The sequence below is a fragment of the Lactuca sativa genome, chromosome 5 (assembly GCF_002870075.4).
Source record: "Lactuca sativa cultivar Salinas chromosome 5, Lsat_Salinas_v11, whole genome shotgun sequence".
Classification (NCBI taxonomy): domain Eukaryota; kingdom Viridiplantae; phylum Streptophyta; class Magnoliopsida; order Asterales; family Asteraceae; genus Lactuca; species Lactuca sativa.
Window position 1 is genome coordinate 156360323 of NC_056627.2, and position 72089 is coordinate 156432411.

At 38.8% G+C, this 72089-nt stretch overlaps 1 protein-coding gene across 1 annotated transcript; it reads right to left on the bottom strand.

Moving 5' to 3' along the window:
- Positions 1-33635: 33635 nt before the first annotated feature.
- Positions 33636-58191, bottom strand: LOC128134244 (uncharacterized). The gene is made up of 5 exons (XM_052771757.1): positions 57712-58191; positions 39690-39986; positions 35165-35536; positions 33872-34601; positions 33636-33760 (listed from the first exon to the last, which is right to left on the bottom strand). Exons 1-5 carry the CDS (start codon positions 58189-58191, stop codon positions 33636-33638), a joined length of 2004 nt encoding a protein of 667 aa, XP_052627717.1.
- Between the last annotated feature and the right edge of the window lie 13898 nt (positions 58192-72089).

Sequence of the window (72089 nt, forward strand, 5' to 3'; positions counted from 1 at the left end):
CCACAAACCCCTCTGGCTGAGCCATGTAAACATCCTCAGCCAACTTCCCATTAAGGAAAGCGGTCTTGACATCCATTTGCCAAATCTCATAATCATGAAATGTGACAATCGCTAGCATCACTCTAATAGATTTTATCTTCGCAACTGGTGAGAAGGTCTCATCATAGTCAACTCCAGGAGTTTGAGTAAAGCCCTTCGCGACCAATCACGCTTTATATGTGTGTACGTTTCCATCAACGTCGGTCTTCTTCTTGAAGATCCATTTGCACCCAACAGTCTTACGTCCGAGAACATTATCAACCAAATTCCAAACTTGGTTATCATACATGGATTGGGTCTCGCTATCCATTGCCTCTTTCTATTTCACAGATTCCGGGACTGACATGGCTTCCTTATAGCTATTAGGTTCATCAAGATTTATTAGTGTACCATCACTAATATACCTGTCCCCTTCGGTAGTAATATGAAAACCATAAAACTGGGGTTGAACTCTAACCCTTTCGGAACGTCTAAGAGGTAAGGACTCGTCAATTGGCTCAACCGGAGTTTCCTCCTCGGGTTGAGTGCCAGCGGTAGAGGTTCCTTCATCTATAGACTCTTGGATCTCTTCAAGCTCGATTTGCCTCCCACTGTCTCCTTGGCTTACGAGTTCTTGCTCTCGGAAAAGTCCTCTCCTCGCAACGAAGACAACATTGTCCTTCGGTCTATAGAAGAGATATCCAAAGGATTTCTGCGGGTAGCCGATGAAAATACATCGCTCACTTCGAGGTTCGAGCTTGTCGTGAGTATCTCGTTGTAACAACCAGATATTTCAACTCTTTGTAATGACCTAGAAAGTCAAGTATTGTAACCACCTTGGAGTTTATAAAATTAACTTTGATAATAAAATGCCCAAAAAGTATCTATTTAAATTCCTACTATGTTTAATATCAATAAACCGGGATCGTGCGTAAAACGGATGCCCAAATCCGGCTTCGTTTATTTAAATTAAGATTTTTCCAAGTTCGGCTTAGCAGCAGACAGCTAAAAACTCGAATCGGAAATCGAGCGACTTTTGGCCGGAATGACCTAAACGAGAATCGAAGGTCTCGGCAATGGTATTTCAGCGGTAAAAAGTCTGGCAAAAACCAACATCAGATGAAGAAGTTATGAATTTTTAAAGAAATTCCTTAATCACGTCATTTTAATAAATAAATAATAAAAATAATTTCATAATTTTCCAACGGAGTCTAAACAAAAGTTGTAGATCTTAGTCTCACCTACGCGTGGATATAAAGACCATCGAAAACGGAGTTCGTATGAGGAAGATATGAATTTTTGAAGTTTATTAAATAAATTATAATTATATTTAAAACAAAAATGCTAGTAATATCCGAAGAGGAGTCAGCGTCCTCATCCAAGGTACGCGCCGCGTAACCCCGTACGCCCCGCATACCCGAGGGCCTTGGCCTCGGACCGTCCACGTTGCCCCTCTATGAACCTACCGACCTGTCCCATCCGAGCTCCGGGGCAGTCGAGGACTCGCTCATGCGTGACGCACGGGTACGCGCTACGTACGCCCGTACGCCCCGCATACCGAGGCCTCTCAGCCCCTATAAAAGGGGTGCGAGGGTTTCTGAAAAACTTGCTCATTTCTTCTCATTTCCCTTGCGTTTTGCCTCGTTTTCCGTGCCCGTTCAAACCCGAAGCCCTGGTCATTTTTACTCAAGTCCCGAGAGTCGATTTTACTCCCGAGATTCCCGAGAATCCCAAGAAAGATCCGCTTCCCGAGACGAAACTCTGTCCGGTTTTCCATCTCGCTATCTTCAAACTTCCAAGTGAGTTCATACCCCTTCAAACACACTTTAAATATACTTTAAATGCTTTTATACTCTTTTAGGGGGGGGGGGGAATACAAGTAAACATACAGTTATTATCGTGTATTTCATAATATTTCACTTACTTATTTTTATCAAATGAATCACTTGTGATTTAGTACTGCTATGTGAAAACTCTTGTCATACTTTACATGCATTAGAATTATACAAAGTATTTAGTAATTCCAAACTATCCTTCATTACTAAACCGTTTTATACATTCAAAAAACTTATGATTTATGCTTTGTCAAACATTGTGAAAAAGGATAAACTTTGCACACAAAACTATTACTTTAATACAGACTTAGTTGAGAATCCATGAGATACGTACATCTTCAACTACTGCCTTTTATTAGAAGGTATCGCTACAAGTCCTGTCTATAACCAGAGTCACCCGTTCGGAGAACGTGTCAAATGTGTATAGATCTATACGGGAAGTCATGATCCCGCGCCCTGACTGTTAAGCTACAGTCCTTCCTTTGGGGTGACAATTTGTCATAACGCTACGACGCCTGAAGAACGTCGCTACATGCATATTATGTTTAGTATGGTTATAAAACTCATCGGATATACAATTATTATAGTACTTCTGATTGATGAACGAGTAGCTATTAAAACTATTCGTTATCTAACAAACTGAAATCTTCTGATGGGTTTATTATATAAATCGATGTTTAAAATAGCCTAAAGCATGTGGATTATTTTCAACTTTTTCTTTGTCTTGGACATTAAACAAAACTATTACTTTAGGAAAATAAGGATTTTCCTGTATACAAACCAAACAACTATTAGGAAAATAAGGGATTTTCCTGGTTCAACTAGCTACATTTTTCAACACAAATACTCTTATGCATTTCATACTTTTATTAGAAAATAAGGGATTTTCCTGGAAAATATACACTCATTTTTGGAATGGCATTCAATGTTTCTAAATCACTTATGAACTCACCAACTTAATTGTTGACACTTTTTCTTTGAAATAACTTGTATTCTCAGGGAACCGTTAAGCAGGTTTGGAACTCAACTTTTGGGGATTAACGTGCTGGCGTTAATTATTTCTTTTGAAAGATGTTTATGCATTTATCTTTTGAGCATGTAATGAATACAATGATGTAAACATTTTTAAAACCTTTATATATGTATGGTGGTGTGTACTTTCCTTTCTATGAACTGTTATGATACTTAATATGACGGCCTCCGCCCCCGAACGTTTCCGCCGTTCTGGTTTGGGGGTGTGATAGATTGGTATCAGAGCATCGTTTATAGTGAATTAAGTATATCAAAACCATTTTTGGTATACAACTATAAACTCAACTGGGCAAAAGCACTCTGAGAAGAGTCATACTTTTGAAATTAAATTTATGTAGTTTTTGTAAAATAAGCATGCATTCATTTCGTACTAATAACAGTTTCACATCGGACCATTTTAGAAGTATTATAAATAAGTTGGGCATTACAGGTACACCTCGGGACATGTAATCGAAACTGGGAAGAGTATAGCCTGATCAACTATATCTGTCCGAGAGTCGACTAACATGTGCCAAGGAGTGTCTGCAGTGGACAACAATTTTAAAACTTACCGCAAGCACATCATTACATAATACTAAGGGAGTTTTTGTGTTGTCATCAACCATTAAACTTAAGGGTAAATTTCATGTACTCTAGCTTATAGTAAATTCTTAACCCTATTCTCGTACAGACTCAATGGCTGGATTCCACCACCCCAATGACCCCTACTTCCCCAACCAAGGTAATGGAGGATGGATCGAGGTAGATCCCGAAGAAGACGAAGAGCCAATAGAATTGGAGGAGGGAGATGACTCTGGTACGGATTCGGAGCCAGAAGTTATCAATCCACCGATCCCATAATCTCCCGTCCACGTGAGGAACTTCCAAGGACCCACTCCTGTGTGGGGAAGTCACGTCCACCATTGGAGCCGACAACAAAGCTTACGCCCTCCCTACGACATGTGCCGAGACTTCTATGATGTCAGAGGCGGGGGATCAGCAGACCGAGCACTTCCAGTCATGGTTGGCAAACTAGCCAACCAGTGCTACCAATCTGGGGTTCAAGCCAACCGGATCCGCGAGGTCAATGTGGAAGTGCAAGTGCACACTTCCGACATCCGCCGTTTGGACAAGTTGCAAGGGTATGGCCTAGACCGCATTAATGCCATCCAAGAACAAATGAATGCAGCAATCGCAGCAATAGCGGAGATAAGGGAACGACAAGCCGCATTTGATAGGCGCCTCATGGAGTCAAAGCAGTCCGACACTTCGGATAAAAGTATTATTTTCTTTGAAATTTTCTGTAATCGGAGACCTTTAGAAAGGTCAAAAACTTTTGCCTATGACTCAGATGTAACACAACTATATGTTTAATATATATAGGGCATATCTCTTTCTTGTTTTAATTATGTGTAGTCCGTTCAATCCATCAGTACATCTATTCAAACGATATTTGTAAATCAAGCTCAAAGCTCTGTGTTGGCCAAACCAAATACTTAAACGATTAAGGAGAGTTAAATCATTATAATTCAACTCTGAACTACCAAAACTTATAAATCTTCCATTTTCTTTTTGGCAGCGCGATGCCTCCTCGCCCAAACCTAAGGCCCAGACCGGGCACGAAACAACCTCCACCGCCAACTTATGACCCAGCCATGGTCCAGGATGCTATCACAGCAGCAGTAACTGCAGCCCTCTCACAAATTAACTCCAACGGAAATGGAGGGGCAGGAAGCAGCATGAATCATTCCAATCATGGCACTGGTCGTGGTCAAGTAAGAGAATGTACTTACAAGGAGTTCTCTAATGCTAAGCCAAGATCTTTTAATGGAATTGGGGGAGTCATTGCACTAATGCAATGGTTTGAAAAGACCAAAACGGTCTTCGAGATCTGCTCATGCCAAGAAACAAGCAAAGTCAAGTTTGTTGCTTGCACCATCAATGACCGAGCCCTCACCTGGTGGAAAAGCCATGTCAATTCTGTGACTCTTATTGTCGCCAACGCCATGAGTTGGGAAGATCTGAAGGTTCTACTGCTGGAAGAATACTGCCCAAGGGGCAAGATACAAAAACTTGAGCAAGAGCTTTGGAATCTGAAGATCACTGGGTCTGATCTAGTCGCCTACATAGCTAGGTTCAACGACCTCGCTGCTTTGTGCCCTACCATGGTCAACCCAGAATCAAAGAAGGTCGAAAGGTACATTTGGGGGTTGTCACCCCAGATTCAAGGGCATGTCCTAGCTTCCAACCCTATTACCTACAACATCGCTAAACGCCTGGCTCAGCGACTTATCGATCACGGAGTAAAACAGGGTACCATTGCAGCTACCGCCAATCCATCTAAAGAGGCACAGGGCCTGGGAAGGCCTTGGAACAAAAGAAGGGGGCAAACCATACAGGAGAACCCCAAGAAACAACAAGTGGTAGCGACCCACACTATTACTGTACCTACCACCACTGCTCGCATGAGTTCATACAATGGAAAACTTCCGAAATGTAACTAGTGCAACTCCCACCACCACGGTCTCTGCCGTAACCTTCAATGCACCAGGTGCAATAGGAAGGGTCATACAGTCCGCTACTGCAAAGAGCCAACCCAACAATCCGCCCCCACTACTAATATCGGAGTAAGACGCGCCTGCTTTGAGTGCGGAGACACGGGGCACTACCGCAGGGACTGCCCGAAGGCAAACAACAGGAATTCTGGCGGAAAGGGCCGAGTCTTCACAATGGGGCAAGATGAAGCCGTTGCGGACCCTACTGTTGTTACGGGTACGTTTCTTCTCGATAACTCGTATGCATGCATTTTGTTTGATAGTGGAGTGGAAAGGAGTTTTGTGAGTCACGACTTTAAAGGCATGCTAAAACCAATACCACAATCATTAAGTGAACCGTTCATAGTAGAAATGGCCAACGGGAAAACCGAAGGCACTAAGGAGATATATTTAAACTGCACCCTAACTCTAAACGATAATCCCTTTCCAATCAATCTCACGCCAGTCTCGATTAAGAGTTTCGATGTCATCATTGGCATGGATTGGCTGAGTTCTCATCATGCGGACATTTTATGTTATGATAAGGCCGTTCGCCTTAATCTGCCAACCGGCGAAACTTTCATTGTCTTGGGCGACAAACCCAGTACCACTCTTCGTATCATCTCAAGTATCCAAGCACAGAAGTGCCTACGCAAGGAGTGTCACGCGTTTCTGGTACATGTTGTAGATATGAAACGCGAAGTCCAGGGCGTCAAGGATGTGCCCGACGTATGCGATTTTCCCGACGTTTTTGCCGAAGACCTCCCAGGAATACCACCCGCAAGACAAGTCGAGTTCAGAATCGATCTGGTTCCCAGAGCTACCCCAGTAGCGAAAGCACCCTATCGATTAGCCCCGGTAGAGATACAGGAGCTATCCAGCCAACTGAATGAACTACTTGGAAAAGGATTCATCAGGCCGAGCTTCTCGCCATGGGGAGCACCTGTGTTGTTTGTGAAGAAGAAGGATGGATCGTTCAGGATGTGCATCGACTATCGAGAACTCAACAAACTTACCATCAAGAACTGATACCCCCTACCCCGAATCGACGACTTATTCGATCAACTCCAAGGAGCCAACTACTTCTCCAAGATTGATCTGAGGTCAGGATATCACCAGCTGCGAGTCCTAGAGAGTGATGTTCCCAAGACGGCCTTCCGGACGAGATACGGACATTACGAGTTTGTAGTGATGCCGTTCGGTATAACCAATGCCCCAGCCGTATTCATGGATCTAATGAATCGGGTATGTCGTCCATTCTTGGATAAATTTGTGATAGTATTCATAGACGACATACTCATTTATTCAAAGAATAAAGAAGAACATAGTCAGCACCTGAGACAAGTCTTAGAGACGTTACGGACTGAGAGACTTTATGCAAAATTCTTAAAATGTGAGTTTTGGATTAGAAAGGTGGACTTCCTCGGTCACGTGGTCAGCAAGGAATGAATCCACGTGGACCCCTCAAAAATCAAGGCTATCGAAAACTGGTCTGCACCAACTACACCAACATAAATTCGCCAATTTCTAGGTCTTGCTGGTTATTATCGAAGGTTCATCCAGAATTTCTCCAGCATCGCAAAGCCTCTTACCGCTTTAACCCAGAAAGGTGTTACCTACAACTGGGGAGAAAAGCAAGATGTTGCATTTCAAACCTTGAAACAAGCCCTTTGCAGTGCACCTATCCTTTCTCTTCTAGAAGGGACCGAAGATTTTGTGGTGTATTGCGACGCTTTGAAGCAAGGGCTGGGCTGTGTGCTAATGCAGAGGGGAATGGTTATTGCATATGCCTCACGACAACTGAAAACGCATGAGGTCAATTACACCACTCATGACTTAGAACTTGGAGCGGTGGTCTTCGCTCTTAAAATCTGGAGGCACTACCTATACGGTACCAAGTGCACTATCTTTACATACCACAAGATCCTCCAACACATCTTCGACCAGAAAGAGTTAAACATGAGACAACGACGTTGGGTCGAATTGCTCAACGACTACGAATGTGAGATTCGCTATCATCCGGGAAAGGGGAACGTCGTGGCCGATGCCCTTAGTCGAAAGGAGTACTCTGGCCGAAGAGTAAAGTCATTAGCCATGTCAATCCATTCGCACCGGTCAACGCAAGTCAAGGAAGCTCAAATAGAGGCCTTGAAACCCGAAGACGTGACAGGTGAGGCCCTTAGGGGAATAGACAAGAACTTAGAAATCAAGAGTGACGGAGCACGCTACCTCATGAACCGGATCTGGACACACAAGTTTGGTGGATTCAGAGAGGTAATTATGAGCGAGGCACACAAGACTCCATACTCCGTACACCCAGGGTTAGACAAGATGTATCTAGATCTCAAGCAACTCTACTGGTGACCAAACATGAAAGCGGAGATTGCTACTTATGTGAGCAAGTGTTTGACTTGCGCTAAAATAAAAATAGAACACCAGAAACCTTCAGGCCTACTCCAACAACCAGAAATACCTGAGTGGAAATGGGAGCAGATTTCCATGGACTTCATAACCAAACTGCCCAAAACTCAGAGTGGCCAAGATACTATTTGGGTAATCGTCGACAGATTAACCAAGTCAGCCCATTTCTTACCGATCAAGGAAACTGATAGGATGGAAAAACTATGAAGAACCTACATCCGGGAGATCGTACGACTTCATGGCATACCTATGTCCATCATCTCAGATAGAGACAGCAGATTCACTTCTAGATTCTGGCAATCACTGCAAAAATCCATGGGAACAAGGTTGGATATGAGTACGGCATACCACCCACAAACTGACGGACAGAGTGAGAGGACGATCCAAACCTTGGAAGACATGTTGCGAGCATGTGTAATCGACTTTGGTAAGGCATGGGATGTTCACTTACCTTTGGTCCAGTTCTCTTATAACAATAGTTTTCATACTAGTATCAAGACTACTGCATTTGAAGCCCTTTACGGCCGTAAGTGCAGATCACCCGTGTGCTGGACGGAAGTGGGCGACACGCAATTAGCAAAGGGGCTAGTCCCTAATAGCACCCTCACTGGTCCGGAGATCATCAGAGAAATGACTGAAAAGATCGTGCAAATACGAGAACGACTGAAGTCCTCAAGAGATAGGCAAAAGAGCTATGCCGACAAAAGACGTAAGCCGTTGGAATTCCATATTGGCGACCGTGTACTACTAAAGATCTCACCCTGGAAGGGCATGATACGTTTTGGAAAGCGTGGAAAGCTAAATCCTAGGTACATTGGACCCTTCGAAATCATTTCAAGAATTGGTCCAGTGGCCTACAAACTCCGACTTGCAATCGAGCTTAACAAAGTCCATATAGTATTCCACGTATCAAACCTGAAAAAGTGTTTGTCCGACGAAACACTTGTAATTCCACTCTATGAAATCGAACAAAATGAAAATCTTAACTTTGTGGAAGAACCCGTCGAGATCATGGATAGAGAAGTTAAACGAACTAAACAGAGTCGCATTCCAATAGTTAAGGTTCGACGGAATGCTAAGAGAGGACCCGAGTTCACATGGGAACGGGAAGACCAAATGCAACAGAAGTATCCGCATCTCTTCCCCAGCCCCTGAGACCTCTCCTTTGTATTAAAATTTCGGGACGAAATTCCCTCTAACGGGGGATGATGTAACAACCCGATATTTCAACTCTTTGTAATGACCTAAAAAGTCAAGTATTGTAACCACCTTGGAGTTTATAAAATTAACTTTGATAATAAAATGCCCAAAAAGTATCTATTTAAATTCCTACTATGTTTAATATCAATAAACCGGGATCGTGCGTAAAACGGATGCCCAAATCCGGCTTCGTTTATTTAAATTAATATTTTTCTAACTTCGGCTTAGCAGCAGACAGCTAAAAACTCGAATCGGAAATCGAGCGACTTTTGGCCGGAATGACCTAAACGAGAATCGAAGGTCTCGGCAATGGTATTTCAGCGGTAAAAAGTCTGGCAAAAACCGACGTCAGATGAAGAAGTTATGAATTTTTAAAGAAATTCCTTAATCACGTCATTTTAATAAATAAATAATAAAAATAATTTCATAATTTGCCAACGGAGTCTAAACGAAAGTTGTAGATCTTAGTCTCACCTACGCGTGGATATAAAGACCATCGAAAACGGAGTTTGTATGAGGAAGATATGAATTTTTGAAGTTTATTAAATAAATTATAATTATATTTAAAACAAAAATGCTAGTAATATCCGAAGAGGAGTCGGCGTCCTCATCCGAGGTATGCGCCGCGTAACCCCGTACGCCCCGCATACCCGAGGGCCTTGGCCTCGGACCGTCCATGTCGCCCCTCTACGAACCTACCGACCCGTCCCATCCGAGCTCCGGGGCAGTCGAGGACTCGCTCATGTGTGACGCACGGGTACGTGCTGCGTACGCCCGTACGCCCCGCGTACCGAGGCCTCTCAGCCCCTATAAAAGAGGTGCGAGGGTTTCCGAAAAACTTGCTCATTTCTTCTCATTTCCCTTGCGTTTTGCGTCGTTTTCCGTGCCCGTTCAAACCCGAAGCCTTGGTCATTTTTACTCAAGTCTCGAGAGTCGATTTTACTCCCGAGATTCCCGAGAATCCCGAGAAAGATCCGCTTCCCGAGACGAAACTCTGTCCGGTTTTCCATCTCGCTATCTTCAAACTTCCAAGTGAGTTCATACCCCATCAAACACACTTTAAATATACTTTAAATGCTTTTATACTCTTTTAAGGGGGGGGGGGGGGAATTCAAGTAAACATACAGTTATTATCGTGTATTTCATAATATTTCACTTACTTATTTTTATCAAATGAATCACTTGTGATTTAGTACTGCTATGTGAAAACTCTTGTCATACTTTACATGCATTAGAATTATACAAAGTATTTAGTAATTCCAAAGTATCCTTCATTACTAAACCGTTTTATACATTCTAAAAACTTATGATTTATGCTTTGTCAAACATTGTGAAAAAGGATAAACTTTGCACACAAAACTATTACTTTAATACAGACTTAGTTGAGAATCCATGAGATACGTACATCTTCAACTACTGCCTTTTATTAGAAGGTATCGCTACAAGTCCTGTCTATAACCAGAGTCACCCGTTCGGAGAACGTGTCAAATGTGTATAGATCTATACGGGAAGTCATGATCCCGCGCCCTGACTGTTAAGCTACAATCCTTCCTTTGCGGTGACAGTTTGTCATAACGCTACGACGCCTGAAGAACGTCGCTACAGGCATATTATGTTTAGTATGGTTATAAAACTCATCGGATATACAATTATTATAGCACTTCTGATTGATGAACGAGTAGCTATTAAAACTATTCTTTATCTAACAAACTGAAATCTTCTAATGGGTTTATTATATAAATCTTTGTTTAAAATAGCCTAAAGCATGTGGATTATTTTCAACTTTTTCTTTGTCTTGGACATTAAACAAAACTATTACTTTAGGAAAATAAGGGATTTTCCTGTATACAAACCAAACAACTATTAGGAAAATAAGGGATTTTCCTGGTTCAACTAGCTACATTTTTCAACACAAATACTCTCATGCATTTCATACTTTTATTAGAAAATAAGGGATTTTCCTGGAAAATATACACTCATTTTTGGAATGGCATTAAATGTTTCTAAATCAATTATGAACTCACCAACTTAATTGTTGACACTTTTTCTTTGAAATAACTTGTATTCTCAGGGAACCGTTAAGCAGGTTTGGAACTCAACTTTTGGGGATTAACGCGCTGGCGTTAATTATTTCTTTTGAAAGATGTTTATGCATTTATCTTTTGAGCATGTAATGAATACAATGATGTAAACATTTTTAAAACCTTTATATATGTATGGTGGTGTGTACTTTCCTTTCTATGAACTGTTATGATACTTAATATGACGTCCTCCACCCCCGAACGTTTCCGCCGTTCTGGTTTGGGGGTGTGACACTCGTCTTATGAAAGCCTCGCAACCCCAAACCTTGATATGTTTCAACGAGGGAGCTTTCCCTGTCCACATCTCGTGAGGTGTTTTGGCAACCTTCTTAGTAGGGACTCGGTTAAGGATATGGGCGGCAGTCTCTAAGGCATACCCCCAAAAAGAGATAGGTAGTGAAGCACGACTCATCATAGAGCGAACCATATCCAATAAAGTTCGATTACGCCTTTCTGCCACACCATTCAACTGCGGTGTCCTAGGAGGCGTCAATTGTGAAACTATTCCACACTCCTTGAGATAATCGTGGAATTCAAGACTTAGGTACTCTCCTCCTCGATCGGATCGAAGCATCTTGATTTTCCTGCCCAATTAATTCTCCACTTCATTCTTGAACTCTTTGAACTTTTCAAAAGTTTCTGACTTTTGCTTGATTAAGTAGATATACCCATATCTACTATAGTCATCGGTAAAAGTCACATAGAAGCGGTTTCCATCCTTCGTGGTTGATCTAAAAGGTCCACATACATCGGTATGTATTAGGTCCAATAGACCCTCACCCCTTTCACACGTACTTGTGAAGGGTGACTTAGTCATCTTTCCAAGCAAACAATATTCGCATGTGTCATCTTCCCTAAGGTCGAATGACTCCAACACTCCATCCTTTTGGAGTTGGGCTATGCGTTTCTTGTTGACATGTCCAACACGACAATGCCACAAGGATGCTTTATCCATACTATCGGAAGAATCTATGTTCAAAACATCATTTCCTAAGTTATCTACAATCATAAAAATTTCATAAATTCCATTGCATGGTATAGCTTCAAAATAAAAGACACCATTTAGATAAGTTAAAATAGAACCATTCTCATTATTAAAAGAAAATCTAAAACATTGTCTAAACAAACCATGAAATGAAATGATGTTTCTAGCCATTTCTGGCGAATAGCAACAATTGTTCAAATCTAAACTTAAACCATTCGTAAGCACTAATGAATACACTCCAATCTTGGTCACAGGCGACGATCTTCTGTTCCCCATGATTAGATTTATTCTTCCAGCCTCCACATCCCTATTTCTTCTTAGTCCCTACACACAAATGTGGTAACCACAAACGGTATCAAGAACCCAAGAAATGGCATGAGATGGATCGTTAGATTTAATTGTGTATATACCTGCGAAAGACGGCATGATCTTTCCTTCCTTGATGGTTTGCAGGTACTTTGGGCAGCTTCTCTTCCAATGTCCTATCTTGTGGCAGTGGTGGCACTTTGCCTCCTTTGGGTTAGGGCAGGGCTCAGCAGGATCAACCTTGGTCCCACTAGAAGAGGCACCATCTCGGGCTTTAACCTTACGATAGTTCTTAGACGAAGCCTTCCTCTTCTTTCCCTTTCCTTGTCCAATGGCCAAGACAGGAGCAGCGGGTGGATTGGGAGTTGGTGCAGCAGACTTGTCCTTGAAGTTGCTCTTAGCGACCCTCAAGAGACCTTAGAGTTTGCTTAGGGTGACCTCCTCTTTGTTCATGTGGTAGGTCATCCTAAATTGATTGTAGCTTGGAGGCAAAGAGTGAAGCACCATGTCGATCGTCAAGTCTTCCCCAAAGTCAACATTCAACTTGCGAAGACGGTCGACATACCTTTGCATCTTTTGCAGGTGCACGGTAAGAGACTCTCCATGACCCATCTTAGCGGAAATCATGTTAGTGAAAATCTCATAACGCTCTTGTCTCGCGTTTTGGTGGTATCTCTCTAATAAGTCTTGATGCATCTCGTACGGGTACATGTCCTCATAGGACTTTTGGAATTCGGAGTTCATAGTGGCTGTCATGATGCAATGTACCTTCGTTGCATCACGCTCATGAGTTTCAAAAGCGGTCATCTCAGCCGGAGTAGCGATTTCAGGGTTGATTTTCTCGAGCTTCTCATCGAGGACATACTCCTTATCCTCATAGCGAGCAATGGTGTGAATGTATCTTATCCATTTGCTAAAGTTCGTCCCATCAAAAGTGACCTTTTGACAAAGGCTCATCAATGGGAAAGAACTAGCAGCAGTGATGTTTGCGTTCGACATCTATAATTAGAAAGGACAAAGATAGATTAGAATATGAATCCCTAATTATCACCCAATAAGAAAAATTAGGGCTAGGATCCAACAACAATATTTACATATTAGAAAAGGGATGTCGTAATCCAACATGCAAATAATATGAAGGTAAGTGAATGACGATTCACTAATTCTCCACCACAAAAACATAACTTTAAGTCCTAAATGTATTGAGAATTCCTAGGTTCGGATGAGATTCATTGAAACTATTCAATGGCATGTTTAAATCTCGATATGCCCCTCTTGTTTGTGACTGGGATACCGAGGATCACAAAATGGGTGTGAATTACCATGCAAATTCAGATAGTGCCTTCATTGTAACGATCATCAATTCGATGTGCCGGTAAAACACACATGGTCCATCGAACTATGATAAACAATGAATCACCCTTTGCCACCTTTGCTTAGAACCAATTAGTGTGCCGGTAAACCACACACGCTCCACTAACTTCTTGGCAAAGGTGCAAAGTAATTCACTTTTCCTAAAGCAACTAAGATCGGGAAATTTAAATAATATGTAGTTACTTTATATTTCTTATTATACTTTTAATGAGAGGATGAGGTTGCCCTATCCTACCCATTCGGCTAACGACCCTCCACCGATCAAGCAAGCGGTGGGTGTGAATGTACTCCCATTAAGCGCCATTTTATAGGCCGCAACCTTATACCCATCTTATAGATCGGCTTCATGAATGAGGCCTACTGACGGTAAGACTAGCATTTTAGTTATACATACATACACACATATAGATATATATATATATATATATATATATATATATATATATATATATATATATATATATATATATATAAATCTTGTAATTTATATATATATATATATATATATATATATATATATATATATATATATATACATACACACTAGTATAGGGTTGTATTTTAAACTTTTACAATCTAGGGTTTGAAATTTAAATTGTCTAAATTAAAACTTTTAATCACAAAACATAAATTTCAAAACTTGAGGACAAGTTTTAAAACATTTAAAACATGGAGGATCAAATAACAAATAATTTTAATTAACAACTAATTCCATAATTATCCATATTTGATTTATTCAAGATTTCTTGCAAAGATAATTACCAATTTAATCAAAATAATTAATTAATTATCATATAAGGAAATTAAATATTTTATTAGTTGATAAATATCTTTAATTAGATCAAGATTATAGTCATATATATCAAAAAATCGGATTAGGGTTGATCTAATATGATTAAGGTAAGTTTCCATAAGATAATCATCAAAAAATCCCGAATCTGGCGTTTCCTGACGCTTGGATTCGCCGAGTGCACCAAGGGACTCGCCGAGTCAAGCCAACTCGCCGAGTCCACAATGGGTCTCACCGAGTCCATGACTCAGAAACATAAAAATCGAATTTTGCAGTTAAGAATCAAACAAACAAGCAACAATTTAATAGAAACCAAGCTAGGCTCTGATTCCACTGATGAGTTTTAGCCATAAGAACTTTCCTATGTGCGCATGCAAAACCCTAATGCTTGGATCTAGCCTTTCTAATTAAACATGCTTTGAATCCAAGACTTCTAATGACTAATTAGGTATAAGAACAATACAAAATCAGATCTAAAAGTTTACCTTTGAATCTCTTGTTTGATCTTGTTGTCTTGGAGCTCTAGAGTCACAATTGTCACTCCTCTAATGGCTTAAAAACACCAACTAGCAAGGAGGATGATTTGAGAGAGAGGAGAGGGGAGGAAATCGGCCAGGGTTCCCTTGCTTTAGCAGAGATACCGATTTCCCTTCCCCATGGGGTCTATTTATACTTGTAGACTCCTTAAGGGTTTCACCTTAAACCCTAGTTGGATAATCTTTCCTTAAAGCAATCCATATCCTTACCATAATAAATCATCCTATCAAGTTGCTATGGTGAAGGCAACCCAAAAGGACCATGCACAACCGGGCAAATACTTGCCTAATATAGTTGCAGCCTTAGACACTATTCCAACAACAAACCCATGGATCATTAAAAATGAAGAGTCATGACAATTATGGGCATTCATGTGTAAACCCTAGTTGTGACAACACTATAAAACGAGCCCTATAGCTAGCAAAATCGGACTACTAGAGAGTTCTAAGAGGGCATAACCGATTTTGGGTGCAAGTGTAATCTCTCAAGTTATTCCAAGTCTTGTAGTGATGTGTAAAGCATTTGAGGCACAACATTTGGGGTGCTAGGTTCACAAAGTCTTCAAGGAATCCGAGCAACAAGAAAGGTATGTACGTCTACTAGGTTTTTTTTTTTTTTTTGTATTACATATTCCCCATGCCATACTAGTTAGGAAGTAAACCTTGAAAAATCAAATTTGCATGTATATTAGAGAAAACATAGATTCAAGCTTTATAGGATTGCGTGTACACCATAGGAGTGTTAGAATGCTCAAAACCCATCAATTAGGTGATAGAGACATTGAGTGCACCATGTTGATTCGTATGGTTACTCACACCTTGTTTGTGATCCTCAGTATCCCAGTCACAAACTTGAAGGGCATATCGAGATTTAAACATGCCATTGAAAAATTCAATGAATCTCAAAAGAATCTAGAAGTTTTCAAATACATTTAAAACTTAATTTCCTTTCGTTTTTCATGGTGGAAATTAGTGAATCGTCATTCACTTACCTTCAAATTATTTACATTTAGATTACGACATCCCTTTTCTAAGTTGTGAATAATGTTGTTGGATCCTAGCCCTAATTTTTCATTTAGGTATTTAATTTCGGATTCATTTCTAATCAAACTTTGTTCCTTTCTATTTTCAGATGTCTGCTAACATCAACAACAACGCTTTTGGGTCATTCTCGCAGTTGAACTTTGCACAAAAGTGACATTCGATGGTTCGAATTTCAATGAGTGGATGAGATACATTCGTATGATCACTCACTACGAGGACAAAAAATATGTCCTTGATGAAAAGCTTGAAAAGATCCACCTAGACACTGCTACTGTTGAAGAGTTGGCCGCCTTTGAGGCCCATGAGCGTGATGCTATGAAAGTCCATTGCATCATGTTGGCCACTATGAACCTAGAACTCTAAAAGTCCTACGAGGACATGTATCCTTACGAGATGCATCAAGATTTTCTGGAACGGTACCACTAGAGCGCGAGACAAGAGCGTTATGAGATCATCACAAATATGATCACCACTAAGATGGGGAGTGGAGAATCACTAACCTCTCATTTGCAGAAGATGCAGAGGTATGTTAATCGTCTTCTCAAATTAAATGTTAAATGTGATGAGGATTTGGCTATCGACATCATCCTCCACTCCTTGCCTTCCTGCTACAACCAGTTCAGAAAGACCTACCATATGAATAAGGAAGAGGTCTCCTTGAGTAAACTTCAAGGACTGCTGAGAGCAACCTCAAGGACAAATCTGTTGCATTGGTCCCTACTGTGGCTGCTTCTGTGTTGGTAATTGGTCAAGGAAAGGGTAAGCAGGGGAAGGCTCCTTCAAAGAGCTACTAAAAGGGAAAGCCCCGTGATGGTTCATCCTTTAGTGGGACCAAAGCAGGTTCTGCTAAACCCTCCTCTGACCCTAAGGAAGCAGAGTGTTTCTATTGCCACGAGAAGGGCCCTTGGAAACAAAGCTGCCCTAAATATCTGCAGGACATTAAGGATGGGAAGATAAAGCCCACTTTCGCAGGTATGTATTCTATTAAATCTAACGACTCATCACTTGCTACTTCATGGGTTCTTGATACGGCATGTGGTTTCCACATTTGTTCTGATTTGCAGGGCCTAAGAAGAAGTAGGGAGGTGGAGCATGGGAAGATAAACTTGATTATGGCAAACAGAAGATCGTTGCATGTCACCAGAGTCGGAGTTTATTCTTTAGTGTTGAGTAATGGGTTAGGATTATATTTAAATAATTGTTGGTATTCGCCAAATATGGAAAAGAACATTATTTCTTTTCATGGATTATATAGACAGGGTTTCAGATATTCATTTGATAATAGTAATGGTTCTATTAATGTTTATTTGAATGGTGTTTTTTATTTCAATGCATTTCCTTGTAATGGAATATATGAATCTATGTTGGTTGTAGACAACTTAGCAAATGATGTGTTGAATATTGATTTGTCTAATAGTCTAGACAAAGCATGCTTGTGGCATTGTCGCGTTGTCCATGTCAACAAGAAACGCATAGCCCAACTCCAAAAGGATCGAGTGTTGGAGTCATTCGACCTGAGGGATGATGACGTGTGTGAGTCTTGTTTGCTTGGAAAGATGACCAAGTCACCTTGTATTGTCAGTTGTGATAGGGTGAGGTTTTATTGTATCTCATACACATCGATGTGGGTGGGCCCTTTAGATCCACCACAAGGGATGCTTGTCGCTTCTATGTGACTTTTACACACAATTATAGCAGATATGGATATATCTACTTAATCATGCGTAAGTCATAAACCTTTGAAAAGTTCAAAGATTTTAAGAATGAACTGGAGAATCAGTTGGGTAGGAAAATGAAGATGCTTCGGTCAGACCGAGGAGGAGAGTACCTAAGTCTTGAGTTTCACGACTATCTAAAGGAATGTGGAATTGTTTCGCAATTGACGCCTCCGAGAACGCCACAATTGAATGGTGTGGCTGAGAGACGTAATCGGACCTTGATGGACATGGTTCGTTCTATGATGAGTCGGGCTTCGTTACCAATAGCTTTCTGGGGGTATCCCTTAGAGAATGCCGCCCATATCCTTAACCTAGTTCCCACCAAGAAGCTTGCCAAAACACCTCACGAGATATGGACAGGGAAAACTCCCTCGTTGGCACATATCAAGGTTTGGGGTTGCGAGGCTTTCGTAATATGAGAGACTCACGAGATATGTATATGGTAAGCAAGTAATGAACAACCATTTCATTTAGAAAGAAAGTGTTTACAATGTGTGTGTTCACAAAACATAGAAGTCATAAACAAATAACAAAACAAGACTTGAAGTTGTAATGCTCCATCTTCTAAATTCCCAACACGAGCACCGGTCTAATAGTCTCCTAAGAATACAAGTTATTTAAAAGAGTTGATCAACAATTAAGCTGGTGAGTTCATAAGATTTTAGTGATGTGAGTAAGCTGTAAAAATGTGGTTAAAAATGTATATGCACAAGTGATGTAAGCTGTAAGTTCTGTTTTGAAAAGTTTGTCTGTTCCTCTAGAAAATCCTATATTTCCTACTTTAATGGAAGTTAAGTAAAATGACACTACAAGCCTTTCTATGCGTACTAAGTGGGTACAAGTTATATATACTTGGAGTAAATAAACAATCGATTGTGCGCATCTGCCCTCAACTCATAACCCAACGGGGAACAGTAAGTAAGGCGGATAACACACATTCCATTAGTTGTTAGATCGTTGTCATATATAACCTTGGTGTATTCACTTGTTACTCATGGAGTTATTTGTAATGGTTCCTTTATATCTAATGGAGAGTTATTTTAAGAAAACCTATATTTCTTATAGTAAAATATTGACTATAGTGATTACTTTTATAATAGCCTTGTTTATACTGCTATATATAATCTGATATGGGGTAGACAGTTAATTGGAGGAATCTGCCCTAAGCCCACCTCCAACGGGAACATGACATCGGGGGAAAACACACATTTAGCTATCTATTGGATATTAGTTTTATATATAAACATGGCGTATAAACTAAGGTGTTATAGAGTTAACTGACTTAAAGTCTTTAAAACTGTGTTGGCTTAATAAAATGGATTAAGCCTTTAACTGGGAAATCGCTAGTTTTGTATACCAAAAGTACTGACTTTGAAAAGTAAGTTTCGTACTAGAATAACTGTGCGTTGACTTTCTGTCCTATGACTTGATACATACCTGGTACTCTTATGATGACTTAATGTATACTAAGCATATATATATATATATATATATATATATATATATATATATATATATATATATATATATATATAGATTCGGGTAGATAATAGATTGGGTGACCTCGGTGTAAGCCCACATCCAACGGGAACAGGAATTACAGCGAAGAGCACACATCCTATTAGCTGTCGGAATCTACTAAGCATATATGTAACCTATAGTGTATACGTTATGTCACACCCTAAAACCGAGAACGGCGGAAACGTTCTGGGGCGGAGGACGTCATGTAAAGTATCACAACACAGAATAATAGCAAACAAGCAAACAACATCATCCATTGCATTAAATATATAATTTTAATACAAGCGTGTTCTGTACAGTTATAGACACCAAAAATGTAAATCAAAATAAAGAGATGAGTCCTGAATGCGCTCCATCTTCTCAAAAGCTGGCCTCAGTACCTGTCTACTGATGACCTGAGAATACAAGTTATTTTGAAAGACTTTATCAGCATTAAGCTGGTGAATTCATAAGTATTTTAGTGTCGGTATTTGTATCAAAACGTTTAAACATAGTTTTAAACAATAGTTTGTAAACATTGTTGATAACAGTATGTAAATGTTTGTACGTGTTTGTAAAAGTTTGAATCTCTCAGAAAAACCTATATTTTCTATTAAAAGAAGCCTTCTACCAAGGCGTAACTATTTTGTACGTTCGTTTATCGTAAAAGTGTGTAATTTTCCCAAGTATAACAATCATTATCAAAATATAGTTTGTACATTATTGTTTAAGTGAAAAGATCACTAAATAATTGTAAAGGGTAAATTAATGTAGTACTGTAGTGTTGTATTATAGGAACCACTACCGTACTAACTACCTTAAACCGGATCTGTATCAAGGTATCATGTGATTAATTGTACCATACTATCGACTGACTAACAACGAAAAATGTAGGTCGTAAAAATGGTATGCTGTTTGGCACCCGCAGACCTGCAGGTCCGGCTGTAGCTAGCAGCAAGGTGTAGGATAATCAATCCAGTATAGATCTATATTCAAATTCATGATCTCCCTCGAAGAGACTCTGGTTACATATCGGGCCATGACATTTAAGGCATGCTCCGATACAGTGGATCACATTTATGTAAATGTATGTTTCTATATGTAATGTATTGTTTCTGTTCTAGTATCGTTGTATATGTTCTCTTTCTAGTATAGTTGTATATGTTCTCCTTCTAGTATAGTTGTATATGTTCTCATAGTAATATCATGTATATGTTCTGTAGAAATAAGTATTGACTTATAAATGAACTGACTCCTTGTATGTTTCTTGAAACTAAAAGTAGTAAGTAGTATAACCCTAACTATACATATTATAGTTTATTAGTAATTTGAGGAATGACTGAATGTATTGAACTAAGATATAAATCTTTATGTTAATACATATACACATAATATATAAATAAGGATTCAACGACACTCGGACAAATAACCGGGTACTTTAAGACCACAATCAAACGAGGAACAGGAAGTAAAGTGGGTTATTTCTCCTAAGTCCTTCAAACTCTATTTATATAACTATATATATGTATTAAGCATGGTTTTTAACAATGTAAGAGTTTAAAACATGTGGAATAGTTTAATGACAGTTTAAAGTCACTTGCTTGGTAAAACAGTTTGAAGTATTTAAACTTCCAATAATATACTAGTTATTAATCACATGTGATTGATCTAATAACTTATAGAGATTTAACTTGTATTCTGCCTCATAAAAGCATTTAAAACATTTCAAAGGTTGATTAATAGGGGTATGAACTCACCTGTAGTGAGTGGTTCTGATGACAATGTTGGATTAGTTGCTAGGTGTCAAGTGGTGACTCGAGTACACACGCGAATCCTATTTAGCATATATTGGGACATATATGGATATAATTAGTGTTATGAACAACTAATTGATGATTTTGGGACTACCGTAGGGACTAGTAAACATTTATAATGAAGTGTTACAATCATATATGACTGTATGAAGGGTTATAAGGCTATACAAGAAGGTGTATGGCCAAAATACACACTATATGTGTGTGTGCGGCCAGGTATGCTGCCATCACATGTGTGCGGCCATGTGCGCTGCCAAATGGTGTGTGCTGCCAAAAACATGGTGTTCTTGGTGTTCATGGTGAAAGTTGTTACCTTTTGGATGATACTTGTGAGAATTTTGAGTCCTTGCTTTGAAGAAATGTAAGATATGATCAAGAGACCAAGGATTTAATATATATATATATATATATATATATATATATATATATATATATATATATATATATATATATATATATATATAGGAGGTGAATGCGGCTGGAGGTGTGTGAGGTTGGGTGTGTACGGCTGGCTGGCCGCACACTCTAGTGTGCGGCCGCACACACCTAAATTGGTGTGTTTGGCTCGATTTTCCAATGCTATCCTCTAACTATTCCATCCTCCGACAAGTATTCCAATTATACTAGGCTTTATGCACTCATTTAGACTCATAAACCTCATTATAGAATAGCAAAACGAAGCTAATCTTTGATAACATTGAAGAATGAAAGTTAGAAATTCCGGGTTGTCACACGTTAAGGAATCATAAAGTTAGTATTATATTCCCAACTTTTAAAAGTAGCCTTCTACCAAGACTCGACTGTTTTGAAAGTAGCCTTCTACCAAGACTCGACTGTATGACTATTGATAACATTGACACTAGAATTTTATATCCTTCTGTAATTGTCGTAATGACAGTGTAAGTACTGTAGTATTTGTAATAAGTGACAACTTTAATTACTATTGTGCCTTATTCAACGGTTAAGGCATAATGTGATGGCTAGATCCTATGCTAGACGCTCCCTTGTCAAGAGATTCTAGGAACTACACGCGACCCCTGCATGAGTGCAAGCCACGAACATCCACATTACTATGATCATGTATACCCAATATAACTATCACTAATGTAGAAGTGATTCATTGGTATAGTTAGATCCTGAAAACGTTCCATGCTATAGCACCTTATTATTATCTGTTCTGTTATTGTGTGTTGATATCGTATTTATGTAAATGTACTCTTTGTAAGCTTATTGTATTTATATAAAATTGTGAACTCAACTGACTCTTTGTGTGCTTCATTTTTCTAGAAGTAATGAATGGCATTCTCCTAAACTATACCTATAATAGTTTACTAATGTTCTAACTGTACTGTTACTGAAAAGACTCATTTATCTACCAAGTTATGCTTATACTTTAAAAACGGACTTTTGTACAACTATAAAGTAACACAACCTTTAAAAGTGTTTTGAAATGTATTGACAACTTATAAATGACATAAGTAACATTTTGAAAGATGTTTATAACAAACATTTACACAATTATCATTGTGTTCAACTTGTATCCCCCCCCTTAAAACAATTAAAATAGTTTAAAAGATTCATTACGGGGTATGAACTCACCTGATGTGGGTGATTCAAACGGGTATGCACGTACGGATGAGAAGTTCCACGAATGAAGTCCCGAGACACAATATGTCCTAAATGATATATAAGGACACATATTGACATGAATATAGTGTTTATAAACAACTATATGAAAGATAACACCTTCCGGGACTACGAAACACCTTGGCTAGGTGTTGGAATCACATGTGATTCAACAAAAGGGAAGTGAAATGGCACTAATTGGTGTTTACGGTTTTGGAACCAACTCCACTTGAGCTTATGGTTGTAAACCCATGCGTTTACGGTCGTAAACTCATGGTACTTTGACCATTAGGTCGTTTGAAGTCCTAGAAGTCATTTAGAAGCATCCTAACTTCAATTCTTAGCCTTAGGAAGTGATTAGGGCAACATATCACCCCTTTATAGGGTTTATAGTTTTTGGACCATTTGACTTTGGGTTTATGGTAGTAAACCCATGATTTTATGTTCAAATGATGTTTTCAAGTCCTAAACACTTCTAGGTAAAGGTCTAGGCTAGTTTCTAAGCTTAAGGAATGAGTTTGGGGCATCAAAACTTGCTTAAGAGGTGTTTGCGGTTTTGGGAGCTCCCCAAACCGTAAAGACATATATATGGGACATTTTTGAGGTTTTCATGTGCTTAACTCATCAAAGGAAGGTTCTATGTTTGCTTCTAAGGTTTGGCAAGAGTTTAGGGGCACTTTGGTAACCTTTAGCACCCTTTTTAGGGTTTACGGTCCAAGGAGATTCTTGGACCGTAAACACCTTATCCTTGTTATTTTGGGTGTTTTCTTGATGCTCTTAACGTTTAAACATGTCAAGGGTTGTTTATATGCTTGTTTCCAAGGTCTAAAGGGACAAAGCGCACATTTTAGCCACACTTTTAGTGTTCATGGTCCAAGAAGATCTTGGGCCGTGAACACTTTTTCTTGGGGTATTTTGATGATTTATTGATGTTTAACACTTGATCTAAACATATTAGGGCTAGAAACACTTACAAGTTGAAGATCTTGAAAAAAATGGGATGATACTTGAGAGAGAAATAGCTTTAGTCTTTGGAAATGTGAAAAAGTGAATAAAATATCTAAGTCTCACTTATATAGCCTTCAGGGTTTACGGTCCCAATTCCCTTTTGGACCGTAAACTCCAAACTCTTGAAGTTTTGGGCACTTATTGCTACATACTAAACCCTAGAGTATCCACCCTCCTTATATCTTCTGAAGCACTAACTTTAAAACACTCAAACTTATTCCAAAAAGTTTGAAAGTTAGTAGAAATAGTTTTGACTCATATTGAAGTGGATGGTTGAACAGAATGGAAAGTTTTAGGTTGTCACATCATCCCCCCGTTAGAATGAATTTTGTCCCGAAATTAGCTCTCTTAACATTACTTCTGGGGTTGAGCTTTTCTGCTTTGTAGAATACTTACTCGTAGACCTGGCAACTTTGCCCTGGTGTTCTTGATAGGATTCATACTTGGTCCATCTATCATTACCGCGCTTACACAAGCCGTATATGATTAAGATTAGTAGGACTGTCGGATGTACGGCTCTGCCCCAGCTCAACAACCCAACGGGGAAACAGGAGATATGGCGGAAACACACATACTAGATCTATGTAATCACAGTCATATACCACCCTTGCATATACATTCAAAAATAATAGGCGGGCTGTATTTGTCCATAGCCTCTATGCTCGAACATTGATCTGCTGGACGAGTGGTATTTCGTGACGGTCTGCGGACGTCTGAAGATAAGGCTTCGGAGGACAAAGTACTCTTCGCACGAGTACTTTGGGGGTTTAGAATGCGAAAGATAAAGTTTAGGTGTATGTCAGACCTTCAATACGAATGACGAAAGGTTTAAGAACTTGCCGATTGAGGCGATAGAAACACATGAAGTCAGTATGGTGAGGACCACGCCAACTCATGACGAAAGAAAAACAACGGACTCTATATCGAACAAAGTTTTGGTAAAATGAAAGAAACGTCTGATAAACGACGATGTATCCATGGTATGATTGCTACTGTACTCCTAGTATGTTCAACAATGTACTCCTTGTAACTGTTCTCGAGTTTCCTGTTTTCTATTTTGAAATTAGCACTCCTATGTATCGTACCGCTAAGTGTGCATACATACCAATAAAAGTGCATTACTTACAGAAAGGATACTTTTTATACCATGATCCCTCATGGTACCACTACCATCGCCCGTCATATACAAGTTGTGAATACTTAAGATGACCCAGGCAGTCGACTGAGCATCTCTGCCTCAAATCCTCAACCAATTAAGGAAAGGAGACCTAAGCGGAGTCACTCACTCTATGTCTGCAACATCTCAGCGCACAACCTTGATGTATATGGTGAGTCATAATAGCTTCTCTAAGGGATCTTTTATTTCTCTTAAATTTTACGACCTATTTCAACATGTGAGTTGTTATAGTTACTTTTAAGTGTCATCCCCAAATTTTAATCTTTTATGAATATAAATTAATTTTTAAATGTAATTACTATTTTGAAAACGTACCACTACTCGTCGATGACTCCGGGGTAGATTCTCCTGCGGTGATCATCAGAATACGTCCATCCGCTCCTGAGTTCTTCATTATTGGGTATTCCCTCTGATTGTGTCCATTCTCACCACAACCGTAACAGGCTTGGTTTTCTTCAACTCCGAGGACTTGGGAGATCGGTTGAGCCGATGCCCTGCAATAACGGACTGTGTGTCCTTTTCTGTGGCAGTTTAGACACTGCATTTCCCGGCACACTCCAGTGTGGTAAAAGTTGCATTTTCCACACTTCGGAAGGTTTCCAACAAAATGACAGGCAGGTGCTGGAGCAGTAGGCGTTGTTGCGGCGTACATAGTACTCTCTCGTTGTTCTTGTAGGATGTCTTGTGTTGTTTGCTTCTTCTTTCTCTTGTTCTCTGACTCCTGATTATAGTCCTATTCCCTTGATGACTCGGGAATAGGGACTTTTACGCTGTGGCGGACTCCATGATCGATGAGTCGCTGAGCCAAGCGTTTAGCACTAGCGAACGTGGCTGGATTAGAAGACGTCACATTTCCTTGGGTCGGAGTAGTCAGCCCCCAAATGTATCTTTCTATCTTCTTGCTCTCCGAGGTAATCATCTCGGGGCATAGAGCTGCTAGTTCGCTGAACCGGTCGTTGTAGTTCACTATGTCTGAGCCGACCATAGTGAGATCCCACAGCTCTTGTTCCAGCTTTTGAATCTCCCCTAACGGGCAATATTCTTCCCGCATTAACTCTTTTAGTTTTTCCCAACCTATTGAGTTTGCCACTGATAGGGTCAGTGACTTAACATGGCTGTTCCACCATGTTAGGGCCTTGCCATCGAAGGTGCAGGCAGCAAACTTCACTTTGCTTCCTTCTGGGCATAGACAGATTTCGAAAACCGACTCAGTTTTCTCGAACCATTGCAGGAGGGCAATGACTTCTTCAGTCCCTTTAAAGGACAATGGTTGGCATCTGGTGAAGTCCTTGTAGGAGAACTCTCCCTGGCGTACAGGGACCTCACCATGAGTAGAATTAGCAGGCGTTTCACCTCCACTTGTACTGATGGGGTGATATTGTGCCATGGCTGTTGCCACAGTCGCGGCCACTGCAGCGTTCAGAGTTGCTACATCCATTTGTGGAGAAGGTATAGGAATTATTGGAGTAGCGTGTCTGGGTGATCTGCGAGGAGGCATCTTTGCTAAAAGAAAACAAAGATGAGACGGAATAAGTCTATAGCAACGGACACAAGCCGAAAGTTTGAAAAGACAGGGTTATCCTAGTTCTGGATGTATCGAGTCCTGACATCCACAGGGTTCTAGGAACAATTCATAAATGAGTCTATACCAAATAAACTCTATGGATTTGAAATAACTATCCTCGAATGAATATATGTTTCCTAAATAACTGTTGCCAGTTGCATGTAAGAAAATAATTCTAACACATGTAATGTGAGCAGTGATTCCACTCGCTCGATAAATTAACCTAATTAATATTTATTAGTGTGACGCATAAGACGTTTTGGTTACTTCGACTGATCTTTCCTTGAAATCTTCTCATGAATTTGTCCTCGTTCCTCCTGAACTCTTTTCTTGTTTACTACGAGGAAGTGGTTACGTTTATCTGGGCTTGTCGTGCGAGAATGAAAGTGACTAAAGAATCTATGAGCTTTAAGGTAACTTTATGGGGTGATCCTTACGGAATCCTCCTATAATTGTACAAGGTACACCAGTTTGTATTGTATATAATTGAAGATCAAATAGATCTTCAAATAATTGATCCCACCTCAACACTACTTCCTTAAAAGGAATGGATACCGAAGCGTCGATCACAGATTCTATGTCTATAAGATGTTGATCATATATAAAACTTTATGAATATACCCTGTAAGATTATAGACCTATCCGCAAGGGTCTTTTAAGTTATCACATAAGTTATTTATCTGGACTAAAATACTCATATGGTATTCTAACGTAATGTACTTGGCATGTTCTAAACTTGTTATCGCGCTATCGTATCATAGAATATTCCCATAGTACTCTAACTCTAACTGTACTTATTCTGGCGTTCTCTCGACTGTTGTTTTGGTAAGTTTTAACTCTGTTGCAACACCACATCATTCCCAAACACATGTCGATCACCTCTCGAATGAATATAGTTGATCACATATCTAATAGTCTCCTGAGAATAGAAGTTATTTGAAAGAGTTTATCAGCAATTAATTTAGTGAGTTCATAATATTTTAGTGATGTGAGTAAGCTGTAAAAATATGGTTAAAAATGTATATGCACAAGTGATGTAAGCTGTAAGTTCTGTTTTGAAAATTTGCCTGTTCCTCTAGAAAATCCAATATTTCCTACTTTAATGGAAGTTAAGTAAAATGACACTCCCTTGTCAAGAGATTCTAGGAACTACACGCGACCCCTGCATGAGTGCAAGCCGCGAACATCCACATTACTATGATCATGTATACCCAAAATAACTATCACTAATGTAGAAGTGATTCATTGGTATAGTTAGATCCTGAAAACGTTCCATGCTATAGCACCTTATTATGTTCTGTTCTGTTATTGTGTGTTGATATCGTATTTATGTAAATGTACTCTTTGTAAGCGTATTGTATTTGTATAAACTTGTGAACTGAACTGACTCTTTGTGTGCTTCATTTTACTAGAAGTAATGAATAGCATTCTCCTAAACTATACCTATAATAGTTTACTAATGTTCTAATTGTATTGTTACTGAAAAGACTCATTTATCTACCAAGTTATGCTTATACTTTAAAAACAGACTTTTGTACAACTATAAAGTAACACAACCTTTAAAAGTGTTTTGAAATGTATTGACAACTTATAAGTGACATAAGTAACATTTTGAAAGATGTTTATAACCAACATTTACACAATTATCATTGTGTTCAACTTGTATCCCCCCCTTAAAACAATTAAAATAGTTTAAAAGATTCATTACGGGGTATGAAATCACCTGATGTGGCTGATTCAAACGAGTATGCGCGTACGGATGAGAAGTTCCACGAATGAAGTCCCGAGACACAATAAGATCTAAATGATATATAAGGACACATATTGACATGAATATAGTGTTTATAAACAACTATATGAAAGATAACACCTTCCAGGACTAGGAAACACCTTGGCTAGGTGTTGGAATCACATGTGATTCAACAAAAGGGAAGTGAAATGGCAGTAATTGGTGTTTATGGTTTTGGAACCAACTCCACTTGAGTTTACGGTTGTAAACCCATGAGTTTACGGTCGTAAACTCATGGTACTTTGACCATTAGGTGGTTTGAAGTCGTAGAAGTCATTTTGAAGCATCCTAACTTCAATTCTTAGCCTTAGGAAGTGATTAGGGCAACATATCACCCCTTTATAGGGTTTATAGTTTTTGGACCATTTGGCTTTGGGTTTATGGTAGTAAACCCATGAGTTTATGTTCAAATGATGTTTTCAAGTCCTAAACACTTCTAGGTAAAGGTCTAGGCTAGTTTCTAAGCTTAAGGAATGAGTTTGGGGCATCAAAACTTGCCTAAGAGGTGTTTGCGGTTTTGGGAGCTCCCCAAACCATAAAGACATATATATGGGACATTTTTGTGGTTTTCATGTGCTTAACACATCGAAGGAAGGTTCTATGTTTGCTTCTAAGGTTTGGCAAGAGCTTAAGGGCACTTTGGCAACCTTTAGCACCCTTTTTAGGGTTTACGGTCCAAGGAGATTCTTGGACCATAAACACCTTATCCTTTGTGATTTTGGGTGTTTTCCTGATGCTCTTAAGGTTTAAACATGTCAAGGGTTGTTTCTATGCTTGTTTCCAAGGTCTAAAGGGACAAAGGGCACAACTTCTTCCCTGTCAAGGAGGATGTTATAAAACACCCCTCACCTTTCCCCATTAACCCTCACATTCTTACCTACAACTTCTTCACTCTCAACAGTATGATCGACTCTCTGTAAAACCCTAGATGAAGACACTGTTGTTGAGGACCTGCTCCTTTCCCTCACCCTATAAACAATATAGACGATATGTACCATCATTCGAGAATCAAACAAACTCTTGCTATCGAAAAATATTCTATGTGATTATGGCTTTATAGCGCTCTGATTGGCTTGGACAGAAGGTTATAATTTTCTCCTCTTTGAGTTGATTTTCTTGCTGATAGTTAAATCTAAAGAATGCTTACTCATCTTCAAAAACATTTTTGATTGTATGGATGATTGTAGCGTATTGCAAAACCATCTCCTAAATCGTAACTTGGAATCCCCCTGAAGGAAGTAAGATATGTAGCTTTCCATTTGGAGTGAGTGGAAATTTTCAGCTTTTGCTCACCACCTATTCGATGAAATGCCTAAAAGGTCTCGAGAAAAGTTGTAAGTGCATTAATGACAGAAAACTGATCATCTAAAAGCTAGTGTTATTTTATAAATAGTAAATTCCATTGAAAGCTACATATCTTACTCATTTCCTCCATTTTAGTTTTATTGTTATTCTTATTGGAAATTATCTAGACAACAAATCCTTGCACACGTCGGACAAAATGTGGTTTTGTTATTACTCTTGCAAAAAAAAATCAAAGAGTTTACTGTCTTTTCTTAGCCTATTTCAATTAATATAAGTTTCAACTGTTTAGGGAGTAACTGTAAAGAAAAGGAGGTGGTAACCTCATATGTATCCTATTTTGATTCAATGGAATTGACATCTTCAATGTTGAGATAATTAATTCCAAGTCGATTGTGTGTAATTCAAATTGGCTTATTTGGTTTACCTCTTTGAAGTTTGGAACATGCATAAACCTTTTGGTTTAATGAACTTGACATTTTCTTTGGAAAAATGAATACGGTTTGGAATATAAGTAAGATGTTATGTATAGTAAACAAACAAATGAACAAATGAATAGAATTAGATGTTTATACCCAGGTATGATTATTGTTACTATAATATTTATACTTTCTAGATAACATGACTAGAAGTTGTATTTGAATCAAAATTTTGGTCCAACAAGTGATCACCAGCCTAGCTGGTTGTGATGCATCCTGGGGTTATAGGCCTCAGTGGGTGAGATCAAGAGTTCTACTCTTGGTTGAGCACATTTGGGGGATTTTCCTGGACTGGCGTGGGTTCGATTTCCTCGTTCCTTTTGGTGGTGAGTGGTGCCCCTCTTGGTTGCCCGCCAGGCATTTCTGATCCATCGGGTCGGGTTACCCGCTATTTGCTGGTTCAAAAAAAGTTAATAATAATAAAATATTGGTCCAAAATTTTAATAAATGCTTTTAAGATACCATTTTTCATGGTTGTAAACCCATTATTGATCATAGATTCATATCAAGCCTTTCATATATAATGGATATAAACTGTTTTTTTCAGATTTCTTACCATTGCTTCTTATCTCTAAAATTGTAATTCTTTCAAATTAATATTTTGTTTCGGAAAAATTGAACGTGTTAGATTGAAATCTTGTTTATGTAAAAGCACTTTATTGAAGAGTAATGGCATACATGTAGGCTATTTATTTATTTGCCTATTTTTATTGTTATTTGTTAGGTTTCAGTAGTTCTACATATTTATTTAAATGCAGGGAAGTTTTGTTGATTTTGAGCCCGTGGTTGTTGGAAAATCAAATGAGAAGAAGCTTCTGGGACCAGGAGTGCTGCAGGCTTTCTAATTTCAGATCTTAATCTGCGGGCCATAGTCATAGTTGCTCATCAAATATACAAGTTAGATCCTTTAAATCCTAACCATTTGTAGCTATTAAGGGTAAGAACAACACTGTAACTTATCAGCCACTATCTGGGTTTTAATAAATTAGAACCATTTAATTTTTAGGTTTGCTTTATTCTTTTTCGCAATTCTCTGAACAAGTTGAGAACCCTAAAACGTAATACATTTTTTGACATAGAAAACAAGTTGAGAAACGATCTGACATGTCACATTTTTAAGATATAAGTGAACTAAACCTACCAAAAACATGCAACCTTTCATTGCCATATGTCTTTTGGTATATCATTAGACCCCATGGAGGGTACTACATGTAAATATGCTTTTTAACATGCCTTTTAAGATCTCCATCTACGCACGAATAGTACAAGGCTTGGTAAATATGGATTTTTTAATATGCCAAAGATTATAGTTTTGCAGGATTCTGTACCAACCGGTCAACCTGATATTTTATGTTAGACTTTACAGCCTCTTGTATCAGTGACTTCGTTTATATGTATGGATGCCTTCAACAACAAGTTGTCATTTTGTATCAGGTTTGCGGCAGGTTGTATGATGTAGGTGGTTGACGTTGCTAAGATTCTTCAAAATGCATTGAAGGTAGTCTAATTTATGAGTGATCTTGAGTTTCTTAAAGCTTATATATATATATATATATATATATATATATATATATATATATATATATATATATATATATATATATATATATATATATATATATATTGCCTCCTCGAATTTTTTTGCATAATATTGATCTTTACGATTGTGTCCCATTTGCATATTAAAGTTATGGTTATTCTTTTTTCTATCTTTACTTTAAGAATCCTCAATAGATCACACTAACGTTAATGAAAATAAGAATGGAAGGGGGTCCTCTACTATATATAGGGTCGGGTGTGAGGCTGGAGGGGGTTTGCGGTTGGGTGTGCGACTGGCTGGCCGCACACTCTAGTGTGCGGCCGCACACTCGGCCGCACACACCTCTCTTGGTGTGTTTGGCTCGATTTTGTGATGCAACACCCTTCCTAACCCTTCTTAAGGCCCATATCCATGATATACTAAGCCTAAAGCACTCGTGCGGACCCAACATTCTGCTAAAAGATGCTAAATTCAAGTGAATTATAAATGTATGGATCGATTGTACAGTGTAAAAGTGTCGGGTTGTCACAATATTATGTGTGAATTATCTCTGTCAAAGTTAAGTAGTTAATAAAGATTATTAGTTCTTGAGTTAAAACAATGGTGTATTGTTTTTTTATTTATTAAAACCAATATAACTTAATGTTAGTGATGAGAATTAAACTCTAGATCGATTAGATCTTTTACAGGTATGAATATTGAAATCGAACAAGTCAAGAACAGTAAAAGAATGAACACATAATAGAATCAAATGTATGCTTATGATTCAAAATAAAGTCACGCCTCATCAGAGCTTGATGAAGAACTTCCGCTGTAGAGGCGAGCTAGGGTTTACAATACTTTTGGAGAAAATAAACAATGAAAGCGATAACCTCTAAGTCTGCATACATGCAGCTTATATACTAAACCCTAGTACAAAAATATGCACGGCTGGACAGGCCCAATACCGGCAATCAAACTGGGCTAAGGACCGAGCCCATGACGCAATCTAATAGACCCAACAATCTCCCCCTTTGCGTCAAATGAGGCTAGAGATTATTTCCTCTAAGTAGGCTTTACTGTCTTTATTACTTTAAACAAACAAGGAATTATAGCGACAAGTGTCTGTCTAAACTGTATGTACCACCTCAGCATGTCAGTGAATAATTTCTTATCAGCAGCACTGTTCTGATCGCGCCTCTGAATGATCTCCAAGATGTGCTCCAGGCAATACGTTGAGAAGAGGTGTTTGTCAACAAGAGCGAACAAGCATTTTTGACCTTCGCCTCTGAGGAACATAACTGTGTGATACTTTGAATCGATTTTCCCCTTGATCAAGGTATTGACATTTCCAGCTCTGCCCATAGTTTTGATCGTTGTTCACTTGTGTATGGCAGAGGCAATCTCCTGGTCCATCTTCGCCACCTCATGTATGTAGCAAACAAGCATACGCTTGACATGATCAATTATTGGCTGATACTCCAGAGGATTCGACAGAAGAATGTTATTGAGGAGTATCCAGTCATGGGGATTAAGGTTTGGTAGATCAGCGAGGGTAAAGTGGTAGACTGAGCCTTCGGTTCCTCGAGTCACCCTGAATTTGACATTAATAAATTCCCCTGCTGAATAGGGCTTCATAACCTTGACTGTGGTATTTTTCTTTGAGCTCCAAGTCAGGTATTGGGGTTGAGCAAACTCCAAGTATAACTCCAGAAGATCGCTATCTACCTTCGGGTCTGGGGACGGAATAGCAGCAGTCGAGTTGAAGCAGTGGAAGATAAATGCCTTCCGAGTGATTGGCATATCGAACTGTGCATCCTTGGAGTTGTCAAGGCCAAAGGACATTATCGACTCAAGCCAGAGAATGCTTGGCTCATCAATTGCACATCTTTGAAGCACGTCTATGGTCCACATAAAAAACATGGACTTTTTCTTCTCTAGGAGCTCCGCCTTCTTTCGCTTTAGCTCTAGCTCAGCTTGTTGTTTCTTGATGTTTCCCTCCAATTATTTTTCAGAGGTCTTAACCTTCTGTAAGGGTTTCTTAGGATTCTCAGCATAGACATCATCTTCATTGTCTGTGTCGTCCTCATCGATTTTCTTCTTCTTTTTGTCCTTGTTGCTGACCGAAGCTTCATTACCATTCGGTTCAGTAGATGGTTTTGATCCAAAAGGAGGTTGAGTTGTTACCTTCTCTCCCCCTTGTTTCGGTTGGACCCCGGTCACCGGAACACCCTCGATACAGCTAAGAATGTCCAATGTCGTTCTTAGCTTGTCTGCCAGATGACGCCTGACAGTTATAGTGATGATCGGATCGTGAGCCTCAATGAGATGAAGGAGGATGGAGTGAACATCTGTAGTAGAACTCCTAATGACCTCCCTTTCTGACTTGAGGTCATTAATCTTAGCATTAGCAGTACGTAGCTTGTGGGTTTGCAATTTAAGTTGTGCAGTACGTCTGTCCAGCTCATCCATAATGCGATTCTCTACAGCTAACTCCGCCTCCATTTGAGTTAAGCGGTCATTTACATTAGCATGGAGAGTTTCGTTGGCTTCTTCAATGGCTTGGCGTGCCGCTTCAGGGTTTGAGCGTTCAGATTGAAGAGACCTTTGAAGGTTCTCTACTGAAGCATTGACATTTTGGGCGTTTTTAGTAGCAGCAACATGCGATGAATCTAAAAACAAATGAGCTTCGGAGACTAGTTTATCGACTTTTTCAGTCGCTTCCTTGCACTCCTTAGTAGAGGCATCAACAGCAAGATAGGCTTGTTGACATTGGGAAGTAGAGGCTTCGATTGCTTCGGCTGCAGCAGATAAAGTGGCACTGTGTTCGGTAACGACAGAGGAAAATAAGGCCTTTAATGTAGCTTCAGAATATGCACCAGAGGAAGAGGATGAAAGCAGTTGATCAAGCTTTTCATTTACTACCTTGAGATGACACTTTGTAACAAGCTCATCGTCATCATCATCGCTCTGCAATCGGTAAGGACTGAAATACGTGGAATCAAATTCCTAGTCCTCATAGCCAAGAATAGGGGTTGTTTCAGTGGATTGTGTAGGAGACAAGGGTTTTGAAGTAGGTGGAGGTTCGGTTGTGACAGATGGTTCGGTTACAGGTGGATTGGGAACAATAAAGTGAGGTTTTGTGGTAGTAGTGGTATCTGTGAAAATGGGAGTGGGGATAGGAATAGTAGTGAATGGTTGAGTGGTGGTAAGGGGAGATATAGGAGGGATGGATACCGGGATGGTTACAGGTGGAGGTGAAAGAGGATTAGAGCGAACTAGAATTTCTGGGGTAGGGGAGCGAGGCGGAGTATCACCTCGGCCCGAAGCCTCTTCATCAGTGCTTTTTCTCTCAGATTCTGAAGGAGGAGCGTTCTTGTGCTTAGGAGGGACATATTCTTAATCCGAATCACTTGAGGATTGAAGAATAAGCCTCCTAGCAGGCTTCTTCTGCTTCTTCGGTTGAGCCTGAGAAGTTGCAGCCTTATCAGACTTTCGCTTCTTGGGGTTTGCCCCTTAGTTGGTTTAATGACAGGGCCTTCCTTCTGTGTTTCAGGCTTCTTACCCCTTTTAGTTGGCTTGTCAGCCTCTTCAATAAAGCGAATCATAGTTGGCGTAAGCTCTCTTGGGCCAACCGATGGACGCTTCCTGTACTGTTGGAGAACGTTACTCAACGCAGCGATACGACCGAGCAATGCTTCTGGAATGGATCCAATAAAAGAAAACTTGGTTGGATCAGTGACAATGATTTTTGTCGTATGAAAGGTAGCAATGGATGAGAGCAAAGAATCTGCCATTAATGGAACACGAAGGCGGTCCATTGCCCAGTTGGTGATGAGAGACCAGAAACGCCCACATGAGATCTCAGAATGCCTGGATGAAGAGACCAAGCTTTGAACCAACTGCTGCCAGATAATAGACCCATAATTTAGGTCAATCCCATGGTACAGCCCATACAGCACCGTCATGAAGGACTTGCTTGCACCATCTGAGTCAGCGCTTCACTCAGAAAGTCCCTTGAACAACAACGTAAGAAAGCCATTCCATTGAGGAGGAAGGCATGAATTCTTGAACTTTGTAATGGTGGTTAGGGTTTCGGTATACCCCATCTGATAGAACATAGAAAACAATTGACCAGTTGTAATGGAGTAAGGGTTTACCAGAGATGGATCTTGAGAAAGACCAATTAGGGCACATAATCGATTCTTAGAGATGGAGGTCTTCTCATCGTGGAGTTCAAAGTGAATTCGTTCATTAATCTTGTCGTAGAAGGAGTTAGAGTAGACAAGAGACAAGCACGACATTGGAACAACTTTGACTTTAGTCAGCGCGTCGACGAGCGGTGAGTATTTGAGACACTCAACCACATACAGCATGTAGGGCTCATAGATAAACGGGGTGAGATCAATGATCAGGTTCTGTTGGGGTTTGATGGTGAGAAGAGGTTGACGAACTGAAGTATCATGAACTGATGACGAGTCTGCCATTGTAGTAGCTTGGAGAAGATGATGAGCAGTTGCCGAAAATCGCCGGTGTTCTTTGAGAGAGATTGGTAAGTGATAAAGGTTGAGAGAGTATCGTTCCAATTCCTTTTATACTTACAAGGAAGAGAGAGAAAAATCCGGCTGAAATCTTGGATTATCTCAAAAATAGCACCTGACTTGATGGGTGAACAGTTGGCATGCCGAAGATGACGCAGGAAAGAGAAAGGACGTTTCCCGTTTGGATAGCAGCCGAGTCAGCTTCTACTTTATCCCAAGCGTTTCTTCATAATACATTTGAATCTTTGTTGCCTTTAGCACTTGATTGATCAATCTGAACAGAACTAGAGTTTGTAAAATTAAAAACTTTCGTGCATAGGGTGTAAAAGATAAAGAAATAAAGCTAAATTTAAGGGATAATCTGTGATGTCGTAAGTAGACATAAGACAATTGATTCTGGACAAAAATCACTTCCTTCAAAGTCAAGAGAGACAATAAAGTTCTTGGTTGGTTTCCCATTGAAGAACGATCAATAACTTGTTGAGAAGTATTGAAAGGCATCTTTTGAAGGTTAAAAAGGGTGGCTTTCGCTTCAATTCATAATTTCGATACTTGACATAAGACCGAAACTGAATGAAGTACTTGTGAGATCATTGTGATATGTTGACCAAGTAGGTAGGATAAACTTTATAGTGATGAAGGAAGTAAGGAAATCTCAAAAAAAAATTAAACTGGATCTTTTAGGGTTGGAGAAGCCTTGGTGAAATGCAAGCTCATAAAGATCACTCAAACGAAAAAAAGAGATTTAATCAGGTAACAAGTAAGATCTTGAATATTTGAATTCACCGTCAATTCATTAGTGGTGTTGAACTTTGGGTTTCACTTAGTACATAGTGGCATGAAACTAAGATCATGAACACACTTTTGGTATAACCATAAACCTCAGTGGTTAATACTGAAAGTCTCAGGGGTTATATTGATGAAATGAATTATAATGGAGAAAGATTATGGAGATAGTATAAGAAGCGAACGTACCTCTGCTTTAAAGAAGAGAAGGACCAAGCAGAAAACTCTAAACTCAATTTGAGTAGAGTAAGGTAGCTCATGATTAGAGTAAATTTGATAGTCTGGACTGGGAAAACATGATTGGTATATATCATGTTATTAAGGCTTCACTCAAAATCTTTCGAGGCTTTAGTCAACATACAGCAGCATGCTTCTAGGGACTCCTAACTAAGAAAACCATTTACCAGCCTTAATTTCGCTATCTAGAATCACACTTATACAAAACAAAAAAACATTAGATAAAAAGAAAAAAACAAAAAAAATATATTTTTGTATTTTGTGAGAATTGACCAATTGAACGAAAAAGAAAAATATTTTTGGATTTTATAAATACAAAAGAAGAATTTAAAAAGTGCACAAAGGAATACAGTCAATATGCCTTGTAAAAAACGAACGAGTTCAGAAGGACCGAACCCGAAATAGACTGAACGCTCGGTTCATTTCGGTTCAAGGTCGAACTTCACCCAAAATAGACCGAACCCGAAATAGACCGAATGTTCGGTTCATTTCAGTTCAATTCAGTTCACTCTATTTCGCTTGTTACCTTTATGGAAGCGAAGGCGATTTTGGTACAGATTCGGCTTGCATCATTCCTAGGCCTTGTAGAATCTTATTGAAGCTTGCTTCGGGTAAGGCCTTCGTGAATATGTCTACCAATTTATCAGTCGTTCTGACGAAGTGAATTTCTACGTTACCATCTTCGACGTGATCCTTGATGAAATGGTACCTCAGTGCAATATGCTTGGTCTTCGAATGTTGCAATGGGTTGTGACAAATCCTAATTGCGCTTTCAGAGTCACAATATAGTGGTGAAGAGTTAAGAAACTCTTTGATCGTTTAGATCTTTTAACAGGTTAATCACAAAAGCGAAAACAGCAATATAAAACACAAGAATGAATCAAAATATGTCGAATGATTCAATTAAATCAATCCTCAGCAGAGCTCGATAAAGAACTTCCGCTATAGAGGATATTAGGGTTACAAAAGATAAAGATCAAATTCTTCAAAAACTTCCAAATCTTACGTACTAAGATGCATGCAAGCAGCTATAAATACAAAACCCTAGAAAACAACTCACGGATGGACCGGCCCAATCCGGAGACTAAATGGACTAACTATCGAGCCCAAGACGCAACACCTTTCAGACCTAACAATCTCCCCCTTTGCGTCAATTGGAGCGAGACTATCACTTCGGCTTGCTGGGACCAACTGCAGGAACTTTCTTAGTGGTTTCAAACAGACGTGGGATGAGAAAAAGGATGGTCTGTCTGAAGCGAATGTACCACTGGATCATGTCATCAAAGTACTTCTTGTCGTTTGTTGAATTTTGCTTGCATCGATGAATGATTTCTAGAACATGTTCCAAGCATGCAGTGGTGTAAAGGTGCTTATTTGCCAAGGCGAACAGGCATTTTTGGCCTTCGTTCCTTGTAAACATGACAAAATTCCATTTCAGGTCGATTCTTCCCATCTGCATCATGTTCAAGTCACTAGCAGAGCCAACAGGAGAAATAGTGGGCTTTTTCTTGAATATGCTAGCGATCTCCTGATCCATCTTGGCAACCTCCATAATATAGCATACGAGCATTCTCTTGATGTGATCAATAATTGGACCATACTCAGCTTCATTGGTGAGGAGGATGTTATGCAAAATAATCCAGTCATGTGGATTCAGGTTTGGAAGATCATCAAGTGATATGGCATGTTCGGTTTTAGCAGAACCGCTCAGCACTTTGAACCGAACGTTCGTGAAGTTCCCCTCACGAAATGGTTTGAGGACCCGAACGTTGACTATCTTCTGAGCGCTCGAAGTTTGATACTGTAGTTGAGCAGACTTCAGATACAATTTGACGAGTTCCCTATCAACTTTTGGATGAGGATGAGGGACATCAGCAATGTTATCAAAGGCATGGAAGATGAAGGCTTTTCGGGTCAGTGGCATGTCGAACTGAGAATCGACAGAATTGATTCGATCCAATGAAATCACTAGTTCGAGCCACAGAATGCTGGGAGTTTCAATCACCTCTTTTAAAAGCTTCTCAAGAGTCCACGGAGGAAATAGAGTTTTCCTAGTCTCAAGAAGGTCATGAGCCTCCTTCATTTTTCTTTCGTTCGCCTCAAACTCTCTGGCAACACGAGCGCTCATGTCAGCATCTGTATCCCGGCCTTGTTTCTTTAAGAGATCAGCAATAGTCTCTTTATCATCATCATCATTGTCTTCAGCAATCTTCTTTCCTTTGTCTCTGACACCCGAACCTGAGGGTTGACCTGCTGAAGGAGGTTTGGTTGCTTTAGTTGCTGTAGAAGTGGGAGGTGATTGAGACACATCTTCTCCCCCTTGTTTCAGATAGGACATGAACTCAAGGAGCCCTTCAATTTTGCTTAAGAGAGCATGGGCAGGAGCAAGCTTCTCTGCGAGAGTGCGCCTCACTATGTAATTCAGGATCGGACCATGTGCTTCAATGATGTTGGAAAGGGCGGCGTGGACATCCGAAACACATGAAGAAATAACCTCATGCTCAGATCCAAGAGATTCGACTTCCTTTTGAGAATGGAAAAGATGAAGACTCTTGTCCTTGAGAGCAGTGGTCTTACGAGCGAGAGCATCCATCACTGAGTTCTCTGAAGCGAGGTCCTCATGCAGCTTAGTTAGGCGCTCCTCAATAGTCGCCTTAAACAAGTTGTTGTCATCACTGAGAGATTGACGAAGACTGGCAAATGACTGCAGTTCGGAGGCAACTGAGGTGGCCATCTTATTGACAAGAGAGTCAAGCCTCTCTGCATTTGAGTCAGCGGTTCCCTGTAAAGACTGCAAAAGAAAAGAAGCGACAACAAATAGTTTTTTGACTTTTTCGGTCGCAGCAGCACACACCTTGCTAGAGGCGTCGATAGCGGCAGTGGCTGAGTTGATAGAGGCTTCATGAGCCTTAGTAAACGTATCAACAATCCCCTGAATAGCAGCTTCTGAGATAGTAGATTGTGAGGAAGAGGAGGAAGCAATGAGAGAATCGATTTTCTCATGAAGCTCGTTGAGATGCTTCTTGGTCACTGGAGCATCATCGTCATCATCACTTTGCATTTGATACGGACTGTAATAGACCGAGTCAAACGTCATGTTCTCTCCTCCAAGAAAAGTTCTTCATTATCTGCTGAGTGAGCAGGAGATGAGGGTGAGGGTGAGGGTGGAGGCTCGGTTGTGCAAGTGGGTTCGGGTACGGATGTATGTTCGGTAGTGGGAGTGGTTTTGGGTGTTGTAGTAGGAGCCCCCGTATCAGATACGTTGGTTCTAACTCTAGCGGTGGTTGTTGTTGTAGCTTCATTGAAAATGGGAGGTGGTACAGGGATAGAGGTGGGTGGTATTTGAGTAGTGGAAGTTATGGGGGGAATGGAAATAGAGATGGAGATTCGGGGAGGAGAGACAGGTGTAGTGGAAACATGTACCTCAGGTGTAGGCGAACGTGGAGGAGTGTTACCTCGTAGGGACTCTTCTGAGTCTGAACTCTCTTCCTCAGATTCACTGGAGGAGGAGGCAAGAATAAGCTTTCGCCTAGGTTGAGTCTTCCTCTTCTTTGGTGGAGGAGATTGAGCTGCTTTGGAAGCTTTGCGTTTCTTCGGAGAAGGAGCTTTCGCTCCTTTGACAACCTTCTTGTCTTTTCCCTTGTCATTTTCTTTCCCCTGGGAGCAGGCCTATCAGGATCAAGGATTGATTGAATCATGTCAGGAGTGAGTTCTCTGGGACCAGAGCGACGAAACTCCTTGTATGTTTTGATGATGCGGCTGTCGCTTGGAACACACCCATACATTGACTCAGGGATTGAGCCAACAAACTGAAATTTAGAGGAATCAGAAACTATTATCTTTGTTGTGTGGAAAGTTCCTATCGAGGAGAGTGCGGAATCAGCAACAATAGGAACGTGATACTTGTCCATCACCCACTTTGTGACCAGCATCCAGAATCTGGCATAGGAGATCTTTGAACGACGAGAAGTAGACGCTAGACTCTGAATTAGCTGCTGCCATAAAACCGACCCATAATCAAGGTTGATGCCGTGGTACAACCCATAAAGAATGGTCATAAACAGACGACTTGCCCCGTCTGAACCTGCACTTCGTTCTGATAGCCCCTTGAACAAAACGGTGAAGAAGTCGTTCCATTGAGGAGGTAAGCAAGATTTCTTGAATTTTGTGACCGTCGTCAAAATTTCAGTGTAACCCATGTTATAAAACATGGAGAACAACTGTCCCACTGGGATGGATTTAGGGTTAACCCTAGACTCATCGGGTCCAAACCCTTAAAGCGAACAGAATCGTTGTTTGGAGATGGAGGCCTTGTGATCAAGAATGTCGAAGAAGATTCAATCGACAGACTTGTCATAGTGGGCTATGGAGAAGATTTTCGATAGACACTCCATTGGAACAGTTTCGACTTTGGTGAGAGCGGGAACCAGTGGCGAATACTTGAGACATTCCATGATTGGAAACATCAATGCATCGTAAGCGTGTGGAGTGAGATCGATAATCAGGCTTTGTTGAGGACAGATTGGCAGAATGTGAGAAGTAGCATGAACTGAAGATGAGTCCGCCATTAAAGAGAAGAATTTAGGAAAGATGATGAACAGTAGAAGAAACAAAGCTTTTCTTGGTATCTGAATATTTGGTGCAGTAAAGAGGTAAATTATGGTAGAAGTTGCCTTTTATACCGTGGTGAGAAGAGAGAAAAATCTGTTCCCAAATCTTCCAGGGAAATGCGAAGAGTTTCCTTAGGTGATTGACGCGTGACAGTTTAGAGCCCTGATGATTACGTAGGAGAGAGAAAGACTGTCCCGTTTCACACGCCTTCCCATCAAGCGCCGTTTGAAATGTCAAAAAAGGTTCCGCTTCACACGCCTTCCCATCAAGCGCCATTTGAAATATCAAAGTGATTAGACGTTCGGCTGAGTCAGCAACTTATCCCTTTAAAGTGAGCTGTCGTCATAGAGCAAAATAACCACGTGTAACATTGTGAGCCACATCCCTTTTATAACCTCAAATCCCATAGCTAAAAATAGTTTGTAAGTAATGAAACCAGATTTATGGAAAATCAAAAAGATTTTCGTGCGTAGAGTGTAAAAGAAAAATAAGTAAAGCAACACATATGTGGGAAATTGTGATGTCAATAAAGACACGAAACAATGGATCCCGGGCACGAATCTCTTCCTTCAAAGTCAAGAGAGACCTTAAAAGTGTTTGTGTGGTTTCCCGTTGAATTACGATCAAACACGTATTAAGAAGTGTTGAAAGGCATCTTTTAATAAGGCTAATTTGGGAGGCTTTCGCTTCAGTGCAGAATTCCTAATCTTGACATAAGACAGAAATCGACTGAAGTACTTGTGAGACCAATGTAGTCTGTTGAACAAGTAGGTGTGAAGAGAATTTAAGTGGCATGTTTAGAATACTTTTCGGTGAAATCTCAAAAAAAAATTGAAACTAGATTCCAGGGGAAGAAATGTTATGGGATATAACAATTTCATAGGAATCACACAAAGAGAAAATTCAGAGATTTCAAGGTACATCCCCATGGGTGAATTCGTTATTTCTTTAGTGAAAACTAGAGCGAATTTAATTGTTCACCGTCAATGCATAGTAGGTATTGAATTGTGGGTTTCACTTAGCACGTAGTGGCACGAAGCTAAGATCACAAACACAGAAATTGTGTAACCATAAACCTCAGTAGTAATTTCTAAGAGTTTCAAGGGTTAGGTGTATGAAGCAAATAGGGTGGAGAAAAGTATTAGAGATGGTGTAAAGAAACCAAAGTACATCTGCTGTTAAAATAAGGACCAAGTAGAAAACTCTTATCTCATGTGAGAAGAGAGTAAGGTATCTCATGATTAGAATAAATATAAAAGCCTAATTGGGAAGACAAGGTTTGTATATACCAAGTCAGTAAGGCTATTATTCAGAATCAAGTGAGGCTTTGAACAACATACAACAGCATGCTTCTAGGGACATTTAACTATTAAAAATGAAAAAAAAAATTAATCGAACAAAAAAAATATATTTTTGGAGTGTTTGAATTAACGAGAAAAACAAAAATAAAGAAAATTTAGAACCGAACCTGAACGCTCGGTTCATTTCGGTTGCAAAAAAAAAAATTTGAAAAAGAAAAAGACTTGGAAAATAAGAGAGATATAATTGAGAAATAAGGGTACAAAAAGTTTACAACCAAAGAAACTACGTTTAAGTGAAAAGCGAAGACAAGAGAATAGGACCAAACCCGAGCGCTCGGTTCATTTCGGCACTCACGTGAACCGAACCCGAACGTTCGGTTCATTTCGCTTCCAACTTTTAGTTTTGAGAAGTAGTTTTTGGTACTGACTCCGATTCCATCATACCTAGCCCTTGTAGAAGTTTATTAAAACTTGCTTCAGGAAGAGCTTTGGTGAAGATGTCAGCCAGGTGGTCAGTAGTTCGAACAAAATGAATCTCTACGTTTTTGTCTTCTACGTGATCTTTAATGAAGTGATACCTCAATGCAATGTGTTTGGTTTTGGAATGTTGCACTGGGTTATGACAGATCCTAATTGCACTTTCTGAGTCACAATATAGTGGGATCTTTTTCATATTGAGTCCATAATCCCGTAGTTGGCTTTGGATCCAAATCACTTGAGATGTGCAAGAAGCGGCTGCAATATATTCTACTTCGGCTATAGACAGTGAAACACATGTTTGTTTCTTAGATTGCCAGCTCACCAACTTTCCATCGAGGAATTGACATCCTCTTGTAGTGCTTTTCCTGTCTAAACCTTATCATCCAAGGTCTGCATCTGAGTAGGCTTGAACAAAGAAACCTGAGTTTGATGGATACCAGAGACCAAGGGAGGTGGTTTGCTTCAGATACCGGAGTATGTTTTTCACTACCAGCATGTGTGGTTCATGAGGATTCGCCTGAAACCTAGCACAATAACACACAGAAAACATTATATCAGGCCTACTAGCTGTGAGGTACATCAAGGAACCTATCATTTGGCGGTATAGCGTTATATCGACTGCCGGTTTTTCCAAGGATGGTGTGAGCTTGGTGCCGAACGCCATTGGAACTTTGACCTTTGAATCTCCCATCATGCCGAATTTAGCAAGAAGAGTCTTGGTATATGATTCCTGGTTGATAAAGATGCCTTCGGGTCCCTGTCTAATGTTTAAACCAAGGAAAAAGTTAATCGGACCCATTGAGCTCATTTCAAATTTAGTCTCCATCAGCTTTCTGAATTCAGCTGTTAAGCTAGGATTCGTTGAGCCAAAGATGATATCATCGACATAGATTTGAACTATCATAAGGTGGTTACCTTCCTTTTTACGAAAGAAGGTTGGGTCAACCGAACCTTGTTTGAATTTACACATCTTTAAGAACTTAGTTAGTGTTTCATACCATCCACTAGGCGCTTGTTTCAGACCATAAACTGCCTTGTCTAGAATGTAGCAGTGATTTGGATGCTTTTCATTCACAAAACCTGGAGGTTTCTCCATGTAAACCGTTTCTTCAAGTTCTCCATTCAGAAAGGCGCATTTCACATCCATTTGGTAGACCTCGAAGTTCTTGTGTGCAGCATAGGCAAGAAATATTTGAACAAATTCTAGCCTTGCTACCGGAGCAAATGTTTCTTCATAATTGATTCCTTCTTCCTGGCAGTATCCTTTCACCACAAGACGAGCTTTATTTCGAATCACATTACTCTCCTTATCCATTTTGTTTCTGAATACCCATTTGAGACCAACGACTGAGGCATCTCTTGGTGTTGGAATGACGCGCCAGACTTTATTTCTTTCAAACTCATTGAGTTTATCTTGCATTTCCTGGACCCAATCAGAATGATCAAGGGTAGTATTGACTATCTTTGGCTCAACATTGGATACAAAGGAATTATACATACAAAACTCTACCTTGGAGAATAGGGAGGTCTGCTTTGCCTTCACTTGGGATCGGGTTAGGACTTTTTCAGATACATTACCCACTATCTGAGATACAGGATGATCTCTGGTCCATTTAGTGAGTGAAGGAAAGTTTGGATCATAGGATGGATCCAATTCGGGGTTGACCATTTCTTCCAACTCAGATTGAGTATCGTCATCATAGAGCATATCGAAATTCTCCCCCTCGACAGATGATGAATCATTTGGATTTTCACGTTGGTTTGGACCTTTGGGTGCAACAGAACTCTCAGGTGTAGCCGGGCTTTCCGGTGCTACAAGACTTTCGAGTGTAGCCGGGCTTTCGGGTGCTACAGGACTTTCAGGTGTAGCCAGGATTTCGGGTGCTACAGGACTTTCGGGTGTAGCCGGGCTTTCGGGTGTTATAGGGATTGAGTTCTCCCCCTGAAAATGTGAGTCCGGTTGATTTGAAGAAAATTGATTCTCCCCCTCAACTGAAGTATCGTGCTGAGGAGGTTCGTTTCGAACTTGTTCTCCTTCTCCCATTTATTTGGCTGCATCTTCGACTATCTGCTTCAGACGATCAATTTTGTTGTCTACCGCCTTGGCTTCCGAGAGAGTGGCTTTCTCAGGTTCATCGAATAGGTCTACGAACTGATCAAACAAATTAGCAGCCCACATCGGACGAGTACCCAATATTCTATCAGCCCACATCCAAATCGAGAAAAAGGACACAAGATGGATAGCCTTCCTAAGTCTTTTAAACATTACTTATATAACCATCCATATAGAGGCATGCAATTAATAATATAAAATCATAAAATAAGTTTTGTAAAACCTTTGAACATAATTAATATCTAAGAAAAGATCGACTTGATGTCGATCTGTAAAACGGTTTTGAAGGCATGGGTTTGATAAAACAGTTTAAGTATAAGGAAACATTTGTTTGAAACACAATTGTAAATAAGTTTGAAATAAAACATACAGAGTAAAATGTACAGTTTAATAAGGAGTTTTAAAACATATAAAATGCTTATGAACATCATTTGAAGGAAACTGTTTGGTAAAACGGCTAATGAGTGGTAAATCATTTAAATGTTGCGTACTAATCACATGTGATTGATATAATAAGTAGCATGACTCTACTTGTATCCCCCCATAAAACATTTAAAAATAGTTAAAACATTGATTAAGGAGGTATGAGCTCATCTGCAATAAGTGACTGGAATTGAACGGACTGTTATCGTAAGGAAGGATCGGACAAGTGCTTGGTGTCAAGTGAAGACTTTAGACACACAATGATCCTAATTACATATGAAGGCATATGTATATAAATAATTAGTGATTAAAACACTAATTATACAAGTATAAACATTTTAACGCGAGGAAAACACTTTTGGTCAAGTGCTAGGAGGCTAATGGGTTGCAACAACGGAGTGCAAGGCCTCTAATGGGAGTTTATGGTCAAATGACCATATGCTTTGGAGTTTACGGCCCAGGGGAGTAAACTCCTGGCTGTAAACTCTCAACAAGGTCTCTAAATGAAGCCTATCATTTATACAACTAGTTTGGTAAATTGGTTTAAGGCTAAATCAAGTGTTTGGGTGACATTTTCCCCCTTTATAGGGGTTTACGGCCCTAGGACCATATCCCATGGGGATTACGGCCATAATCTCCCTTGGGGGAAGGTTTATGGTGCTTTCAAGCCTCTAATTTAACATGGAATAATTCAAGGCAAATGTTCAAGGCTTTAGGGGGATTTATGGCACCATTTGGCACCATTTCATGGAGTTCACGGCCCTGGAACATCTTGGGCCGTCAACACCCTTTTTTTTTTGGTGTTTTAATGGTGTTTGCTTGCTCCAAGTACACTAGGGTACTTGTCCTAATTTAAGCCTAAGCCTTAGGAACTGTTTCAAGGCATTTTGGCACTTAAACATGGATTTCACGGCCCAAGAACCTCCTTGGCCGTGAACTCTCTTTTACCCTTGAATCTTAATTGTTTTGGTGTCCTAAACATGCAATGGTGGGTTCTAGTTCGAGTTCCATGGCTTTGAAGGACTTTGGGACACCTTAGGCCCTTAAAATGGAGTTTACTCCCCAAGTGTTTTTGGGCGGTAAACTCCCAAATCTTGGGGTCTTGATCTGATTTTTATGTTTCCTAGTCATATACACACTACCATACAAGCCTAAGGTAGTTACAAATCACGGGGGAAGGACTAGGCATCCTTTTAGGAGTTTACTCCCCAAGGTGTTCTTGGGCGGTAAACTCCCGAATCTAGTTGTTTTGTTATCAAATTGATGTTTCTCAACACAATCTAAGTTATATAACATAACTAGATCGAAGTACTCACAATTTGGGATAAAAACCCGAAGATCTGTGAGAGAGAATTTGGCTTTTCTCTAATTGGAAATTTAACTAATGAACTATTTGGTTCAGTTTCTATATATAGTCCTGGGATTTTTGGCAGAAAATATTTTTATTCCTGGAATGAACTCTAATATCCTAGAGTATTGGAATAACAGTGTTGCACAAAACCCTAGTGCCTCCACTCTCCTAATATCTCCTTAAGTGTAAATCCTGAAAACTGCCAAACTTATACTCGAAGTCTGAATTTTCACTGTAACTGTTCTACTTCTATTGGCTTGATATGGTTTGCTCAGAATGGAAATTTCGGGTTGTCACAACATCCCCCTGTTGAAGGGAATTTCGTCCCGAAATTAGAATTTAGGCTAGGAAGTAGGAACGAATGATCGAGTCGTGAGGAGGAAAATTCCTAATCGATTGGTTCTAGCGGTACTAAGTGAAATCGGGTTCTCGGTTAGAATCCCAACGAACCTTCACTAACGGGAGATGGCGTTGCTTCGTCCGCTTGACCTCTCGGTCGAGGGTCACTACGGTTCTAATACGAAGGCGAGGATCTCGACGAGTGGACTTACAAGAGTCCTAACGGAAAGGTATGGTTTCACGATCGAGACGCGAAGAGTAGAATGTATGCTATTGAGTTCGCGAAGTAGGTCTAGTTTGTGCGAGGCATAGGACCGATTCTGATAAGAATCTCGGAGGTCCTAACTATATTGGATTCAGCTTTCCACGTGATACAAAGCGTATTAAGCCATTCCTAGAGTGAGTTCTCCTAAAGAACTTCGTCACTCACTTGGAATCTCCAAGGTTTCTTTTTCTTGTTTAGCCTCCCAGTCAACGGCCACCCCTCGCTGGGTCAGAGTCGAAACGGTTTCTATGGTTTGCGGGGAGTTATGAACAAACTATGACAATAGGTTTGTAAGACGTAGAATTTGGCGAAAGATTGTCGGCGTCTCTGGTGACAAATTGAAAGAGTACTCAAAATTTCCCACATTACTAATAGTGTGTCATAGAAATTCGACTCTTCAATTTCAAACTCGTGCCTAGAGAACTTCATTAAAAGTTCCTCTATAGGAAATGTTTCCTTCGGTTTTCTTCTTACTACGAGGGTAGATAATGATTTCTAATGAAAAATCTTGACGGAGTCCTCAATAGCCGAGGAACATACAATGCAATATGTCTATCTCTGGAAGAATATGACCGGGGTTCTCCAGGGTGAGAAGCTTAGTCTTCTAATTCTATTTCTGTGTAGTTCGTTAAGTTGTCCGGGCTGTTCTTGTGTCTCCGTAGGTGTTTAAGCTATAGGGCGATCCGTTTACGGGAGTCGTACTGGGTTCTAAGTTTGTTCACATGATGATGTGATTACTCGTAGACTTAGGCAGTTCTCCGTCCTGAAGTTCATATTAGAATTCATACATGGTTTCAAAATCACAATCTCGTGTATACGAGTCGTATATAATTAAGATTGAAAAGGTAGTCGAATAACTGATTCTTCTTTAAGCTCACATCCCATCGAGGGAAAAGAAGTTAAAGTGGAATCATCAATTCTAAACCTGTAGAACCTTGATTATATATCACTCTTATGCATACATTCCTCAGTGATAGATGAACAGCATGAATCCTTGGATTAAACTTGACGTACTGCACGAGTGGTACTTTGGGGATTTCTTCGGAATGAAAATAACTAAGTGGTACTCCTGGCATGAGTACTTCAGTGTTCTGATATGACGGCTTCGCTGGAAAAGCGATCTAGAAGAAAGAGATGTACGTATGAAGCTGTTTTCGTGAAGATCAGATTGAATCGAGTCCTATGATAATGTTGGAATCATACTGAAACTTAAATACATTAGATTTGAACATAAGACGTTTACAGACAAAACACAACCGTGCAACCATGAACAGAGTTACAGTACTTTAGACTTACGACAAAACTATTGCTGCGAATCAGGTATACTACAAAAGACAAGTATACACAGCACAAGCATCCTTATACAGACAGGATCTCGCAAAGACGTAAGACTCTAGTTGCACTAGTTTTGGATAGTTTATAAGCCTGTTACAACAAAAACAACATGCCTAAATTACATTAACGAGGGGTCCGACATAGTTTCTCCTACAGCTGTGATCCTGAGAATCTTCCCATCTGCACCCGAGTTCTTAACTATCGGGCAATCCTTCCGGAAGTGTCCTATCTCACCGCATTGGTGGCATATATGGACAGCACCAACATTGGTGGTGGAAGTGAAGTGTCGAGTGGGATTTATGGGGATGTGGGTTCTTTCCTTGATTTCCTTCTTCGGGCAATATCTTTTATAGTGCCCAAACTCACCACAATTATAGAAAACTAGGCTTGCTCCAGTGGTGGAGGTAGTTCTACAGAAACGAGCAATGTGCCCCATCTTGTTGCAATTATCGCAATGCAAGGCTCGGCAAATTCCCTCGTGGTGGTAGTTGCACCGGTCGCACTTCGGGAGTGTTCCTTTGTATGGTCTGCTTGGTACGGGGATGGCAAGGGTTTCCACTTGCTGTTGTTGCATAGCCAGCCTTTGGGATCTCTTGCGTTCTTTCCGGGCTTGACGCTTTCGTTTCTTGTTCTCTGCTTTTCGGCTTTGCGAGCCTGTGACTGTTACTGTTTGGCGGCTTCCTGGATGGATACCACGATTTGAAACTTCATTCCCATCAGCAGCATTGATTGTGCTGATAGCGCTACGGTGCGCAAGGACCGCGGTTACGGCAGCCACCACGGCAGCTGTAACTGTTGTTTGAAAGGTAGCGGCGTCCATAGGAAAGGCGGAGGTTTCATCGTTCGACTGATTGCTTCCGGATTACGAAATGATTTTGTAACACGAAAGATAAGGATTTTGTGAGCGATTCTGGTTGACCCTAGGGGTACTTCGATTATTCAAGTAAAGGGGTAAGAGTATGCTATCGAAAGTTTGACCTACATCCCTATGATGCAGTCCTAGTACGGAATGGAAATGCATTTGTAGAATGGTCTCAAGACGTTTGTCGTTGAAGCCGAGGTATCGTTTGTTGGTCAAAATACAAGACCCAACCACTGAAAGAGACTTGGAAATGTCTCCGGATCTAACTTGCTATAGTCCAAAGACTTGACAAAATCAGGTTTCAGATAGACTCAAAGGAAAGTATGATGAGGGTACTTGAATGAAGAATGACACAGAAGATAGCCGGCTGTCAATATCTTTGATATTCATGACGTAAAGATTCAGTAAAATGACCTTGCAAAAGGTCTTACATCATATCTAGAGAAGATAGTCCTTGACAGCATAAAGACCTAACCAAAAGTACTTACAGTACAAGATAATTTCATAGAAAATGCCACATCGGGCAAAGACAGAAAATGATTACTTTCTAACAAGGGAAGTAAGGTAAAGATTCTACTACTGACGACGGTCATCCCTCAGGTGAACTCTCAGTTCAGCCAGTTGACGTTCTACATCAAGTAGTTGTCTTTTGTACACCCTCTGGCGTACTCGGCACTCTATGACTTTGGCTCGTGATTCAGCCAGTGCGTGAAGTAGGGTTTCATGGTTTCTCTTTGATCTCTCGCGAGCATCTTCTAGACGTATGGTGCGGAGGGTATGTATTCTCGCATCGGCGACAACTTCGGTAATCTGATGTAGGGTTGTCCTGCCTTGAATCTCATTTTGGGCCACTCTGCAGACCAAGATTGGCAAGATTCTATATGCTAAGCCCCAATTGCTCAGGTCGTAAAAGCTTCGGTCGCCATTAAATGGCATGGACTGATCTTGTCCTTGGTTCCTTGTTTCCAAGCATTCCACCCACTCAGGGTTCGAGCCATGAAAAGCCGGACTAGGGTTAGGAATTGGAAAGGGAGCTGCTTGGGGTAGATTCTCAACCTCTGGTTCGGAATTAGCATCGTCTGAAAGGTCTTCATCATGATGATCATTCAAAGGGATAGGATGATCATTCTCTGGTTCTTCTCCAAACCAACCAACTCTGACTTCGTTCGGAAGATACTGGTTGTCGTGGGGATGGAGTCTAGCTATGTTTTCTATGCGAGAATTTAGGGTAAGAGAATAATTATTACACGAACTATCTAGATAATTATTTAGAAAACCTTCATTAGTTACATCGCTATTTGTGAAGTGCATACCAGCTATGTGTAATCTAAACAGGATAGACCTTCGAATAAATGACCTGAACTCCGTATTCACACAGAATAGGGGCGAAGTAAAATTTTCACAGATTCTAAGTCTATAACATCCTAATTACATATAGCCTTAGTGTATCCACTTAACAACTATCAACTTAGTAATGAAGATCCCGTTTTAGTTCTCAAGTATAAAGTACTTATAGTAACACCAAATACTCCTATAGTATTTTAATTTTAATGTTATGTTCTATTGTTCTCATTGTGGTAGGGTTGGTAAGATTTTAGCATTGTTGCAACCACACAATTAAACTTAGGAACATGCTAGTCAACCCTCGGATAATATAGGTGATCAGGCTATATCTACCCAGTTTTGACCATATGTCTCTAAGCCCACTTGTGTTGCCCAACAATCGTAATTCTTTTGTACTGTCTTAGTGACACTGATTTTAGTATGAATGCAGCACGTATACTTACTTAAATATTTTATTATTTAAAGTATAAACTCTTGGTCAGAGTATTTTTAATCCCTTATGTATTTATAGTTAGTATATCTTTTATGGGTTGATATACTTAATTCACTATAAACAATGCTCTGATACCAATCTGTCACACCCGAAAACCAAGAACGACGGAAACGTTCTGGGGCGGAGGAAGTCATGTACAGTATCACAACAATGTAAAGTAGTAAACAAGCAACAACATCATCCATTGCATTAATACTATAATTATTATACAAGTGTTCTGTCATATTTTGATAAACACTAAAGCATAAATCAAAATGAAAGATGAGTATTGAACAAGCTCCATCTTCCTTTCTCCTTGCATCTGTACCTGTCTATGATGACTTGGGGATACAAGTAATTTTGAAAGCAAGTATCAGCTTTGAAGCTGGTGAGATCATAAGTATTTTAGTGTCTTAATTTGTATGTAAGAATTTGTAAGTTTATGAACTGTCAGTATGGAAAATGTAAATGAACTGTAAGTATAAAAATGTTTGTAAAACAACTGTAAACGTTTGAAAAACTCTAGAAATCCCTATGAGTCCTACTATTATATAAGGGTGTCTTCTACCAACACCTAAATGTTCTCAACGTAGTCTTCTACCAAGACCTAACTGTTCTATATGTTCGTTTCTTGTAAACGTGTGTAATTTTCCCAAGTGTAACTATCATTATCAAAATATAGTTTTTATATTAAATGTTTAAGTGAAATGATCACTAAATATATGTAAGGGAAAATAAATGTAGTACTGTAGTGTTGTATTATAGGAACTACCGCTGTACTAACTACCTTAAACCGGATTTATATTAAGGCATCATGTGATTAATTGTACCATACTATTGACTGGTAACAACGACATAAGAATGGTCATAAAAAGGTATGACGTTTGGCACCCGCAGACCTGCAGGTCCCGCTGTAGCTAGCAGCAAGGTGTAGGATAGTCAATCTAGTATAGATCTATACGCAAACCCACGCTCTCCCTTCAAGAGACTCTGGCTACAACTCGGGCCATGACAGTTAAGGCATGCTCCGATACATATCACAATAATTAACGTATTCATATTTATGTAATGTAATGAACTATTCTAGTATAGTTGTATATGATCTCCTTCTAGTATAGTTGTATATGTTCTTCTCTAGTATAGTTGTATATGTTCTTCTCTAGTATAGTTCTATATGTTCTCTTCCTAGAATAGTTGTATATGTTCTTCTAGTAGTAACTATTGACTCATGAATGAACTGACTTATAGTATGATATTGTGTTCTTGTAATAGTTCTAGTATCTTCCTAAACTACCCATATGGTAGTTTACTAGTAATCTAACTGGTACGTATGGACATTGATGTATACCCTTGCTACCCAAGGGCATGGGATGAACTGGAAGGACCTTTTATGACTATATATGTACACATGATATATAACTAATATTTAAACGACCTTCAGATGAGTACCCAATATTCTATCATCCCACATCCAAATCGAGAAAAAGGACACAAGATGGATAGCCTTCCTAAGTTTTTTAAACATTACTTATATAACCATACGTATAGAGGCATGCAATTTATTATATAAAAGCATAAAATAAGTTTTGTAAAACCTTTGAGCATAATTATTATCTAAGAAAAGATCGACTTGATGTCGATCTGTAAAACGGTTTTGAAGGCATGGGTTTCATAAAACAGTTTAAGTATAAGGAAACATTTGTTTGAAACACAATTGTAAATAAGTTTCAAATAAAACATACAAAGTAAAATGTACAGTATAATAAGGAGTTTTAAACATATAAAATGTTTATGAACATCATTTGAAGGAAACTGTTTGGTAAAACGGCTAATGAGTGGTAAATCATTGAAATGCTGCTTACTAATCACATGTGATTGATATAATAAGTAGCATGACTCTACTTTTATCCCCCCATAAAACATTTAAGAATAGTTAAAACATTGATTAAGGGGGTATGAACTCACCTGCAGTAAGTGACTGGAATTGAATGGACTGTTATCGTAAGGAAGGATCGGTCAAGTGCTTGGTGTCAAGTGAAGACTTTAGACACACACAATGATCCTAATTACATATGAAGGCATATGTATATAAATAATTAGTGATTAAAACACTAATTATACAAGTATAAACATTTTAACGCGAGGAAAACACTTTTGGTCAAGTGCTAGGAGGCTAATGGGTTGCAACAAAGGAGTACAAGGCCTCTAATGGGAGTTTATTGTCAAATGACCATATGCTTTGGAGTTTACGGCCCAACGGAGTAAACTCCTGGCCGTAAACTCTCAACAAGGTCTCTAAATGAAGCCTATCATTTATACAACTAGTTTGGTGAATGGGTTCAAGGCTAAATCAAGTGTTTGGGTGACATTTGCCCCCTTTATAGGGGTTTACGGCCCTAGGACCATATCCCATGGAGATTACAGTCGTAATATCCCTTGGGGGAAGGTTTATGGTGCTTTCAAGCCTCTAATTTAACAAGGAATAATTCAAGGCAAATGTTCAAGGCTTTAGGGGGATTTATGGCACCATTTGGCACCATTTCATGGAGTTCACAACCCTGGAACATCTTGGGCCATGAACACCCTTTTTTTGTTGTTTTAATGGTGTTTGCTTGCTCCAAACACACTAGGGTACTTGTCCTAATTTAAGCCTAAGCCTTAGGAACTGTTTCAAGGCATTTTGGCACTTAAACATGGAGTTCACGGCCCAAGAACCTCCTTGGCCGTGAACTCTCTTTTACTCTTGAATCTTAATTGTTTTGGTGTCCTAAACATGCAATGGTGGGTTCTAGTTCGAGTTCCATGGCCTTGAGGGACTTTGGGACACCTTAGGCCCTTAAAATGGAGTTTACTCCCCAAGTGTTCTTGGGCGGTAAACTCCCAAATCTTAGGGTCTTGATCCGATTTTGATGTTTTCTAGTCATATACACACTACCATACAAGCCTAAGGTAGTTACAAATCACGGGGGAAGGACTAGGCATCTTTTTAGGAGTTTACTCCCCAAGGTGTTCTTGGGCGGTAAACTCCCGAATCTAGTTGTTTTGTTATCAAATTGATGTTTCTAAACACAATATAAGCTATATAACATAACTAGGTCGAAGTACTCACAATTTGGGATAAAACCCCGAAGATCCGTGAGAGAGAATTTGGCTTTTCTTTAATTGGAAATGTAACTAATGAACTATTTGGTTCAATTTTCTATATATAGTCCTGGGATTTTTGGCGAAAAATATTTTTATTCCCAGAATGAACTCTAATATCCTAGAGTATTGGAATAACAGTGTTGCACAAAACCCTAGTGTATCCACTCTCCTAATATCTCCTTAAGTGTAAATCCTGATAACTACCAAACTTAAAATCGAAGTCTGAATTTTCACTATAACTGTTCTACTTCTATTGGCTTGATATGGTTTGTTCAGAATGGAAATTGCGGGTTGTCACACTGAGCGACGTCTTTCACATCTTTCAACAAATCATTATACTCCTTTTGAGTTTTAATAATTCTGGATGTTCCTGAATGAGCAAATGGTCCAGACACAATGGTTTCCCATATCAGATACCCATTGTCCTCAGATCCAATGACGTAGTCTTCGAAATGATGCGCCCAAACCTCGTAATCTTGAGTCTAGAGAATTGGAATCTTGGTTGTAGATCCTATACTGTTTGAGATGTTGATAGGATTGGATTGAGAATCGTCCATTCTTGATCGATTAACCTGTTGTAAGATCAGACTTGTAATACGTAATATTAGGGCAAGATGAATAAATATTGAGATACGTCAATTATGGAGTGACGGCTCAATAAATATCAGTAAATGCGGAATAAACCCTAATCACTTCTTTCACATAAGAGATGTGTATGAATTACACAGCCTCCTGCTCTGATACCAATTGAAGAGTTAAGAAACTCTTTGATCGTTTAGATCTTTTAACAGGTTAATCACAAAAGCGAAAACAGCAATATATAACACAAGAATGAATCAAAATATGTTGATTGATTCAATTAAATCAATCCTCAGCAGAGCTCGATAAAGAACTTCCACTGTAGAGGATATTAGGGTTACAAAAGATAAAGATCAAATTCTTCAAAAACTTCCAAATCTTACGTACTAAGATGCATGCAAGCAGCTATAAATACAAAACCCTAGAAAACAACTCACGGATGGACAGGCCCAATCCGGAGACTAAATGGACTAACTATCGAGCCCAAGACGCAACACCTTTCAGACCTAACAAGTGGGATTTTCTTCATGTTTAACCCGTAATTCTTGAGTTGACTTTGTATCCATACGACTTGAGATGTGCAGGATGCTGCAGCAATACATTCAGCTTCTGCAGTGGATAGCGAAACACAAGTTTGTTTCTTCGATTGCCAGCCAACTAATTTACCATCTAGAAATTGACATCCTCCAGTGGTGCTTTTATAATCTAGTCCACAGCCACCTAAATCAGCATCTGAAAATGCTTGAACAAAGAATCCTGAGTTGGCTGGATACCACATACCGAGAGAGGAGGTTCGCTTCATATAGCGAAAGATGTTTTTCACGGCTTGAAGATGAGGTTCGCGTGGGTTGGCTTGAAATCGTGCACAGTAACAGACGGAGAACATGATATCAGGTCTACTGGATGTAAGATAGATCAGAGACACAATCATTTGTCGATAAAGTGTCATATCTGCTGCTGGTTTCTCCAATGAGGGTGTAAGTTTAGTTCCAAAGGCCATAGGCACTTTCACTTTGGAGTCTCCCATCATCCCAAATTTGGTTAATAAAGTCTTGGTATATGCTTCCTGATTAATAAAAATGCCTTCGGGTCCCTGTCTAATGTTCAATCCAAGAAAGAAGTAAATTGGACCCATTGAGCTCATCTCAAATTTAGTTTCCATCAACTTTCTGAATTCAGATGTTAAGCTAGGATTCGTGGAGCCAAAGATGATGTCATCAACATAAATTTGGACTATCATAAGGTGGTTACCTTATCGCTTACGAAAGAAGGTTGGGTCAACCGAACCTTGTTTGAATTTAGACATTTTTAAGAAACGAGTGAGACTTTCATACCATGCTCTGGGAGCCCGTTTGAGGCCATATACAACTTTGTCAAGGATATAACAATGATCGGGATACTTCTCGTTCACGAAGCCTGGCGATTGCTCAACATATACGGTTTCTTCAAGTTCACCGTTGAGGAAGGCACATTTGACGTCCATTTGATAGACTCCAAAGTTCTTGTGAGCGGCGTATGCAAGAAAGATAAGAACATACTCTAATCTTGCAACGGGAGCAAAGGTTTCTTCATAATCGATTCCCTCTTCCTGACAATATCCTTTGACCACCAGCCTCGCTTTGTTACGAATGACATTCCGTTCTTTGTCCATCTTGTTTCTGAATACCCATTTGAGACCGAAAACTGAAGCACCCTTTAGAGTTGGAATAATACGCCATACCTTGTTTCTTTCAAACTCATTTAATTCATTCTGCATGGCTTGAACCCAGTCTGAATGATCAAGAGCTGAGTTAACAGTCTTCGGTTCAACTTTGGAAACGAAGGAATTGAACATACAAAACTCGAATTTTGAAAAGAGTGCAGCCTGTTTCGCTTTGATTTGTGAGCGAGTTAACACTGTTTCTGAAGATTCCCCGATAATTTGACTTTGAGGGTGATATTTTGTCCATTTGATAAGTGGAGGAAAATTTGGATCATAGATAGGATCCAATTCAGCATTGATTTCTTCCTCTAATTCAGACAGAATGTCATCATCACCGACATTGGTGTTCTTCCCCTCGAAGAATGACTCCTGTTCAGGACCAGCATTTGTATCCCCTTCATTGGTTGGAATTTCAGTAGAGCTTGATGTATTTGGCGATGATTTCTCCCCCTGGAATGAAGATCCTTGATCGTGATGAGGATTTGGACCCTCCCCCTGGACATTAGGATGGTCACCTGAAGGTTCGCTTTCGTCTGCGCTTTCGGTTTCTTTGGATTGATCATCAGCCATCTTTTTAGCAGCGTCGTCGATATCTTGTATCAGATTATCAATTTTGTTGTCTTTTGCAGTTGATTCAGAGGCAATCGCCTTTTGAGGCTCATTAAACAGGAGCATGAATTGGTCAAAAAGATTCTAGATAGAGATAGTAACTTGACCATTCTTTGGAAATATCTCTTGCGATGCATCTTCTGTTGATTTCATTTTCTTAACATAACTATCATCAAAGGTGACATAATATGTTTCTTCAATTTTCTTAGAGCGTTTATTGAGAAATCTATACGCCTTGGAGTTTAGAGAGTAGCCTAAGAAAATTCCTTCATCAGCCTTAGCATCGAACATATTTCGATTCTCTCTGGAGTTGAAAATGAAACATCTTGAACCAAACACATGAAAGAATTTCACATTTGGTTTGTGATTGTTCAGGATCTCGTAAGGGGTAATGGAGAACCGCTTATTCAAATATGATCTATTTTGAGTATAACATGCAACAACAATTGCATTAGCCTAGAAATACAAAGGTAAGGACACGAAGCATATCATAGTTCGAGCAGCTTCACACAGGGATCAGTTTCTCCTTTCAACAATGTCGTTTTGTTGTGGAGTAAAAGGGGCTGTGAAATTGTGAGTTGTTCTTGAATTCCAGGCCATTGTCGCTCCTCACATTACGAACAACTTTTCTTAGTTGCGTTTCTATATGTTTAATAAAGAGCTTAAGCTTTGGAGTGGCTTTAGACTTTTGCTTGAGGAAGAAAACCCATGTAAATCTTGAGAGATCGTCCACAATAACCAGAATATATTGTTTCCCCCAATGCTTTCGATGGACGATGGACCACATAGATCGATATGCAATAACTCCAATGGTTTTATCACCTTAGTATTGATAATAGAAGGATGACTCTGCCTACTCTGCTTTCCCATTTCACACGCTGCACAAAGATTTTCTTTATCAAATTTTAGAAATGGAAGACTGATAGGTGCATTTTATGCACCTATTTTGCATGTTTATTTCTGTCTTTTTATAGCATTCTACTTCATAATTCTTGCATTTAGTTGATTATTAGGGCAATTACATATTTCATTAAGAATGCCTGGTAATTCACTATTTTTGATTTATTTTGCAGGCATTATGGAGCATGGAACGTGGAGCTTGGATGCATGGATGCTTGGATGCTTGGAGCGTAGAGCTTTGGAACATGAAGAGAAGATGAACCGGTCATTCCATGGCAGAAAACATGAAGATGGAGCCAATAGTGAAGACTCTTTGGAATTTTAGCAAAAAGCATGGGCCATGCCAAAAAGCACATGGTCAAGACAAATGGCCATGCCAAAAAAAACACATGGGCAAAAGGCATGGCCATGCTAAAAACGCATGGCCTCATGGCATGTCACGTGAACTTTAATAAAAGAGCAGGAGACGTCATTTTGAAGGGGATAACGGTTTTGGGAGTAGTTTCTGGCGATCTAGGGCAATTTTGGGAGAATTCTTGGAGCTTTTGAGAAGACTTAATCATTGCAAACATTTGGATTTCATTTTTGTAAGGATTAAACATCCCAATTCCATCTTTATTCTTGTTTGATTTGTTCTTAGCCATGTGTGGCTAAGAAACCCTAGTTTCTAGTTCTTGTTCAAAACATGTTGATTGCTTGACTTGAAGCATATGATTTGATGTTTGATTTGTGATTCTATTCTAGTGATTATGTTTTTGTTTAAACTAGAATCCTTGAATTTGATTTGTGTTTGATTGGCCACTTTCATGAATTGAATTTTTGTGCAGTTAATTAACTTTTAGGGCACCTAATCGTTCTATTGAGTTAATAATTGGTAACAAGCAATAAGTTTTCTTATTGTAAAACATATATCACATGTTTTCACACTTCCGAGCGTATGAGAAGAAATGAACATTGTTGGGAAGCTTGTACAAAACTTAATGCGGTTTTTCAATACAATCTAAGAGCGTGTTTAGGTTGAATTAGTAAAGCTAGGTCTAATCAAAGAGCGTGTTTTGGTTAGATAATTTGGCAAGCGAGAGTTATTAGAGCGTGTTAATATCTTTCAGTACCAACATAGAATAGCAATCTTGAATTACATCAAGTCATAATCAAGTTGAACAACAACATTGAGAACTAGAACTAGAACCATTCAATCAATTTGTTTACAAATCTATTTCATTTTGTGCATGCTTTTAAAGTAGATTGTTATTTAGTTATTTACTTTTGCAAACAAACCCCCCTTTGTGACCAAAGTACCTTGTGCAAAAAGGTATAGACTTTTGTCCCGTGTCTCTGTGGTTCGACCCTGCTTGCCTTGTACTACTTTTTAGTGCATTAAAGCAGTGTATTTGGAGTCTATTGTACCCCTATTATTTGTTGGGTTTGACACGCCTAACAAATTGGCGCCGTTGCCGGGGACACGGTGTTACTAATTGTTTATGCCAAGATTTTTGTGAGTAGGTACATCTCTATCAAAAAAAAAAAAAAAACAAAAAAAAGTGTGGCTCGGAAATGAATACTCCTTACAAGGAAGACCAACTTTCTGAGCTAGCTCGGTTAGTTATGATGATTGAAAATGACAGAAGTGTGCAGCCCACACCTATTCCTTGTGATTTTTGCACGCAAAATGGACATCACGCCAACATGTGTCCATATTTACAAGGGGGATGGGAGGAAATGCAGGAAAGCGGAAGCTACTACTGGCCAAATCAATGGAGTCACGATCAACCTCAACATGATCAATGGTGGGAAAACAACCAAGCTTGGGGAAACAACCAATGCCAAAACCCATACCAAGCTTGGAGAAATGACCAATACCAACCAACTTCACAGTTCCAACAACCATATTTTGTACCTCCCCAACAAGCTGAAAATTCGAGCATGTCCTTGGAAGACATTGTGAAAAGCATTGCCACTACTACCCAAATCTTCCAGGAAACAACCAAAGCTAGCCTCAAAAGCTTAGAGGAACAAATTGCACAACTTGCCCAATCTGTGAGTATATTGGAAACTCAACGAAAATTACCATCGCAGACTGAAGAGGACCCAAGGCATACCGTTTCTGCCATCACCTTGAACGATGGGAAATTTTTTGATGACCCAACATTGCAATTTGAAGATGGGGAAGAGGAGGAAGAAGTAAAAATGGAAAAGGTTGTCGAGGAAGAAGTAGAAATTAAGAATGATGACATGGAAGTTGTAGAGGAGGAGTTGGAGGTTGACAAAAAAGAGGCTGATCCACCCACTACCAATGAGAAACTCCTTTCGCCGGTAGACCAACCACAAGAGCCGAAAACGATACATTTGTTGGACCCTTCAAGGGATATGTACCCCGAGAAGGAAGACTCCCAACCGATCATCAAATCGACCACCTTATCAAAGAAGGAAGATTTGACCACCTTATTGGACAAGTACAAGAAAGGGGTCGGCTGGACGATTGTTGTCATTAAGGGTCTAAGTCCAACATGGTTCCCACGCAAAAAGAAGGTCAAGTACAAGATACGTGTTCCATTGAGTTGGAAAGCCCCAACATTCAAAGAATAACATATTCTAAGGGCCAAGTCGAGCCAAAGACTTGAAACAAGGCGGCTAACCGAGAGGCAACTCGGGGAGTATTTTCTTTCCATTCTTTTTTTTTTATTTATTTTATTTTGTTGTGTTGCAATGTTTTTAAGTCTTTTTAGAGTTTAATGGAAAAAATAAATAAATAAATAAATAAAAAATTTGAGAGGGAGTCATGTGTTAAAAAAAAAAAAAAAAAAAAACGTTTTTGTGAGGTTACAAAAAAAACGAGCTTTTGATGTTCACAGAAAGAAAAATGCATGGTCTCACAAAAAAAAAAAAAAAAAAAAAAAAAAAAAAAAAAACACATGGGCTAGGCATAAAAGGCATGGTCCAATTTTTGCCCCATGCGAGGAAGTCGAGGTTTTTAATAAAAAAAAATTTTTGGCATGGGCAAACTTGAAAAAGCACGGGCTAGAAGAAAAACGCACGGCCTAAGCCTTAGACCGTGCACTACCATCAGGTTTTCAAGAAAAATTTTTTTTGCACGGCCGATTGTTAAAAACGCATGGGCTGAAGCAAAACTTAGGGGCCATGCTAAAAACGCATGGGCAAAACTTGAAATCACACGGCCTACCTTTGGATCATGTGTTGTCGACGTAACTCCCCCATTTCATAAAACAAATGCATGGACCATGCAAAAATCTCACGGCCCATGCTAAAAAAACATGGGCTATCATAAAAAAGCACGGCCTGGCTTGGACCATGTGTTTTGTGTCATTCTTCCTCCTAACAACTCACGACCGTGCACTCTCTCCTCCTAAACACTCATAAACTTTTGACTTTCATCAATCACTCCAACATTAAAGCTCAAAGGTTTGTTGTTTTAAGTTCCTAACTCCATCTTCTCCTTCATCTAGGTTTCAAAATTCTTTTGTAGGGTTTCAAGAGCAAGCTTGGTGAAGTATTTTGTAAAGAAGAATGGAAGCTTTTACCTCCATTTGTGCATTCCACCATTGAAGAGCTCAACTTTTCTTGAGGTTGAAGATGAAGTGGAAAAAGTCAAGCACACATTACAAATTCAAGCATTTGAATGGTACATTCCTTCCATATCTCAAGTTTAATGCATGAATCCTAAGATTGTTTGACTAGAATTGTTGAGAATTCGTTCATATGCTCTAAATAGTTATACATTCGTGGTTAGTAGGTTGCCCTATCTTCTCCAAGCATCGAGGACGATGCAAACTCTTAAGCTTGGGGAGGGGTCTTTGTACATTAGGTTTTAGTTTCAACATGCATAAAAAAAAAATCTTATTTTTTATTTTCTTTCCTTTTTATTTATTTTCTTTTCATGCATTCATTTAAAAGCATTAAAAAAAATTCAATCTAAAGAAACTTAATCTTCTTGAATAAGTTGAAGTGGTAAATTAGTCGTGGCTTGAGATTAGAACTTGTTCGTTTTTCATTAAAAATCTTGAAGCAACCTAATTTCACACGAACACGTCTCCCGAAGCTACTCGTGCAAAACAAAAAATGATAAGGTTATCAACACCGAAGCATAAAGACAGGTATAGGTTAGCCCATGGAACACACAACCGGTCTTATGATTAGTAAGTGCTCACTCATATCCAAACTCCAATTTCAAAGAGTCATAAAATGAATATAAAATCTCAGTGACTCGAATTCTCCAGCACTCTAAAAAGTCTTTTCTACCTATTCCCTTCTAAATACCCTGCTTGGGGACATTGTTTCCGACTATACTTACGGGTCTTTGCACGTTTACATCAGTCCTCCTAAAAAAAATTAAATAAAATAAAATATATATATATATATATATATATATATATATATATATATATATAATAATAAAAAAAATTAAATAAATAAAAATATTATTAAGTTAATCTGTGACCTTTGGGATTCGAACAAGTAGACTCCGAGGGGTGTTTTACACCTAATCGCCTAAAGCTGAATAGTTTGGGACTAATTGAGTTGAAAATTCGTTACACAGGTTCCATAGAAAGTCATGAACTTAATAATAACAAATAAAGCTAATTTGTGGCCTTTGAGGTTCGGGCAAGTAAACCCGATGGATCTCTTTAAATCTAGCACACTAAGGTCATCTGATTTGGATGTGTTGGTTGGAAGCCCGTTACACGGATTTCAAAGGAAGCCACGAGCTTTATTTGCAGAAAAATATAATTAGATAGTTTGTATATATTTATGTTTATAGTTTAATTGAATAATGTGTTTGAAAATTGTTTGGTTGTAAACATTGAGACTAACTGTAAACTACTTTAACTGGTGTAAGTGGTTTGAAACAGGTAACCAATCTGGGTAAATATTAGGGAATTTTTAGAAAATATTTTTTTAGAAAAAGATTGTTGTTAGTCAACAAATAGCTGGAGTCGGTCATTGTCATGATTTGAAAAATGAAAATGAGCATATTTTGCATCACATGTTTTCACGAGAGTAAGACCATAATTTGTTCCATTGCTAACCCAATACCTGTAAAAGTGAACAAGTGTTGTAATTTTTGATTTTGTTGAGTTGCGTTAGGGAATGGCTAAAAACCTTGTTTTACATGTTATATATCTTTATGAGGTTAATGTCAAATTATCTCAAGGCCCGATAGGTACACCTTCGACTTAATGACATAATGAGGTTAATTGGATTGAATATGTTTGTTTTGTTTTATTTATTGCATTAATGTCAAAAAAAAAATCTTTTTGTACATATGTTATTTTCATTAGTTCTTCTTTTATTGCATGCATGCATTCTTAATTCCATTTAGTCCTTTTCGTTCCTTCCATTCTTTTCATCTTAGTTTCTTTTTAGTTGCCTATCGTCTTCTCTAGGTTGATTCTCAATTTTGTTCTTTCTTGAGGACAAGAAAGGTCTAAGCTTGGGGAGGTTTGATAGGTGCATTTTATGCACCTATTTTGCATGTTTATTTCTGTCTTTTTATAGCATTCTACTTCATAATTCTTGCATTTAGTTGATTATTAGGGCAATTACATATTTCATTAAGAATGCCTGGTAATTCACTATTTTTGATTTATTTTGCAGGCATTATGGAGCATGGAACGTGGAGCTTGGATGCATGGATGCTTGGATGCTTGGAGCGTAGAGCTTTGGAACATGAAGAGAAGATGAACCGGTCATTCCATGGCAGAAAACATGAAGATGGAGCCAATAGTGAAGACTCTTTGGAATTTTAGCAAAAAGCATGGGCCATGCCAAAAAGCACATGGTCAAGACAAATGGCCATGCCAAAAAAAAACACATGGGCAAAAGGCATGGCCATGCTAAAAACGCATGGCCTCATGGCATGTCACGTGAACTTTAATAAAAGAGCAGGAGACGTCATTTTGAAGGGGATAACGGTTTTGGGAGTAGTTTCTGGCGATCTAGGGCAATTTTGGGAGAATTCTTGGAGCTTTTGAGAAGACTTAATCATTGCAAACATTTGGATTTCATTTTTGTAAGGATTAAACATCCCAATTCCATCTTTATTCTTGTTTGATTTGTTCTTAGCCATGTGTGGCTAAGAAACCCTAGTTTCTAGTTCTTGTTCAAAACATGTTGATTGCTTGACTTGAAGCATATGATTTGATGTTTGATTTGTGATTCTATTCTAGTGATTATGTTTTTGTTTAAACTAGAATCCTTGAATTTGATTTGTGTTTGATTGGCCACTTTCATGAATTGAATTTTTGTGCAGTTAATTAACTTTTAGGGCACCTAATCGTTCTATTGAGTTAATAATTGGTAACAAGCAATAAGTTTTCTTATTGTAAAACATATATCACATGTTTTCACACTTCCGAGCGTATGAGAAGAAATGAACATTGTTGGGAAGCTTGTACAAAACTTAATGCGGTTTTTCAATACAATCTAAGAGCGTGTTTAGGTTGAATTAGTAAAGCTAGGTCTAATCAAAGAGCGTGTTTTGGTTAGATAATTTGGCAAGCGAGAGTTATTAGAGCGTGTTAATATCTTTCAGTACCAACATAGAATAGCAATCTTGAATTACATCAAGTCATAATCAAGTTGAACAACAACATTGAGAACTAGAACTAGAACCATTCAATCAATTTGTTTACAAATCTATTTCATTTTGTGCATGCTTTTAAAGTAGATTGTTATTTAGTTATTTACTTTTGCAAACAAACCCCCCTTTGTGACCAAAGTACCTTGTGCAAAAAGGTATAGACTTTTGTCCCGTGTCTCTGTGGTTCGACCCTGCTTGCCTTGTACTACTTTTTAGTGCATTAAAGCAGTGTATTTGGAGTCTATTGTACCCCTATTATTTGTTGGGTTTGACACGCCTAACAAAGACCTCGAACATGATTACCCAAGACCAACTTGTTGATATCCTTGAAGTTCAGATGAGATAGTCTTCTATGCCACAACCAGCTTTCATCAGAGTGAGCCTTTGTGAGTAAGCACACAGCTGGTTTACCTCGAATTGGGTTTAGATTCAAAGGATACATTTCCCTTTTCGCTTTGACTTCAGAAGAATGTTGTTTGATCTCTTCTCGACAATTTTTGACCCTTCATCGCCGGATGATACTTTCAATCCAGTGCCAACCACCAGCTGTGATACACTGATGAGATTGTGTTGAAGTCCTTCAACATAAGCTACTTTCCTTATAGAGAACTCGCCATTAGTGATCATTCCATAGCCTTTGATAGTTCCAAATGAGTTGTTGCCGTACTTTACAATGCCACCATCTTTGAGAGAACGAAACTCCCTCACTTCCTCCTTCCTTTCTGTCATGTGACGTGAGCAACCACTATTGTGACAACTGTCAATTCAGGTCATTCTCGGACTCATGCATCTTTATAAAAACCATTCATGCACAACATGCCATGACCTAGTAGTATAAATTAGGTTAAAAATCTTGCATAAACTAGGATCCAACTAAGATCTAGGATTAATATACTTGACACTTACAATTCTAGTAAGTTGCTTAAACTACAATAGGAAATGCCAATGCTATAATTAGAATGAAGCTTTCAAGCTTTGTTATAATTGAAAAAGGGGTATAAAACCCTAAAAATAAATTAAAACATCCTAATTATACTTCATTATGATGATGAATATCAAACAATATTCCAAAACCCTAAAAGAGCTAAAAATCCAAACTTATAAATCATAAAGCTTAGAAACTTTATAAAATTTGGCTATAAACTTTCTAATATCAAATTTTATTAATCAAATTATGGATTATACAAATGAAATAGAAATATAAATTATCATGCATTGATCATAATATATTAGTTAAAAACAAGATTTTTAAATAAATCAAAAATTGCTTAAAGAATCACTTTTATAAAAATTAGATTTTTATAAAAATTAAGGAGGGATTTTTTTTTATAAAATTTGAATTGAGGAGAGAGGAGGCTTTAATGCCTCAAAAATCTGGCCATCTCCTCTCCCCATGCACTCTCTTCCCCAAAACTCCATGATTAAACTCAAACCCACACTCCACCTCTTCTTTCTCCACTCTTTCACACTTCACTCTCTTCACACACTTCACTCTCTTCCTCTCTCTCTCTCTCTAAACTCACGAAAATCCTCTCATTCCTCTGCAAAATGTCGAGATTGTGAAGCCCTTGAAGTGTTCTTACTTCCCTCAAGATCATAACAAAGGTAAACAACATCATCTTCTTCCATAGTTACATGATTTTACTTCTTTTCTTTCTTAGTTTTCTCTTCTTTTCGGATTCTATGCCATTCCATGGCTAGAAATCTGTATATTTTCCCTTGTGGTTTGTAGATTCTCACCATAACACAATGCATGTGTTAGAGATGGTGAAAATCCGGGATCAAACCCATGCAAGGAGTGAAAAAGATGCACATATGATCATGTGACATCAAAACCTAATATTTCATGTTCTTCTCCATTTCTTTTGTGTTCATGCATGACCAAAAGCATTTAAACCATTTCTAGTCCATCTTGGATGTTCATTCATTCCATGCATGTGTTAGAAATCGGACCTTAACAAAGACATGCATGATGTTCTTGTTGAAATACCCTAATAATGCACACAAGCAAACATGCAATCTGCCAGATTACTTTGTTCGACTTTGAACGGCTATAACTCAGTCATTTATTAACCAAATCATGATATTATTTTTGTATTGGTTAGGTCCACGAGTTAAATTTCAAACCCAACTGGTCTTACTGTAAAATATTAAATATCCGATTTTTGGCAATTTTTACAAAATGGTTGCGCATACAGCTCTTTTTCTGTGATCACTATTTTTGTCTTGCATAGTCAATGGCCTTAAACCCAACCATAAATCTGAGGAAAAATACCTTAGAAACTTAACATATCTAGTGAATGATGGTTGAAATTTCGTGGCTTAAACCCTCACTGAATGGGCTACACAAATTCATGAACTTCAGCCACATCTACACTTCATGCATTATTGCATGCAACTTTTCTTAAATTGTTTGGAATCATTACCCTCATTTCTCTTCTGAATACATTTTTTTACATTTTTCCTTTTGAAAGCCCTTGCATGCATGAGATAATCTGGAAAATTTCAAGAGCTTTTGTTATTTCTTTGATTTATTAGAGTTATTGCTAAAACCAAGGGCATAAATCATATAAAATACTGCTAGAGGTCAATAAATCCTAAATAAATTCATGGATGATCCTTATGGGGAATAATGATCTCTCACCAAATTTCAGCAATTTTTGTTACTGTTTAATACGATTTCTAATTTTCTTTTTTTTAGCACATGATAAATTACAAAACCACTTTAAAGGATATGAAAATTGTATCTAACAATTTTCGCATACCTTACCTATGATGGGTGACTCCAGAAAATAATTTCCAGATTTTTCATCATGTCTTACTAGTTTTCCCAATTTTTGGTAATTATAATAGTCTAAAAATGGGAAAAATAGTTCTGATTTTCCAAAATTCATGAACATTTACCAGGATATCATATTATACAGTAGGAGGTTACATAAAAATGTTGAGGATTTTTCTCTACTGTAAACTATTTTTCTCTTATTTTCTAAAGTTAATTGCATTAAAATGCACTTAAATATACATAAATACCCAAAACCAGTTTATACATTATGAAAACCCCTTTTGATATTTTTCCCAGGATATTTATACTGTAAATAATGTTACAAAAATTTATGGTGATTTATTTTAACTGTTTAATAATATTTCTTCAATTAATGACTATTTAAAGGAATAAAACAAGGAAAAATAGAAATACCCACTGAAAAATATCTTTTATATTTTTCCCATCCTATTTATGTACAATAAAAGTTAATTAAAAAGTTAGGGTAATTTTGGAAACTGTTTTCTATTTATTTCAATTTTTATTGAAATAAATGCTCAAAAATCATAAAATATAATTAAACAGCTTGAAAACTCATTTTTATAATTTTCTCAGCTTAGTATTGTTTAATAACAGTTAAATAAAAGGTTTGAGAATTTTTATCCTTTGAATGCTATTTTCATGAATTTATGTTGTAATAAGGACTTAAAAATTTGGAAAATTTATATGCCAATGTTGTAATTAATCGCCCGATATGTAGAATTTCATTACTTAAGAAAAAGTGTAACTAATTGATATAAAATCCAATAATAAAACATAAATTGGCATTTCCCTATATGTAGAGTTTGGTATATTAGCATTAGATATCGACATGGAAATTCACTAGTGTATGTTTGATGTCGTAGGATCCCGGTAGTAAGACGTTGGTGCATCCCGAAGTACCGCTTGTGCCTACAAGAAACATCGTGAGTATTCACCAATCCCCTATTTTCATTTTTTAAATGTTTTGGGGTGGAAAAGCATGTCCTAAACTATTTATTTCTGTTGTATTTATCTAACTTGTATAAACTTGGTTGCTATATTTAGCGTATCGTGAGTATTCACGTACTCCCCTATTTTCGGTTTTTATGTTTTGGGTGGAAAAGCATGTCCTAAACTACTTATGTTCGTTATATTTAATTGATTCGTATAAACTTGATTACTATATTTTGCATATTGTGAGTATTCACGCACTCCCCTATTTTCAGTTTTATGTTTTGGGGTGGAAAAGCATGTCCAGAAAACTATTGTTTGCATGATGTATTTAAATTGTTTATTATCAAACATGATTGCTATTGTATTGCTATGTATCTTTATGTATTTTTATGCAACACGGAACATGAGAACTTATCGTACTAAGGCCCTTCCCTTATCTCTAACCATTAACTCTTTGAGCCAATGGTCATTATGGATAGCGCTATTAGGAATTGACAACTCCTCACTCGCCCGAATCGCTGGAGTGCATGATACCATATTCATCTATGGAACGATAAGCATAGATCTCGATAAGGCTTCAGTCATAGGTTTGGTTGAGACTCATTGTTTGCTCATATACGTACAACTCGTTTCTCGTTATAGCAATAGACTTGTATTCATTAATAGCAATCAACTTTGTTTATTATTAAAGCAATGTACTTGTATTTACGAAAAGCCTTATTTCAAGCTCGATTTTATAAACTTATGAACTCACCAACTATTTTCATAGTTGACGCTTGTTTTACATGCTTTTTCAAGAAATAATTAGTAAGTGGATGTAAAGATTCATCATCATAGAGCATGCTGCATTGTGTTGAAGCTATTATGAAGTTATATTTTGAACAATGTTATTTTGAAAAACTTGTATTTTGTTTCTTTTGAAGCTATGGGTTGTAAACTTTTAAATACTACTATGGTGATGTATCTTTATCTTTTGCAATGAAACCGTTATCGCTGTCATATCTTGCGTTTCCGCTTTAGCGGGGTGTGACAGAAGTGGTATCAGAGCTAAAGTTATAGAGAACATTGGTTTTTCTTTAAGAAAACACAACCTATAACTAAAACTTACAAAGAAATTCTTTTTACATCAAACATATTACTAGTATAATTAGGTCGGGAGTTGTATTATTGGACCTCGATTAAACATAGCCTGATCACCTATGTTTAATTAAGGAAAGATTTATACAAAGCCTAAGCTAAATATAATGGGAATATGTTCAACAAAATTTTTGAGAAAACTTTATTTCAAAATTTCAAAAGGTTAATTTTGGTGTGTGTAAGCATTGCATAATATAGGCATGCATTGTCATTTATTTCATATCTCATTGAAACTATGTCCCAGTCCACTATGTCAACATCGTCATCTTCCCGCGCTACCGCCTCAGCCGATGAGTCCGGCTACGTTACTGTTATCCCTCGATGTAATCCCCCCGCCTTGGTAGAAGAAGACCCATCAGAGGACACAGAAGATACAGGGAACTCAGTGGAGATCAGCAATGACGACGCCCCGAGTCAACGACGCGAGGCATCATCTCCATCGGTGTTGCCACAACCACCTCTTTATGGACTTTGTATTCGGAGGACGGCTAGGAAGAGTGTTACCATTCCGGGAAAGATAGCCACCAGCTCAGCAGGACTTGGCACTGTAGGACCTAGCGGAGCAGGACCCAACGTTGCAGGACCGAGAGCACCACAACCACAGCAAGTTATAGGAATACCTGTTAGGCAGCCAGGTATGACCCCGGAGGAGTCCTGGAGGATGTATTTGATAGCAGCAGATCTGCGCCACAGCCTCGCTGTAATAGCCGGGCAACAGGAGGTATTGAACGAAGTGATGACAAGAATGGAAATCCTGTATCAGCATTCGACGGAGACTGCTAACACTGCTAGTGTTGCTATACGAGAGGCAGGTCATGCGATGACATCATATTATGTGTTTGGAGGGCTGTTTCTGATTGTGGTGTTGATGCTTCTTGTTGGACTGGCGATTGGCTTTTGGTTCTAATTTCAGCATTTTATTTTATTTTGGTCTTGAAATGAAAACCCATGTTGGGTGTCTTTTGGGAAAAACATTTAAAAACTTTATTTTGGAATTGATGAATTGGTTTGGTTTTAAAGTTATTTCAAATGGTAATGAAGAATTTTATCTTATGTTTGAAAACTTTTACTATGAGGTCAAACCCTAGAATTTATTTAGTAAATGGTTGAATAAAAAGATTTTTCTTTTCATTTCTTTTTAAAATCTATATGCCTAGTATTAATGCAAACCAATGATTTGACAACACTTGCGGATTTCAAAATAGTAGTGAACTAAATATTATACATTATTTTATGTATTTATACGTATTTATTCTCCTGTGTCCTAGAACCATGTCAGGAAGGCCTAGTCGCGGGCGCCCACAGAACGAAACACCCGATGTTTCTCAAGTTGTAGCACAACAGCTCTTCGAAGCAATTCCAAACATTGTTACTCAAGTGACTGCAGGACTTAATGCTAACCAAGGAAGTAGTGGAGGAAACCGGGGAGACAATGAAAGAGAATGCAACTACAAGTCCTTTATGGCTTGTAAACCTAAGGAGTTCCATGGAAAGGAAGGTGCGGTTGGATTGCTGAAATGGATTGACAGCATGGAGTCGGTCCTTCACATTAGCAAATGCCTCGAGGCGCAACAAAGTTGAGTATGCAACTTG

Bases quoted from the DNA above. Each gene is read 5' to 3' on its own strand.
- LOC128134244 (XM_052771757.1), bottom strand. From the start codon at position 58,191: ATGCTCCTGTTTAATGAGCCTCAAAAGGCGATTGCCTCTGAATCAACT. The intron at 39,987-57,711 runs GTGTTAACTCGC...TTTCTTTTGCAG, and splicing joins TCGGGGAATCTTCAGAAACA to TCTTTACAGGGAACCGCTGA. The intron at 35,537-39,689 runs GTTATTTCTTCA...ATTATCTGGCAG, and splicing joins CTCTTGGATCTGAGCATGAG to CAGTTGGTTCAAAGCTTGGT.